The 72089-nt window shown below is 32.4% G+C and overlaps 4 protein-coding genes and 2 long non-coding RNA genes across 7 annotated transcripts in view; 3 read left to right on the top strand and 3 right to left on the bottom strand.

Annotated features, from left to right (window-relative positions):
- Positions 1-12192: 12192 nt before the first annotated feature.
- LOC126555564 (uncharacterized) lies at positions 12193-17375 on the bottom strand. 2 transcript variants are annotated; one of them, XR_007606868.1, is made up of 3 exons: positions 14935-17375; positions 14647-14868; positions 12193-12416 (listed from the first exon to the last, which is right to left on the bottom strand). It is a non-coding gene; the product is annotated as an uncharacterized LOC126555564 (long non-coding RNA). The 2 variants fall into 2 exon arrangements; XR_007606867.1 differs by having other exon boundaries at positions 14651-14868.
- Positions 17376-40484: 23109 nt separating this feature from the next.
- LOC126548912 (tigger transposable element-derived protein 6-like) lies at positions 40485-42420 on the bottom strand. Its single transcript, XM_050196978.1, has one exon. It carries the CDS (start codon positions 42157-42159, stop codon positions 40660-40662), a length of 1500 nt encoding a protein of 499 aa, XP_050052935.1. The 5' UTR covers positions 42160-42420; the 3' UTR covers positions 40485-40659.
- Positions 42421-43018: 598 nt separating this feature from the next.
- Positions 43019-48771, top strand: LOC126555913 (uncharacterized). The gene is made up of 3 exons (XR_007607008.1): positions 43019-43445; positions 43735-43794; positions 47153-48771. It is a non-coding gene; the product is annotated as an uncharacterized LOC126555913 (long non-coding RNA).
- Positions 48772-57058: 8287 nt separating this feature from the next.
- Positions 57059-58965, top strand: LOC114124736 (tigger transposable element-derived protein 6-like). Its single transcript, XM_027988087.2, has one exon. The coding sequence runs from the start codon at positions 57327-57329 to the stop codon at positions 58824-58826; it is 1500 nt and encodes a 499-aa protein (XP_027843888.2). The 5' UTR covers positions 57059-57326; the 3' UTR covers positions 58827-58965.
- A 5110-nt stretch (positions 58966-64075) lies between these two features.
- On the top strand, positions 64076-66219 carry LOC126552634 (tigger transposable element-derived protein 4-like). The gene is made up of 2 exons (XM_050207370.1): positions 64076-65799; positions 66198-66219. Exons 1-2 carry the CDS (start codon positions 64337-64339, stop codon positions 66217-66219), a joined length of 1485 nt encoding a protein of 494 aa, XP_050063327.1. The 5' UTR covers positions 64076-64336.
- A 2570-nt stretch (positions 66220-68789) lies between these two features.
- LOC114129830 (dynein axonemal intermediate chain 7 homolog) overlaps positions 68790-72089 on the bottom strand; it is a 6485-nt gene continuing 3185 nt past the window's right edge. The window contains exons 3-5 of the mRNA XM_027994675.2: positions 71504-72089; positions 70940-71287; positions 68790-69950 (exon numbers count right to left, since the gene is read on the bottom strand). The exon at positions 71504-72089 is cut by the window's right edge and continues 258 nt beyond it. Of these exons, the coding sequence (XP_027850476.2) occupies positions 69158-69950; positions 70940-71287; positions 71504-72089 (1727 nt within the window). The 3' untranslated portion in view covers positions 68790-69157. The remainder of the gene's footprint in view (positions 69951-70939; positions 71288-71503) is intronic.

The following is a 72089-nucleotide window of genomic DNA, read 5'->3' as shown; positions in this document are numbered from 1 at the left end:
TGTGTACACTTTTATTACATAGCCATCAATATAAGATCAAAATACGTGTATTGCAATTAGAATAATAATAATAATAATAAAAATAATAAAAGTACTAACTGTAATAAAATATTAAGAGTAATATAAAACGACTCCCACGAAAAATCTCCGTATATTTTCTAATACCAATGCTATAAAATAAAATAAGTATATTCAATCAAATTAAACTATAAAAACACAGAGTTAAATTACCTATAATATATAGGTTTTAAAAATTTCTGACAATCACCATTACGAAATCAATTTATTATTTTTAAGTGTCTGACTCATTTTCAATAACAAATAATATAATAAAGTCAATTTATTAACGAATCCACCCCCGTCCAAAATATCTATACTGCGCAAATGCAAATGCAATCGAATTTATTGATTCATAACACTGCATTATGGTGTATATTATTATATAGTTATGACTAATACAAATTATCGTAACCGTTCAAATGCAAAAGATGAATGGAATTTAATTATTGTTGTTATTGCAGTTATATTTTGTCATTTTTTTCTAATCGAAGTACCTATGCCTTATTTATATTTTTTTATGATCACAATATATCACGTACAAAAATATCTATAGTTTTGTAAAACCAATTATATCGATATAACGAGTTTAATTTTAAGAAAATATGTATTTAATATTCAATTACAATTTATTTTTATTTCTTCAACAATATATTTTTTCTACAACACTTAAATACTTCCGACTTACTTTCCATACGTATCAAAATAATAAATTATATTTAAGCAATGGTTTTTTGGTCCTTTTAAAACTAAGAATCGAATTAGTTTTTGAAATACCTAAGAGTAAGGATAAAATTAATGTCTAAAACGATATCCGTTCGCTTAATGAAATCAAGGTTTGGCAATGATCCTAATATCATGTCAAATGAGCTTAAGATATTGTGAAATAAGTACACAAAAAATAGTAATTTACTCTATAACGTCAATGATAAAATAAGTTCAAACGTACTTAGTACACAAATTTTTTCGACCTTCTTTTTTTTTTTTTTTTTTAATGAAATAATATAGAAATAAAAACTAATTTCTGTCGCCCGGCCGTGATGAAATAGTATTTCGACAGCACGATAATGTTTATGATATTAAAACGATTATTTTGTTTTCATGAATTTCCAAACAGTTTAAAATGATCATCTTTAATGACATAATCTTTTCAATTCACTCTTCATTTAATAGTTGTTAATACCAAGAAACGTAACATTAAATTTGTATTTTTGGTGAACGTACGATGAAATGTCAATGTCATTTATTGTATACTGTATAGACACAATTTGCATTATTTTATGTTGTGACTTTCAAAGACTTTGTGTAACAATCTACCGAGCTATTCATCAATTCACTCGCACGTTCTGTCTATAATATATTAGAGGTATATATAATATAAAAATAAACCTTCGGAAATCTCTCAATTTCATTACGAAAAACATGTATATGATATATATGCGACATATTATTATGTATGTATATAGTATGATATTAAATATAATATGTGATATTAGGATAGCGCTGTCGAATTTCTCGGATATTATATCTACCGAAATCCGGTTTAACGATCCACCTGGATAAGCTTACCCCTTAAACTCAGTTCAGTCATCTTTTAAAAAGGTCTAATATATTCTTATAATATATTATATGTATACGCATATATCTAAATCTCTAAAAATAATTTATTTATAATATGTCTTTTTATAAAGCACATCATGACTATCAATTTGTTTGAAACGCGTACTTATATACCTGCGACAGCTGTTGTCAGCCGTTTTATTATTATTTTTTTATAACGTACAATATTATTATGAAAAATATTAAAACATATAAAATCGCATAAAAGGTTCTCGTATAGTAGTATGTAGATTTTAGATAATTTAGATATAGTGTTATCATGAATACTTATAGTACGACAAAGATATTCGCTATGAAGCGATGCGAACGTCGATAAACGTCGATGAAAAAAATATGGTCTATCATATCCGCACGACGCACATAACGAGAGCACGTCATGAACAGTACCAAAAATGTTTGGTTGTCGATTTACAATAAAAAATTTGTACTTTAGTTGTCGCTCTAATCAATAAAGTATTGGGCGATAGGGGGGGGGGAATCAATATATTGTATACGCACATATAATATATTATACATACTCGTTTTATCTCTTGTCGTAAATAAATATCGTAAAAAACCCATATAAGATACTAAAGTATACTATCTTTCTTAGTTTAAATGGTACTCGCAGCAAAGTTCAACGATTTATTTCTCACGATGGGAAGCGCTCAAAACGAAATGCGTGTCACGCTACTTGTTTTGGGCACGGTGCGACTGCTGCAAATCGCCAGAGTGACAGATCGCTTTTGGCCAATGCCAAGTTTGCAGCTTTTGCCGATCCAAAGTTTATCTCGTGAATTAATGTATAAAAACAGACGAGATGCGAATGCAATAAGTGCGATAATGTGATTTGAGCGCGATCGCAGAACAAATTTACAAAGAACATTTTACAACTTAGATTTATCAAAAGTTCAAGAAAAACAGTTATTTTAAAATGCACCTTTAGGTTAGTTTTATTACCATAAATAGACATGCCGCGTTTCAAAAACAACATTAATCGCAACACTTCCCCCGGGCTCTAGTAGAACATGTAACGTTTCCGGTTGACCGTTCAAACAAAAAAAATTTAATTTGTTTCTACAAAATCAATTCAAAATAAACTTCCTTTGTATTTTAAATATAATTTAGCTTGTACAAAGAACATGATTTACACAACTAGAGCTTCAGGAGACTTGTAGTGATTCGAACAATTCTTACAAATATTTAACGAATACGCATAACTCGAAACCATTTTACAAGTGTGACTTATGGGAGTGACTGTTTTCAAATTGGCTTTTTTTCTTTGAAAAAAAAAGTCATTTCAACCAACACAAACACGACGGAACCCTATCGATTTACCATTTTTCTCCGCGCAACTCCCCTTTTCCGCATGAATGTCAGCTGCCGCGGATTTCCAGCCACGCAACAAACGCTCAATTCACACGGCTGGTTATAACTTATATATTTCAAGCTAGTGTGTGGAGGGGTGCACACTCACATATATATGTTTATATATACGCGTAGACGGGAGACAAATGTTTTTAATGAACGCTCTGGGTCGGCTTGGTATTTTGCCTTTTGTTTTGCAGTCGAACAGAGAGTGCAAGTATATGGAAAGAGAGAGAGAGAGAGAGGGGGGCAGATAGACATAGATAGAGTTGGAGGGTAGGGACGTAGTAGAAGGAGAAAGAGTGATAGAGACAGAATAATATTTTTCTGGGGTTCATATAACTATATAGGCGTTCGGAGGGTTGTGGAGGCCGAACGAGATGGGGAGGCGTTCATTAAAAAGTATTGGTATCCACCAGGGTGTGATTTCGAAGGACCACTTGTTTTGCCGGGTGGCTACTAGTTGCGTCCCGCGGTAAAAATTTCTTCCGAATTGCGGCCCGAGTTTTTTTGGGATGCATACGAATTGCGGCCCGAGTTTTTTTGGGATGCATACGAATTGCGGCCCGAGTTTTTTTGAGTTACATATGAATTGCGTCCCGGAATTTAAAATTAAATTAATTATATGTATGTAATTAAATTTTATTATGGTATAATATGCATGCATTTATGCATTGATTTTCATTCAAATAGGTATACAAAAATATGCAAACAAAAATGCATGTTAATTAAATTTATTTAGTTTAAAAATGACAAATATATATAATTCATTAAATGAGTAATATGGATAAAAAATTTATTAAATATCTATTTGAAATAATTGATGTATAATTACTTATTTAGCTATGTATTTTGTATAAAGTAGGATGTTGAATTTAGAATTAAAAACCCGGGCCGCAACTCGTCTGTACCCAAAATAAACTCGGCCGCATTCGGATTAGACCTTTTTTCGTAGATATTTTCGGGACGCAACTAGTATGCAGCCGTTTTGCCGCTATATCGTTTACACGGTCTCCCCGTGGTTTTGCATCGTTACCCGGTCTTCCGGATCAATATCACGCAAGCTTTTGCAGTACATATACCGACGACCATCAAAAGTCCTTTCCCGGCCTGTTGGCACAGATTCGCTTCAGCTATACAATAATAATAATAATATATATATATTATATACCTACGTAGGGTTATGAAATTCGCTTCAAACTGTAATTTTTTCTTCGATTTCGCGGTGTACAATATATGCCTATTCGCCGAGTATTAAATTGCGCGAGGGCGTGCGTGTATGAAATTCGATGACCTAACTCGAAACGAAAACATAAAATAATAAATATTGTATTAAGTATATGTGAATAAACGTACTACTCTGCACACATAATAATAATATCGTGGGGCACGTCGCACACGCGGTTGTCGTTGTTCGACGTGCGACACATACTCATTCCGGGGCGTTATTGAATCAGACGTGTTCCAGTGAACACTGAACAGAGACGACGAGGGAGACGTATATATAGTGACACTGGTACCGACGGGGGAGTATTGTTTTATCATATAAAATAACGAATACGGCGGCGAGGGTGTGAAAAGCTGCGTGCAGCGGTAAACTTTACGATAGACCCGCGTCGATAAGACCAGATGGCTTTCCGGCTGAAAGGTTTCGGGAACGTGCGGAAATCTATTCGTTGATATAACCCATTATAACTCGGCGACGATTGCCAGTAGGGGACGTTTCGTAGTCGCGTCGCAAACATTTTAGGCGATCGCGGAGCAATATCCTCGTACTCGAGTGACATTAATCCAAAGATGTACGTAATACAAACGCTGCCGAATCGACGCTAATTGGTCTAACGAGTCGGAAGAAATGCATACACAACGACATTATACAATATTGGGTGTGCATATGCGCATGACGATTTTTTTTAAACACTGTATTGTCCGACGGATTTTTCAGTCGATTGAATAATGGCGACCGTCGTCGTGTATTCGACTGCAACGGTACCTATTTATATTTTAAAGGGAATAACGAACTGAGATGCGTGAATGACTTGTCTCCGAGTCCACAGGGCATGACTGACAGTGAAGTAAAGAATACACTTGGAAGTTTTGACATTTCTAATTTTAACATTGTGCTTAGTATTTCTAACAGAACAGTCTTAAGTCGACCGAGTCAAAGAATGCCGCAGTCCTAAGATATTAATGAATTGCTCTGAAACCACTAGATATAGGTATAATTGTATATTTTTGGACTATCGCCCGAGAACCGTCTCGTTGTATCATACTCACCGATGATACTTTCAAAGGTATATTTACATACTTTTCTTGTCATGTTCGAACGATTTTAAACGCTTATTTTATTTTATTTTTTTTTTTGCTGCGACTGAGAAAATGCTCATGGCATATTTCATTATCAAATAAAGAAAAGGTATGTTTGATACTGCAGTAAGTCTTTGATGATCAATATGGGTCTTAGAATCATAGACCCTGCAGGATTAGAAACAAAGCAAATTATATTCTCATATTAAACAACATTGTTATGCTTAAAATCGTTTGAATTAATTTAAAAAGACAATATTACTTGGTCGTGGCTTAATAAATGTCCAAATAAATTAAATAGACTACAATACAACGTATTTTACGGTTTTATAGTTACGCTTGTACTATAGGAAACGGATGTATATCTATAAACATTTACCTATTTATTATTTCATCATTAGTACCTTATTATTTTATCGAATTATCCGTTACAGTTATTGTTGTAGATTCATACTGTCGTATTGCACCATACGTTTTTCGCATTATTAAATACTATGATATTAATCGTACAATGTTAGTTTCAAAGTGTAAAGCTTTAGAACCTTATCACGACTGCAAGCGGAACCGTAATATGCCTTAGCAAGGGATGCGATTCAAAATAACTGTTCTACAACCGATTGGTCAAGGTACAACTGTTATAATAAAATTAATACTGTTTCGTCGACGATCCGCGTATAATATGAGTACATTGCGGCGTGCGGCGAAAAGAGAGAACCGCTGCGCTAAACGCCGCCACGTCGCCGATAATTATTTAAATATTATAATTTCCGGTGCCGGACATAGGTATACATTAATATACATTATAGGTATTATTATAATATACACACGCCCATAACTATACAGCAGCATGTGCTGCACGCACTCTCTCGCCGCGAGTAGTCTCGCGCCCACGCAGACATAAGCTGTAACGATAATACACAACAGCGTGGTTGTCGGTATATATATATAATAATAACAACGTATCGGACGATGACACACTGACACGGCGGAACGAAGATTTACCGATCGGCTAAACGATTAACAGAGAAAAATAATAATAAAAAAAAAAAAAAACTAAATTATAAAAAAAGACAAAAAATGAAACGCATTACGCCAATGACCTCTTTCGACGCGTCGTCGCCGTACCCGTCCGAAGTAAAAAATAATATATATATATGTATGCCGTTGCGAGTGCACATAGTATAATAATATTATATACATATAGGACATGGGTACGTGTGCCTGCGTACGCCGAAAATCCGATCTCGCGAGCGCGTTCGTCTTTTCGCGCGTGAGTACATATAGCGGAATGTTTTTTTTCCCTATCTGCTCGCGAGTAATATAATTTATAACTTAAATGTATACTCATATATATATGTACAATAAGCGTATTTTCACCGCTCCTTCGCTGGTTCCGACTGGATACCGTAGCCGTGCCGGGTCTGTTTCGCCGCGTAATCGTATGGCCCGTTTAAAATTCGATTTATATTTCGTGGATTTTTTTTTTCATTCTATGGAACGGCGGAAGCGCGCGGGCCGGGTCTACTAAGTCTCGCATAGGTATTTCGCTCGACTTCCTACTCGTACACGTTATTATTATATCGTGTTATCCGACGTGATATTACGCGGCATGCACATTATAATATTGTTATAATATATACCGTCACAACGGTTATGTGTCTCTGCGCGGCGAGTAATATAGGTTCTAATATATCTTCATGCACGACCATTCGGTCGAATGCTGTGATGCAGTTATGCATAATATATACGGCAGTAGACAATAATATTATTATATTTTGTCATTTATCACGCCTCAGATATAGAGTATAATATGACACATTACTATATGTATAGATACACGATATTCATACGATCGTCCTAATAGATTTCTAGCACGTGCGATATTATAATATTACATTTTTTTTTTATTAGCTTTATTTTCTAAAAATTACAATACATATAATTTTAAAAATAAGTAATATTTATAACAACAGACATTAGATCGTGTAGTTTTGTACGTATTTTAGAGGTAGGTCGTCCTAGCACCAGTTACTCATTATTTCCACCTCTATAGGAGTTTATAACCTGCAATTTCGTGTTTTTACACTCGATTTGTATTCATTTGTTCCCCTTAAAATTAATGTGTAACCCTTTCGGTTTGACGTAAAATCAAATTTTAAATCCAAATAAACTGCAGTTGGACTATCGTCCTGGCACCCTTTTTTAAAATATATTATCATATATTTTAGGTATATTACAATCACACGCCTATCCGTTGATCATTTAATGTATAATCTACGATTCGATCGTGTCTGATAGTTATTAAAAAACTACGTACTAAAATAATTATAACTACCATCGTTATGTCTATATCCTAAATTATTAAAGCGCCTACCCATATGGAAAGACCGTCGAAAACTGTCCGAGATCGAAAACGATGATAAAATATTAAATCTAAACCAGTTTATCTCATTATAAGAATGGTAAAATCTTTCGTCGGATCAACTACCATACACAATTAGTATATTATAATGACAGCCAATTTTGATTAGTATCTCATTAGTTAAATACCTGTTTAATAATACTATACAGCGGTATTACAATACGCGCCGGGTACAGAGATTTATTCAGCGGTGTTCTAAACGACAGAAGGGTAAGCTGCTTCTGGAAATCAGTGTACAAATATTAGGTAATTTTTATTGTGTACTACACCTGTTCACAAAATGTTGGTCAAATCAAATACGTTCTTGCATTCGGTGCAAGAAATTTGAAAAAAAAATTACCATGAACAGACCCACGTGGTTTGGTTATCAATAAAATAAATGTTTTCAAGTTCAGGAAGATGTCTTAAACAGTTTGAAGTTTATTGTTTAATAACCTTAACTCCCTTAACATTTTTGTACAATTTTTTATCTGTTATATTTCTTGTTATATTATTCATCTCTATACTTGGTAAAATTATTTTTATACGAGTATTAAGTATAATAAGTATGTTATCCGTGCATTAATTACGTAATTCACCCATAGATATTATATTATAAAAATCTTATTGAACTTGATACACAGAAAAACATGCCTTTTTCACAACGAGAATTTCTATTAAAATTTAATTTTAATAAAATTTTATTTCCTATGTTGACACACACTCTCTCTATTTCTTTGATTTCACTTCAAGTAAAATTCTAAGTACGAGTATATGCAACTGTCGTCATAGTAAACATTTATAAATAGGTAATGTTATCGTTAAAATGAATGATAAATTATTTATGATTTATGATCGTAGTTTTATTTGGTTTGTTAAGTATTTTATACTATGCATTTATCATAATTGTCATAATAATTATACTTTTTCAAACAGTGATGGTTGTCAACAGTCGGAAAATATGTTTGTTGACAGTTGATACGTATTATTTTAATATAATATTGACATATTGTAATATTGACTATGGATTTTTAGTTGTATTATACTTATGTTTCGTATAATACATTTTAAAAATGAATGAAATGATATAAATAATTTATTATATTTATTTAACTGTTAATTATTATGAATTTTAATTGTAATTTTAATTATATTGAATTATAATTTATCACTAGGTACTTAATTATTTTTCGAAAACTGAAAATACAATTTTGTATTCCCAATTTACTCTGTAAAATCTTTTTCTGGTAGTAAAAATGGACAATGGTCAATTTAATATTAAAATTGTTAAAATACATTGATCAGAAATTATATCTAGATTGTAAATTTAAGTGCTATTGTAAAACTGTATATTATTTGTTTAATTAATTTTAATTAAGATGTAAACTCTGATATATAACCCTAATGAGAGATTAACTGAATGAAACTAAGATAATAAAAAAAATATATTACTAAGCAATTAGCTATACTTACCTAATAGTACAAGTTTCTGATAAACTAATAATTAAAAATATGTCGATATAAAATATAATTTTTATTTAATTCGTTTCGTAAAGATATCAATCATTAAAAAAAATACTAAAAATAATACATAATGCGTTCTATTAATATATTATATTATACACCATATTATAAATACATACTAACTAAAATGTAAATAATACTTTATAAAAAAAATAGACTGAACATTAATTGAGTAGGTGGAACTTATTATACAATATAATAGATTTACTATAGTTTACTTATTCTAAAAACAATAGTACCTAGTTACTACCCACCAATTATTTAACTATTAATTATCAATTGTTTTTATTCACTTTAATTTGTTTATTTTATATTAACAAATAAGCCTAAATGTGTATGGTTATTACTTATTACAGTGATAATCATTAAAAATATCTGGTAATCTTAGGAAATCGTTAGAAGTCTTAGAAAATTCCTGGTCACCTTTATAAATTTAACATCTGATATACAAATCATTTTGTAGTAGTTTACCCTTTAAAAACGAATATACAAAACGATCCGTCGTAAAAAAATAAATATCAATGCGCTTCGTAAACAATAAGTCAATTACTAAAACATTATTTGCTATTATGTGAAATGTCGTTTGTAGAAAACGGATAAAGCACGCGCCTCTCAATCATTCATAAATCATAATATACACGTATACACGAGTACCTATCTACCTATACAAACTGTGAGAAGTGCAAACGTAATATTTGACGTAGTTATGTTTGGAACGCCATCAGTTGACGCTATTATTCTCGAGATTTTTAAATTCGATGTCATCTGGTGAATCGTTATTGTATGAGCGTTGGTATTCCATCAACCGACTTATCACTTAGGTTAAAATCAAGTGTTTAGTTTGTGTAAATATTATTTTCGAGCGATTTGGACTTGTAAAATATGCAGTTTTATTCCTCGAGGATTTCAACCGACTCTTAACGTTGTACCTACACGTTTCGACCGTGTCTGGTGTGATACGGATGCCGACGAACGCGCGGATGTAACAAATTTAATACGTCATGCATAGTAAATATAATTGTTGTATTTTTTTTCCGCGAGGTGTTTGAACCGCAAACACCGAGCGATGAGTGACCGTTCATTAAGAACAACACGCTAATAACTCATCGCGGCGGCGTGTGATTACTGATTAGATAGTCATCATAACGAGAAAGAACGTTTAAAACGTTTCATTTACGGAACACACATTCAAAATATATAAGACGTTATTGAATCGTCTTCGATAGTGAGATAATATAAAAAAATAATCACACCGAAATTTCATATTATATTTTACTATCGTCGTCGCCACCAACACAATCTCATCACATTGTGACACAGCCGATTCTACGGAATATAATAACAATAATAATGGAAAAAAAAAACGCTTTGGACGCAAAAAGTTTTCGTTTCAAAATTGAATGGCTTATTGTTGTATATAGGATTTTTTTCGGCCCAAGTCATATTATTATTATTATTAGTATTACTGCTGTCGTAGACGCTCGCTATCCGGAGCAGATTCACGGAACGCGGCGGGGAAAGGCTGAGGAGAAGTATAGACTCGCGAGTCGTGAGAACCGGCGCCGGAGTTCCGATAAATCGTATGTATATTCAATAATATCGCGTGCTCTCGGATTACACGTCGGATAACAGCTGCAAAATCGCTGACCGATAACAGCATCGTATATATGCACACCACAGTCATGATATAATACGTAAGAATAAATCGCTAATATTGGCACGACGACGTGATCGCAGACTGCACACGACCCTCTGCCGTATATACCTTACAATAAAACGTATGATTATAATAATGCACGTCATATTATTATACTTGACGTACATCACGGTTGCGGTTTCGCCGGTCGCTCGGACATCCGAATATCATCGCCTTCGAAGACGCGTTGCCTCGAGTTCGCCGTTATCTACTATAATATAGTACTATTATATCTCACTAAATTGGGGGCCGTATTATAATAATATCGTACGCGAAATACCTGTAGCCTATAAACGCACACTGCGCAGTTGTATACAGACCGACCCGGAGAAGACAGTCCTTGACGGACTTACGATATTTTAATAATACAGTATACAAATACGAGTACAATAATAATATGTCATATCGCTGATCGCCGTCCTTCGATGAGCGCGGAGAGACGAGTGCGCGCATGCCTAATATATCTAGTATTCTAGTTGGAAGAAAATCGCATTAATGAACGATTTTCATTTTTCTGAATAATATTAAAATATATAAGTATTTGTTATAATATGTTACAGTGTCACACACACATTACTGATTGGCTTGGGTTGGGCGAGTTCAGTTTTAAAAATTTCTCAAAATGTAAATTATGATAGGTATATTACGTGATATAGTTAGAGCTCTAATACAACCATTTGTTAACTATGGTTTTCATTCTGGATAGGTATGATTATAATTCTTATTATATTATAAAATTAGAAACTAAAATTAATTATTTATTAAAATTGGATCTATTCTTCGTGCCAAAACTTTTCAACGTAAAATCTAAGCTTATGCCGAATGTTTTATAAATATGAATAGGTACCTATTATTGAAAATTTATTGCATAATTAATTTTAAGGCAAATGTTAATTTAGTTTTATTCAGGTCAAAAACTATATTTAGACAGCATGGACCATATACAATTATGTATTATTTAGGTTAGGTTAGGTTTGGTGCTGTAACCCAAAATAAATATTTAATTATTTTGATAATTATAAATAATTTAAAATTCTATTCCTTCAATTATTAACCTAGCACATAACTAATTTAATTTTTTTATTGATTTAATAAACTATACAGTAATAATATTAATCTCTATACCTTATCTTTAATAAGTTATTTAAGGTGATATAAATATTATTTTTTATCATTCATATGATTTAATTTTATATTAATATATGGAACTTTAATCTCTGACACAGCCGTAAGGATTTAATCATTTAGAGCTGATCCAAATATTTTTAATTGTGCTTTTATATTTCTCTTATAGTCTTATTAGTTATTGCTTATTGTTAGAATAATTAAAAATATTGGTATCATAAAAATAGGTACATTATTGTAAGTACATTATAATGTGTAGTTATCTATTGAACCTGTGACTTCTAATTGAGTCCATAGCTTGTAGTATTTACTATTAGTGTGCTTTTCCGCCAATTGCACCTGAAACAGTATAGGTATATTGGATTAAAAATTATGTGGAAAAAATACGCGAGTGCCTAAACGAGTGTACGTGTAAGTACTCGTATAACGCAGAGTTTTCCATCTGTATATACCGAGAAATCAATTGAGCGACTTCAGTGTATACTTTTTATGTGGGTACACACTTAACGGATGAACTTTAACCATTTCCGTACATATACGCCCGGGTATTGCAGCGGGAAAATGCCACCTAAATTATGGAGGCTGCAAAAATATAGGAAAATACTGTTGGATATAAAACCGTTTTGCGTCGTAAAATCGGGAATATATTTTAAAGCCGGTTCCAAGGAGGTCCTTAAAAGTTACGCCGATGTGTCTTTCTGCATGGTTTATATATACATAATGTATAATATATATACGATTCGGGGATTAAAGGCAGCCGAAAATTTGATGACTTTTCGCGTCTTCTGACGAAATTATCGTTTTTAATTTTGCGCTGAGGTATTTTAATCACGTTCCCCGTTACAATATATTCGTGTTATATTCAGACTCAGAAGTTTCGTTGCTAAGACTAAGATTTAAATAAATTTTAAAATAACGGCGTGCACTAAAATTCCACCGATCTAGTGAAAATTTAAAGCGACCCGGCTCGCTCGGAATCCGTCGCGTTATCGCGAGAATCGCACTAACACACATTTTCGCCGAGAGAAAGAGAAATACAGAGATTAGAGAGAGACACCGTAAAAGATAATTCTACGGACATCGTACGCACGAGGAGCAAACATATTATTATTATGGTATTATACATTACCCACCCGCACCGTTGTAGTTGCCTGTTTGTCAACGATATAAAAAAGAATAAGTCATTTGCCGCGGTCGTATTACCCGTACGCGCGTACAAGTAACGATAAATATTGCGCAGGACAATAATAATTATCGACTTGTAAGTGTGTATAACATATCATGCTATATTATAGTTTATATATTGTAGTTATAAAGGACACGCTCGGACCGTATGTCGTACTATGTCGGCTCAGACGTTATCCTCGTTTTGAATCTCTTCGCAGACGTTACAGTATTCTGGTACAACCAACAAACATAAACATGCCGATTATTTTATCGTATACAACACTTATTATTTTAAAATCTATTATGTTTTTACATAACTCCAGTCGAAATAAAATATTTTTTTTTTAATAGTGTTATTTATTTAAAAAACAACAAACATAGTATAAGATTGCACATTCTGAACCAAAATATTGTTCAAAGCATTGAAATAGGTACGTCATACAAAATATCTAAATTGGGACAAGTAGTTTATGAGTTATAAATATTAAAAATTTTGGCGAATGAAGCGGTGAGATACAGGGATAAAAGTATTAAACTTAAAAATTAGAACGATAAAAATATGATTTTTTTTTTTTTTTATGTTGTTTTATATTAACTTGAGAAATAAATTATTGAATATTAATATTTTTTTCAAAAGCATTAATAAATTTTTAAATAATGAGAGTTGTTTGTAAAAAAAAACAACAACAAAAATCGCTCAGTAGGTATATACGTATTATTAATACATAGTATACGTACTCGAACAGTCGTCTTGTTTCTCGGGACACGCGGTCGACTTAACGCGACGTGATCTGGACAGGGAGCGGCGTCATCGGCAGCGACATTAATCATATAATAATATTATTATACGCACTAATGAAAAAATAAACAGCAGGCATGTCAGCTTAAGTTTCATTTTCACCATATTATAATCGCTCAGGTTCCCCGTAGACACGGAAAAACGATATCCACGGGATAATGTAAATTATGATTACGGCGTTCAATATTTTAGCGTTTATTCCGAGTCCGCGTGGAACATATAATATTTTCGTGCACTGCGCTGCAACGTTAGCTGACACGATTTTACTCTCATGTGCTTTTCCAGTAGGATAAACGAGCTCGAGCTCACCGGCTCTTTCCAAATCGTATGTGTACGTACACTGCACGCTGTACATAATTATTATGATGATGATGATAATCATAATATTATTGAAAATAGGTGTAATTCGGTCGTAAAATAGTCACGTGTAGGCACGTATCAGTTATTATCGGACGGACACCCGTCCGGCTAGCATTCGAAGGTACTACCTATATACACCACCACGACTTACGGGCCTAACCGATCGATATGAGTGTAATACTCTTACACGGTATAACGTATGTGTATTATATATATATATAATATGACATGGACATTATCTACCTACTTGTGTTGCTGTGGTGCGTCCGTACCACACCACTTGTCATACAGTCGGGCGAGCAAACGTTATCCGCCGAGCTTATCGTGAGTGTTTCATATTTTTTTTTCTATGTCCGAATAAGAGCCGGGCACGAGATAAACCCTAGAGTATAACGACCTCGAGAAAATGCCGTTGTCTCGCCGCCGCCGGTCCGGACGTCGGTTTTAAAACCACCGACAATTGACCTAAAAACAAAAACAAAATACGAATAAAAACAGTGATCAACCGACTCAACCCTATTGGTCGTTTACCCTCTATCTCGGTCGCGGTATCTCGGTCCAATTATTATGCCGTTGTGCGCAATACTGCTCTGTTGGTCGTACGACCGCGTATATTATAGATGGACCCGGCGCGTTATCTCGTCGCGCCGGGTACACAATTTAATAACAATATCACTACGACGATTATTATTATATTTTACAGTCGCCGAGCTCGCTTTACTTTATTATTATTTCAATTGGAGATAATTTTTTTTTCGGTCGCGAGAACCAGTCCAACGCTGCTCTTATATTGTGCGTGCGTTGTACGACCGTAGTTGTACGTGTACTCGTATGTAGTGCATGGCGTATTTCGTTACGGCGACTTACAGTCGTCATCGTCGTCGTCGTCGTCGTCGACGGACACGATATCATGTTATTATTTATTGCTCGTCATATTTTCTACATGACTACGTGACGACGACGACGATATTCCCATGTATTTTGTGTTTCATTAAAACATTCTACACGAACTTTACACCGACGATCGTTTTTTTTTTTATTTTTATCTTAAGCCCAATTATTTAAAATGTACCTACGTATAATAGTCACCATTATCAGAAGAAAGTATAATAATTGTACCGTACGACATACTCCAAATGCTGGTCCCGTGTAGCCATATAGCCAGGTATAATTCGTATGACACATTTATAATTAAGTAAGAAATATTATCATCTCTTATATTTACATAGTTGTCATTATCATAATATTAATATATGCATTATTCTATTCACTTCATTAAAATATTTATAGATACCCACCATGGTACTATATAATTATTAACATTTACCTCTTTTATTATATATCTTGTGTTCGGATATTTATCATAACAATCACAATCGTATTAAATAATATTTCTTAATTGTTTCAAAACAATAAAATTGAAGACGGCTAGATACTCGGTTAAGAAGTCGGAGCACATATGCAGCGGCGCTATATAATACATGTTCGTTGATCTTATATTATTGAAAAAGTTTCTCGATACAATAAATAAAAATTCGGAGTTTTAAATGGATATCCAGAAGTATTTTATTGTTCCCTCCAAACAGTTTTAGTATAATATACTGATTACGGATGAGCATAAAAGATCGGCGCTTATTCGGGTTTCGCTGATCCCCGACAATGGGCCGTTATACGATAGAATTGACGCATATATATACTAATATAGTAGTATACAATACATATATCGAAACTCTACTTTTCGCCAAAAGTGTTTTATTTTTCGATCGATACGTTTTTCCAGCACGTTGCGCGGAAAACGTGTCGTCGCGTTGACGCAATTACATTGAAAACATGCGATGAAATATTAATGTAATATCAAATCAAATCGTGTGCTCTAAAAATTTGAATAATTTGTTAACCAGCTTTCAGTTAAAGTTGCGTGTTACATATAACGTCACAAGGACAAAATAATATATTTTATTGCATTATTTGAAATTAGAGTTTTAGGTTAATTTAAAACGAAATCGTTTTTACTAACGCTCACCCGCGTCTACGCTGTGCTGGGATATTAAATCTGACCAACAAAAATGACATAAAAATAAAATAGCAGCTCCAAATTAAAAGGTGCAATACAAAGTTAAATTATTAAGTTAAAAAAATATAAAAAGTTTCTAAAATTCGACCTCATACAGTATTATATTATTATAATACCATTTTTTTTCACGTTTGAATATTAATTAAACATAATTTTATAAAATTACAAATACCAGTATGTCCGCCGCGTCCCGATTGTGCTCATGGTAGGTATTAGATAAATTCATGACCAGATATTAGATATCAGTATACCTATAACGATTCCACACATTAATATTATAATATATACTACATAAAGGTATATATTATGTAAATAAGTCAAGCAGTAGAAACAACGTCAGCGGACGGTCAAAAGGGATTTCGTCAAAAAATTCGTCGTCGTCCATCAATCCCTCGGGCTGCAGAGTCGTCTGTCACACGTACGCACGTACGAACGACAACGACGTTGACAAATCTTGACATTTCGCGAATCAGATACGTGTACGACGCGTTGAGTAGTATTATATATACGACCGCCACCAAAAATGACATTTTCTTTTTACACGTTAAAATATTTAAAAAAAAACGAAATACCAAGAAATAACGTTCTTCAAGTCAAATCTGATTCGGTGACGTTTGACAAACGACGGTAACACAGTGTTCGATTTCTACAACTAACATAATGACTGCGATTTTCATTGTATATTATTTTTTCGTCACTATAGATTTGTACGTTTCGTATAAAGCAAACATAGTTTTAACTTGAAATTTCGAATTTCACTTTCGCTACTTATTAGTCAGTGCTAAGATACCAACTCAATATTGCTGATAAAAGTTATTAATTTTAAATTCACAACTACATAATATTATCTATATCAAAGATCTCAGAACCATAATATGGTATTAAAATACCATTTTTTTTTTTTAATAATTACTATATTTCCTTAGTGCACATTGAATTTAAAAGAAAATAGCAATACAATTTAAAAAGTAAATTATAGTTATTTTAAAAATCTTTATTATTTATTATAAATAAATAAACTAATATTTTCATATTGTTTCAGAAATTATTCAAATGTCCTTTATGGTAGTTACTAGTTACGTAAAACTATCAATGTGATAGTTAAACAAACATGTTTAAGATAGATTCGCAACAATTAGAAAACAATTGAGTTATTATTAAATGTAATAGTAATGCAGTTATTTTATTATGCGTTGATATTATTTTTTGTATTGGGTAATGAACTATGCAGGTAATTTTTATGACTAGAACAGAATATATTACCATTTATCATACTTTGGTGGTAAGCCGATGACAAAATGCTAACTAAATTGTCTAATTAATTACGGGAATTATTTTTTTTATTTTTTTTTTTTTTTTGTATCATAGTACAGTAATATTTCATTCGTAAATTTGTGGAGGCATATACGATTACGAAAAAAACTCGAAGTATACCTAACATTAGATGTATAATATATAGTTTGAACATTTTTTTTTTTTTTTATTCTTCTTTGATCTCATTGTAAGATTATTATTATTATTATTTTTTCCACCCAACACACATACATAATAATACGTAGGTATAGCGTATAAAACGTGTAGCATGAGGATGTGTGCTGAAGCATGTGTCATTACTCGGGCGGTCATTACGGGAATAATAATAATAAGAAAAAAAACAGTGCTAGCAATACGTATGCGTGAGAGCGAGAAAGACTGAGTGAGAGGGTAAAGCGAGTGAAGAGAAGAGAAGCCTTTCCTTGAGGAAATTATACGTTCGGCTGTCGTGGGTCCGATTTTTATCATTATATACCAATTGTACAGGTGGTGTTGAGTTTAAATGTTGACGAATAGTCCGTTATAATATTATTATTATTATATGACTACACATAAGCCGTGTCTCCGGACGCGTTACGACATTAGCTGGCTACTTATGCGTTTATCTCCGTGTGCCAAGTGTCATTAAAATACCTCGTAATATTGTATTTTCGGTTTGAGATACAAACACGCTTTTGTGTGGTTTCCGTGCGTTTATCCGGAAAACGGTCTCCGCAAGTCGTCGAGTGTTTGTGTAGGTGCGAACTATATATTGTCATCTTCGTATCCTGAATTAAATTCATATATTATTCCCTGAGATCATTACGTGGACGTGTATGTAGATTTTATCCTTCTTTTTACGATAGTTAATTAATTAAAATTGCAATTTCAATTTTATATATTGAGATACATTGCACGCGTAGGTTATATTATGTTATTAACAGAGTAGTGTCCAATATTGTTAGGCGCAGTATCGTTATAGGTATAGGTACACAAACATCTATATTCTATAATTAATGCATCAAATAAATTGTAAATATTATTTTACTGATATAAAAGTCTATTATTTTTTAGTCTGCAGAATGTTATTTTTTTATTATTACAAACATTGGTATGCTTTTCATGAAGTATTAATTCCATATCAAAAGAGCTATCTATTTATAAATCGAAATTTCCAAACCAAATTACTTTTATTTTTTTTATTTTAAATAAAATAACAAGAACTACCTACTCTTTCGTATATATATATTTCTGAAAATGTAAAATTTATATTTATATTACATATAATTCTTGTATAAAATGAAATGTGACTTTTAGAAATAAAAAGGAACCGTAATTAAATTTGTATATATTATTATTTCTAAACAAAAACAACCGACTACATAATTAATTTATGTAAAAAAGAGAAGAAATATAGTTACTATAATATGTTTTCAAAAAGTATAATATTATTCCATTTCGTCAAAAGATTGTCTGTGCTCTAGACTATATTTGAATAAAATTGAAGAATAATATATTAAATACATTTTCCGGTGAACAAATCAAGAAAATTGTTCTTATTGTATCAAAAATACTGAGAATATTTTAATCTTATATTCACTTAGAATATTGTTTCGATTTATTTTCATTTCATTAATTTTCTTAGATTAATAAGAAATAATAACGAAAATAAATTCGTTGCATAAAATATAATACTATTTAAAAGGGGATTTTTTTTATATATATATAAATTGTATAAATAATAATATGCTATAATATGTGTTAAAATATTTAAAATATTAGAATTAACTTAGTAATATGTATACATAATAAAATACTTTATTTGTTGTCTGTGTTAACGAAACATCCAGTTAAGGAGAATGACCCTATCTCTGCAAAGGAGTGTTCGTATTATAATATAAAGACTAGTCTTTTTATTACGATGTCGTGGATCAGATGAGTCTAAGAAAACAGTTTATTATTACTTTTTTATTTCTCATCTACCATGGTCGAATATGGGACCATTAGAAAACCGATTTCTTAATCTGTTTAAGCTTATTTTTATATTTATCTTGGTTATAAGTAAGTACATAATAAATTTTTTTTCTTATGGTTATTAACTAATAAATTGTATTGATACGTGAGAGATAGAATAAAACGCGATGTTAAACTAATAATGTGAACCCGTTAAAAACATTGTTATTTAATTAAAAAAAGAAAAAACTATACATCTAGTGTAAAAGTAGAACTCAACACTTCTCAATATACTATTGCGTTTAAAAAATACGGATATTATTTCAGAAAGTATTTTTTATACAATTATTTATATTATACATAACACGTATAAACATTTATTTTATTTTATTGTGTGCTTGTAAGTTTTATCCTAATGAGAAATAAAACAAACACAATTCAGAGCCTCTGCAGACAGTGATCATGAAAATTATTAAAGAATGGTGTAAATTTGATTTCTTAAGGTTTTGAATGAATTTCAATTTAAACGTATAAGTTTTCTACAGGTACGTATTTAACGTTTTTCTCCGAGAGAATGACAGTTTAAAATCGTTTCTGTGTTATAGACAACAGCATACACAAATACTTACACGGGTGTGGATAATATAATATAATACAATCGCAGTAATTGTCAACATCTGACCATAGATGGTACTCGAGAAGGAATTAAAAAAAAGTCAATATTTGTACGAGTGTCGCATATATAAGATACCGCTTTGACGCGTTAACACGAATGCGCACTTAAATACGATTAATCCGTGAAAGTTGACTCCTGGTTTTTAGATCACTTCGTCCCGACGATCGCACGCGATTAAAGTCCACACGATAAGATTTTGTTCTCAATTTTCAGGTCAGCGTATTTGTATAATATAAATTTCTCGGTAACCCTTCGAATTACCCGACCTAACCGAATAAGCCAATAATTTATTTATCTGTATTACCTAACACGTATGACCTGTATTATACTATGTACATAATATGATCTATAAAAATATTGATAGCTAATAATAAAAATTAATTGCATACTATCTGTACGTATAATAAATAACCTGAATACAAATTTTGTAATTGATTTACATAGATAATTCTTTCTAATTAACTTAAAAAAAAAAAAAAATATCTTTTTTAAAACGTCTCCCATCATTTATATAATATATTATATATATATAAATTTTTTCATATTAAAAACAAAACTCAAATCATTCACTGGAAATTATTCACAAGATATAATATAATGTAATTTTGCCACCAACAACACATTCTTTCTTCCAGCATCTCCTTTTTCGGTTTATTTTCTATTCGAATTATTCAACAGTCGCTAATAAATCTTTCTTAGAAAATATCCGATTGTGCTAAAAATAATGTAGGTAGTGAGTCGTAAAATAATCCAATTCTTCCGGGCATTTCGATATTTTCGGATCGTAAACAATAATTACCGACCAACAACAAAAGATTTTATTGGTAAACCGCATCATAAAATACAGTTGGCTTTTAGACACTGATTCGAAATCAGTAATCGTACGGTTTTTATATTTTTTAACGCCTCTACATAATAGGTTTAAATTTCCACCTTAATCATAAATATGTACGAATATCAACTAATTTTTGACTGTGTTAAATGAATTCCCGTGCACGATCACATTAATACAATAATGTATCATATGGCTAAAAATCGTTTAAAGAAAAACGTGTTGACCTAACTCACACACACAAATAATCATCTGTTTTAAACAGTATAACCACGAGCGGTATTATACAAACGAACGCATTTTTCGTTCAATATTCATTATAATATACCTACATTTTATAAAATCTATTATTTAAACGTAGGTGAGTATAATAATAAAGATAAGCATAAATTAAATCGAAACGGATACACGATAATATGATCATGTACCATATTATGTTGTGCATACATTATTTATATTATTATTATATTCTTTGAAATGCTATGCGCAGTTATATTGTTGTTACATCGTTGTCTCCTTGTTAATATTTAAAATCATGTATTGTTTTTTAAACATCAACTGACAATGCGCGTTTGACATAATAAGTTGGGTACATGTGTGTATATTATTATTACTATTATACATAATATTAAATTATTACACAGGCATGGTACACAGGCATTCAACAAATCTTAGATATACTAACGAATCACGTAAATTAATAGCAACGCATCATGTGAACACTATTATAATAAAATACACCATATATCACGTTTCTCGTGAACCGGATAGGATATAATATTATGTGATACAGACATCCCTCCTATAGTAGTGTATGTGACTTAAACTGTATACAATTGCTCAACAGCTAGGAATTTATATAATCGCAAACGGATATTTATTTTATGTGTGCATGTGCTTCAATATGTCCTAACTCATAGCAACAATAATAAGAAAAGAAAAATACATTTTTTATACTATAAAAACACACACACAAGCACAGATAAAGCCAATATTTAATTGTGCTTGAAAATTATTTTTAAATAAAAAAAAAAAACCAGTGACACGGAAAAGTAAGTTTATAGCAATAATATTTTAATTATTTCACCAACAATAGTATTCCGTTTTTAATAATGTCCAAGATTTTAAACGTACTACATTAAACGTTGTATAGGGTTCGTCGTATTGATTTGTAAAAATATATTAACTTATTTTTTGATGAATTTAAACTTTAATTATATTTTGTTCCGTTGTCGGAGTTAGGTCATGCGATACGCGGGCAAAATAAAAGCGTGACAAGTTGTGCAACGTCGCAGATGGTTACACTTCTTTAGCGCTCCGGAACGGAATAAAGTTTCGAATCGGTGAAGAAAGACTTTTAGATCGGTATACGACAGGCTACATCAGACATCCTACGCGAAATCCCGTTATAGTGAAAAAATCGCTCGAAAGTGTTGCTCTCGAGAAAAACAAAAACGCGCACATATTATTAATATATAATACTATATACAATTTACGTTTCATGGTTTACCTCGAGGAAGTCTGTTTACGGACATTGAAAACACATTCGTCTTTTGAACGGACTCGTCTCACCATTACACGTGATAAAATACGACCCGATGTGCTCCTGCCCGCGAGTCCGGCCGAAACGTGGGAAATCACGTGCGGTCGAAACGGGTAAAATCACGCGCTCGCCTAATCGATCATAAACGTCGTCCACCTCTGCAGCAGCTATTATGTACGCGCACACACACACAGGAGTATTGGTATATATATATCATTAAAATATTGTAACACGCGTACCTATACACATAATATGATATCGTATGGCGTAATGTTGATAGTAATTTATGCACCGACTTATGTAGTCTTAAGCGCGTCCGTCGCGTGTTGTTGTAAATAAAGACACCGATTATTGTGTATATAATAGCATACCCGTATATACATAAAATATAAATATATAATACTATTATAAGGCACGGTAGTCGATAATCGTTTCTTTTCGGAAAACGAATTCGATCCTATAGCCCGTGTATACCTATAATATTACAATGCAGCGACCCGACGTCGCTATACCTACTACTATTATTATTATTATTATGCCGTATTATGCATATTATAATAATGTATTACGGGTCGTCCGAGGCTCGATTATCTCGCCACTGCTGCTGCTGCTGCTGCTGCTGCAGCTCACGCGACGATCCATCGTTACGATTTCGTGATCCGTCTGTGTGGCTAAACGGTTCACTGGAATATACCGAAATCGTCGTAATAACGTCCGCCGGGAAGAAGAAAAATTGTTTATACATAATGTATAATATTATGAAAACTAAACGTCCCCCGGGTGGTCAGTTATACCCCATCATACCTATTACTATTACTCGACCACTCCTACGTTGAAATTTCAATTTTAAAATCATTCTATATTATAATAGTACAATATTTTTACCTATTAGTTATTAGTTAGTTGCATACTAATGTATTCTTCACTAGTTAAAGTATCTTTGTTGCTACCGTTGTTGTAAGATTTATTTTTTTCTGGTTTGACCATGTATTCATATTTCATAATCAAATTTATTTATATATATATACATTTTTGATGCGATACCTACTCTGAATATAACGTGATATTATAATTTTCGTTATTCTATTTCTAATTATATTTTAGTACACATATAACAAGCTAAACTGTTACCTTTAGAATTCTATTATGCGTTCATACTTTTTTGTTTAGTAATTTATTATAAATGAAAAATAATTATGTATGTGTTATAAGATATACTAAACATTCTAAATGAGTTATAATATTATTTTGTACACTATTCATTCACTTGGTATGCGTATTATTAATTTCTGTTTTCATCTAAAACTTTTTAATTTCAATTACATAGTTTAATGAGAGACGACAGAAGAAAAACGCACGTAAGTGTAGTTGAAGCGTTTTCTCTGTAGCCGAGGCTGTTCGATTATTAGAACATTAAAATGCTTCGCCTTCGAAGCTAGAACGAGTGGTTGAACAAACCATATACTGCACCTCAATATACGTTATAAAATCGTTATAAAATGTATATAATATGGTATGTATAGGTATACACATATACACAAACGAGTTGCGAAAATAATATTGATTTATTGTACTTGAACATTCTCATCGTCTAAAAACGGAGGGGGGCTCTAAATTGTAACAGTAAGTACTAAGTACCCAGTAACGCGCGTATTACGTATTCAATACACGCCGAAGTGGTGTAATGTAGATTTAACATAATATTTGATCAGAATTTACGTAAATTTTGTGACAACGCTGCTCGAATGAGCATATTGTTGTATATACTTATACGTCGAATGTTATAAACTAGCGTACTGTAGCTATTCATTATTATATAATTTATAAAGTTTAAAATAATAGGAACTTTAAAAATCGGCACAGATTTTTAAATTGAGTGTCTTTGAATGTTGGGTAATTTTTAATTTTTTAGGACTTTTGTGGCTATATTTTTACATAGTTTAGAGTGATTTAACAAGTATACCTTCTTCTATTTTTAATGCATTTATTGCATTTTTAAAGCTATGCGAGGATGTTCATGATAACCAATTTTAGTCGGAACGCAGTTTACGGCGTGGTGTGTTATTTCGCGGAACAAAGTATAATATTATATACAATTTACGTACCTTATATTTTGTATGTGCTTTAATAATTAAATTTTAAAATTCTGAAAATCAAAATTTAAATGAATACAGTATTAAACTGAAACTAGGTGATCATGATGAATCACTATGTATACATATAGTATGATCAAGACAACTCATAAAATAAATTTGCATTACAGATAATATCATCATGGTGAATGTGACTATGTGAGTATTTTACACCACGACTCTGAGTTCGAAATGTAACACTATATTATATTTTATTTTTAAAAACGTGTACATATGTGTTATTTATATTATATTTTATTTCTAAAAACGTGTGTATATGTGATATTTATATTATGTAGATTGCGAAAGACTTATAAAATGAACAATAATATGATACATATTATTATAAGAACGTGCAGAAAATAAATAATATAGTACCTAATTGAAAATTTGTGTCGCAGAAAATTTTAAATAATTTAACTACCATCAAAAAGAGAGCCCATACACGCAATATATACATTGCAAAATGGACGAATTATTTAATATTTTTAACTCATTAAAACCGTTTCTAATTATTACACACATAGTATGCAGCTAACTTGTATTTATTATTTATAGCAAATAGTAAATACAATATCAAATGTGAGTAATATTATAAACGTATTGTTTATGTAGATCCCTACAAATATTATGTAAGCCGAACACAAGTAACAATGAGTACCGCAATCGTGATATATTATAATTATAATATATAAAATGATCACCACAAACTTGTTCACCCTAATTATTCATTAAATTTATTAATGAATTTATTCAAATTATTATGATATTTATAAATATACTTAAATCATATTTTAAAATTCTTGAAATGCCTTTTTGATATTTTGAAGAAGTGTCCTGTAATGACAAAAAAATTATGTTTTTAAAATTAGACCATCTCCCCTTTTAACCATTAATAACACGGTGAATACATGAATATATTATTTTTATTTTTATTTTTTTTATTATTTTTTAAATGTTGATGTACTACCTAATTCAAAATTTTCACCAGTAATTTTCATTTATTAAAATATATTTATAAAAAAGATAATAATAGTCCTAAATTTTCTTTTTACAAAAATATACATTTGCAGAAGTAATATCGGATCAAGTATTTATTATTCTTGGACCATTTTTATAAATTATAAATATTGATAGGTTAATATAAGTTACTAAAATGTTAAAATAATTTCACGTCATAATAATATATCATAAGTATAGTTTATTCTATTTGAAATGAATTATATTATAATATTTTGCTTAGCAATTTCGTTAATAATATTACTACGCCAAGAATACAACACAAGACTTATACTTCGATTTAATACTCAACGATAATGAACAGTAAATAATTATAATAATGTATTTTAGTTATTTTATTTTGAACATAAGTTTTACCCAATAATGACTCGTACGTATAACTTTTGAGTTCTTCTAGCAAAAATAACTGCAAAAAGATTGCTCTCTTGGCATGTGGAAAAAAAACATTTTCTTATAAAATATCACGACACAATTTTATTTGAACATCACATTTAAATAATTAAAAATGTTTAATCTACTAAAGAGGATTTTGAAATAAAATGCAAATACATGGTTAATTTTAAAATGAAAAATTTACGACACCCACACGAAGGAAGAAAAAAAAATTGAATACAACTATAGAATGTTGAATGCAACATTATCTCGAATAAGAAATTTACATTTAAAACATCACATATTTATAAATATGAGTCGGTTGATTTAAACTACACGCTAAATACAGCTGAAACTGTAGTCTGAAATACTTCACTGAATACATTGAGTAATTATATTTGATTATTATAAGTCTATTATGTATCAATAAATCAAAATTATAACATATTATAAATTAAAGGCAGCTATTCAACTGATTCCCCACTATGTCTGATTCTAAATTAATAACTTATTATACATATTATGTTGTTATTGGTTGAAAATGAAATGCAACCAATTTATTATATTGTTAAATATTAACAATTATTGTACTAATTAAAAAACGACATTCTTTATATTATCTTTTTTTTTTTATAAAAAAAAAAAATCAAACATTTAAAAATTGTGTTTCTGCGTATAACTTGACAATTTATTCTTTGTATTATAAATCTAGAAGAAATTTAAAAAAATATGGCGTTTATGGTTGAAACCTAACCTTGGCCCAGGACAAGAGTTCAGCTGAACCCCACCTAAAATCGGCCCTGCATATTGTGATAATTTCTATTTTCTGTTTCACATTATAGAGTTTAAGACTAATGAGGCAATTCTGTAAGAGAAAAATAAAAACAACGTTCAATGATGAAAATTAAAATGGTTACGCTAACTCAATTGGATTGGAATTCGGTTTGCTTCGTTTAAGGCTGTGGTCGAGTAGGTATAAGATAAACCTGATAAATAGACAATAGTCGACGCACCTAAATAGATTTATTTTTTACGAAGGCTTATTTCACGAAGTGTGATATTGTTTTAATAAAAGTAAATCGTAAAAAGATAGTCTTCAAATTAATCAAATACAGTTTTAATTAAATTGTAATATTATAACTAAACTGTTGTAATCCGTTGGTGTATACCACGTATAATAATATATGCATACTTTTAAATCGTATTTTCAAACGAGTATAATAATTATTTATAGTCATCGTAATATTAAATGCATTACTTGAAATGATTTAAATTGGCTTTAACGGCGTTAAAAATAAAATAAAATTAGTTAACGCGTATACTATATAATATTATAATTTGATGCATTATTACCACGCTTTAATGTCACTCATCAACAATCTGTTAAAAAAACACATTTAAAACGACTTAATAATACGACTATGCAAATGAAGGAGTGCACGTTTCGTACTGTAACATTATTGTAGTACGGTCGTATATTATTATTATTATAAATTCATGTAATTAAACATCGTAAGTATACCCATTACCTATAATACTCGAATGTAGCAGCTATATACGGCGAACAAACAAAATATTAGTCGTTAAATCGTTATCAACTAAAAAACGCCTATTCGATCTCCCAAAAACAACAAACTTACGACGTCTCTTGTAACTCGTGCAGTTGTGCGTAGCAACTACGGCTAGTGGCATCAGCAGCAGCAGCAGTTAACGGATATTGAACAATAATAAAATTACTAATAATTATTATCAGAGAGAAAAAAAAAACTATTATAAATTTATTAGTGTATATTATGAAAAAAACCAACGCGTTATAGTTATTACGATAGGTACTATACTTATATAATATGTGCGTATATACACACCGTATAATGGTAATAATAATAATAATACGCATTACTTTCATGACGTATAAGTACGGTAAACATATATCGTATACGTTATGATACACATACAAAGATAGGAGAGTATTACAGGACGCATATATTATATTATGTATTACGCGTACGTCGAGCTGTACAGCAGGAGACGTCGGCCGGACAACAATAATAACGATTTGCCCTTTCACTCGCGGACGTCGTTTAAAACGTTATACGATATCTGCTGCACGTCGTATAGGTACATATTATAATACAGGCTATAGGTACATAATACGAATGCGGCACAAAAATAATAATCATAATTTATATGCCTCCGTGGTGCGGCTCTCGGAAATCGGAAAAATCGCCACGAAGGCCGTCCGGGTCCGAAACCAACGACGCGTCATTATTAATCATCAGAGCGATAATATATATTACACGATGATGCTCTCCGTATTATAGGTATGTATACCATTCGATTAAATCCGATACGCGTATTTTAATATTAGGGACACGCGCGCACTTGCACCTAAATAACAATATTATTATTTCGTCCTGAGTCCTCTCTCCGTGGTGCCTCGTAATTTCTTGTTGCGTATAATAGGTATTGAGCGCAGCGCTATTTAACTGAGCAAATATGGACATTTTTGGACTGGGCCCTCGTTGAAACATGCTTAAAAAAATTAACTGTATACAAATTTAAAATAATAATATTCGATCTAATAATTCCAAATATTACGTGTATAATGTAATTATATACGTATAATATTATAGTAATAATTAATAACTACATCTCAAACGCGTATTCTCATAATGACAATCTATATACATGTATTTATTATTTATTATGTACCAATAGATTGTTAAAATGTATTATACATATTACAAATGACAGATAATTTACAACATTTACAGAAAACGAGGAGATGCTTTTAACCAAATAATATTTTTATACATCTCTTCGTGATATTGTTTTGTAGTAATTCTATTTCAATATAAATGCATGGAAAAATTTAATTATAATTTTGATGTTACATTTTATAGTGACTATAATTATTTTGTAGTTAAATAATTAAATTATAATTATTAAGGTATAACTCAACTCAAAACATTTATTAAAACACTAAAATGTTATTGCTCTACCTCTGAATAATTATTTTACTGAACTTTTGTAATGTTAGTAAATAGATCCTTTTTTTCTTAGATCCATTATTTGCTATCCGTGTTTTTCATGCTTGTGTAGTGTTTGAACAGTCGCGCGCTCTGTGTGTACGCCAAGGTAATAATACATTTTACGAGTATTGGTATAATACTACATATCGTATGGTTAAGTTATCAATTCATCATTATGAATACTTCTTCTAATCTAAAACAATGCAAGTTTGACAGTGACGTAAGACGTCGATATTTTATTTAAAAAATAAAAAACGACGATATATGGCTGATAACACGTTCATCGGAGGTCGTGGCGTCGTTGTGTCGAGGCGAGGCGGGTACAGCGAGTGGTTAAAAAATGCGACGAAATTAATTAGAAAAATACCGGTACGCATGCAGACAGAAGAAAACAATATTTTAATATTGTTATTATAATATTACGTTTAATATTATCATGTATATGGGTACGACGAGTGTAAATAGATATTTTCGACGAGAACGCGAAACTAATATAATATTATTATTATACACACGACCGCCGCCGTGGCCTCGGGCGGACGTTAAAAAAATAAAATAAAAAAAGGAGAAGAAGAAAAAAAGCGGCTCTGTGTGTGCTGCAAGAGGAGACGGCCAGCAGTGTGTGGGACGCATGTGCCATTAACATACAAATTACATTCTTCAGAGAGTCGGTTAGGAACTCGGCCGACAGACAGGGTCATCGCTGCGCGCACACGCACCATTACGCGCCGACCGGTATAGTTTCCCTGGTCGGCACACGCTCGATGATAGTACATTTAAATATTATTATCTTCGTTTCCGTCGTCATGGCTATAATATCATCGCCGTGCGAAATAAATCCCGTTACGCCCGTCGATCGTATCGCCGCCGATCGGTTCGCAGGACCGGGACGTCCTCGTGTCGTATCATACTAGGCCGGTGTTAAGTTCCACCGCAGATTTGGGGTGTTGATCGTTCCGAAAGAATGAAAAAAAAAAATGTTTACGAAAAACCCATTTCGTAGGCGCATTCGCGTATAATAGTGTGAAAGGTACGCGATTTCGGCAACTTGGTGGCGGTCCTTTATAACGACTCTATATATATATACATAATATGTATGATATGTACATATACATAAATGTAAAAATTGGTGTGCGTATGCGAAAATAACAATATACACAGGTATATAATGGGTACACGGTGCTATGCGTATATCGGTCGGTAAAACCATAAATTATTGCGGGGACGCGAGCCGGGTTTATGGCCGAGGGTAATTTGTCGGCGCCGGGGCTTTTCGAATTTCGCGGAAGGGGATACTTATCCTGGCGGCTGCCCGGACCGCTTCGATTCTTGGGTAAATTGCTTCCGGGAAATGCATTATATAACCACAGGTAACGGAAACTATCTTAATTAGATCGATCCGGAAGCGGATTCGGCGTTCGGAGAGCCTGAAATAATAATGCACCGATATAATATTATTATGATCCGAGAGTCGACACGCCTCGGTCGGTGTATACGTGCAAAGCGACGATTAAAAGTTCAAAACGCGATTGACAAATCTAGTATTGCGAAAGTCAATTCTTTTTGCGGGACATCTGCACTGTTTAGCACATATACTATGACAGCGGTAACTACCGTTTACACCCGTCGATATAGTCGATCGACGAGATTAAGCGGACAGAAATAATAATGACGTTAATTTGTTAAATGACTTTAAAACACGAGCGGACGATTGCGTTTCTTTTCCACGAATGGATTTCGATTTTTTGCCGACTTACGGGTGCAGGTGAACTGCGAGACTATATTATTTACAACACGTTTTAAAAATGTAAATAAATGACCGTGTTAATGGCGCCCGTGTGATAGACCACACCCGACCGACGAAAATTACGTTTAAAAATCTCGGCGAGCCGTTAAAGGTTAGCGCGTACAATAATTATTACGATGACGATGATGATGAGATACGAGTAATAATAGTAGTAATAGTATTCAGATCGTCGATGGCCTCCTAAAAACGCCTCGCTTGTACCTGCAGTACCTACCTATGTGTGTAATCGGTTTCGAGACGATGATCCATTCATCATAATACTTTTATAGTGTTGTATATACGAGTGGCTTGTAATATAATAATGTAAAGTGTGCAAGGGATACAGTCGTGAAAAATGTTTTATGTTAACTGTATTTATAGTACCCTACCGATTGCTAATGCGTTTAAGTGTTACGGCAGAATGGATGTACTCGGAAATTGTGATGGACGACTGTAAAACACTATAAACATTAAATCACTTTTTATACTGCCGATAAAAATGACCATAATATAACATAATAGCCGGGTACCTAATTGCTTTATTTTTCTTCTTTTCGTTTTTTTATGCTACATAGAAATCAAATTCAATCACAATTACTATATTAATGCGCGGTAGGCGTCGGAAACTCTGAACACACGCGATCTTCGTAATACTATTGCGTGGCGTGTAGCGTACCTATATAGTTATTGAAAAGAAAATATTTGAAATTCTGAAATAGATACTAATATTCGACATTATGTCAATTAATAAATAATATATTATTATTATGTTTTCAGTTAAAGGAATTAAATTTTAGACGTCCATGTTTTATAATATATTTTATATTATTCCATATTAAATAATATAACGAGAGAATTAAATCTGACGTTTTTAAATTATATGAGTATGAATTATATAAAATATAGTATAATTTAAAGAAAAAAAAGATAATAATTTATTTAAGAAAGTGTTGCTATCTCAAGAAAACTCTAAGTATAGGTACTTCTTATATACCTACTTTAACAATTTATAAATTTATAAAAATAGATCCTATGCAAAAACGCCCGTCATTATAAAACCATCAGTTTTGACTAATGTTATTTAGAATTTTTTTTTACTGTTGTTTTTTGCAATACGTTAATAGTTTCTCGAGGTGTAATCATATTAAGAGTATGAATAATTTTTATTTTATTTGGCAACTACTTTAAATGATTAACGAGATGCTTTTCGTTTTTTAACAACATTCTTGAAAAAAAAAATAGGTTAAGTACACAATTTCAGTAGAAATTTACAATCTTCTCTAGTTATAATAAATTATATTAATTATTATAATTATTATAAATCTATAACAATAATATAAGAAGTTGAGACAACAAATAGTGTACACATATCATTTTAATAATACGTATCAAAGTGCAATAATAATATTTAAAATTATTGTCTATAATTGATATCGATATGATATTTGTATTAATGTTAGTATATACCAACCTTAACTGCGAAACAAAAAATAAATAAATAAATAAAGCAAACTATTTAAATAAAACGTTAATATTAAGAGCTTATTTGCATTTAAGTTTATGTACTAATAATATATGAATGGTAACGATAACAGAAATATAAAACTAAATTACATGCAAATAAAAACGGTAGGTACCTAGTTATAAAACCCTTCTTTAGCTAATAAATTTAAAGATGTTTTATTTATAGAACATACTAATATATTATACATAAACATAATATGTAAATGCACGAACTAAATTCAATCATCTTTACTCCAATGATTCCATTCTAAAAATACTCAAAAATATCTTAAGTATTTTTATTGCCTTGGTTCAACCTGGGAGAGTCCCGTTCTCAGCACTCCCCCCCCCCTAAAAAAAATGACACAATATATTAATGCATATTTTATATTTTCTAGGTATACTTTTAATTATTAAACAACACCAATTTGTTTTTAGAAACTTTACAGATTATTAAAAAATTTCATCAGTTATATGAGTTCATATTAAGAAGTTCGGTACCTCAAAAACCAAGTATACTTAATGAAATATATTATTATTATTAAATGGACGCTGAAATTGATTTGGTCTTCATAATCTATAATATAGGTAAGTACAAGATATTATAATAATGGAGATAATATGATGAATAGAAGACCTACGACCGGTATCGTCCAAGCAAGGGCAATGGTTCTTTAATATTAATATTGAAGTTCGAAAATTACGAAAACTAATATTTAATCGATATAAACTATGTTATAACAAGGCTGATAGACGAAAACCCATGTTTGTCGCAGCTACCTATAATGCACTGCGCTATACCTGTATAATATATAATACGACAGAAATGGCCTTTTCGTAACGTATCGTAATAATGTTATTAATTTATATTAGCCAGTAAATAATAATTGTAGTACTTAGTTATGTTATACATACAGACTGGCTGTAGCAGCAGTGCTGCCGACTGGATATACATATCTATCACCTATACCTGTATAATAATAATGTATTTTAAGTACGCGAGTCGTCGTCTCAAAGAAATCGATTATGTGGTTGTGTGTATAGGATTATACGTGTACTGTGCTGACTGCTCTGTGAATGTGTGTTATGGCTGCTGTGAAGAAAAACAATTTGCAATATACTCGCCGGCCTTTCTTGACCCTCTACCCCGGTCAGTGCGCAGTTTTATGAGAGTACGGTCGTCGTCGTCGGGTAATAAAAACGGTCGACTCTTAGGCTGCCGGAGAAGCTTCTCCCCACACTCTCGTTGCCCCCTTCGCTTCAACGAAACCAAACTTCTCCCACCCATCCCGGAGATACGATATTATTGGACTCGGTACGTAGAGACAACTGCGGGGAAATCGACCTCCGATCTCCCACTGTAGCAGCACCTCGTCCCGGCTACTACTCGTCCGCTACCCCTTCGGTGACTGGCAGTTAAACGCATAGGTTAGATATATATTATAATATATATATACATCTATGTGGTGACCGCCGCCGGACAATAATCCCACTTGACGTTTATTGTTTCCGAGGAGGAAATCCAATTTGAGTTTTTTTGCATTTTTTTTTTTTTACCTCTACGAAACGACGTTTTTATTACGATCGACCGAGTGCGCGCGTACCGGCTGCAGCACGATAGATCCTGTGGTACGTATAACGAGCTCACGCATTTATCGTCGTATGGGGTGGTGTAGTTTGGCGTCGTTCCCTCGACGATTAATTACGCGCGTAGTTCGCAGTAAATTATTGTAAAAAAAAAAAAAATAAAATGTCTAAAAACACCAGATCTCCTATCCCTAGTATATGTAGGTATGTCGAGTGTATTTTATGTTTTTTTTTTTTTTTTGCTACAAAATTACGATCGGCCAGTTAATTTGTTTTTGGTTAATTAGAGGGAGGACTGTATTGTTTCGAATTCCTCGATACGCGGTTGTAGCCGGTGCGTATATCGTCCCGGACTAATTGAAACGATCAGCGGCGGTTGTATTTTTCATGTATATTACTATGGTATAATGATATAATATCATACTTATACATAAAAAGTTACGAGAGAGAGAGAGAGAGATTACTCCCTTTACTCGTAAAATATAACAATATGATATAATACTATACGGTAATAACGATGTATACGAGACGACGACGACGATGACGATAATAATAATAATCGTACATAACGACCGTGTGACGCAAGTATACAACGCAGTGATATATTATGTACCACGTGGTCAGTAGTTTTGGCCCTCGAGATCCGCCACCGCCGACCATTGTTTACACGGAATAAACGACTTCTGCGCTGTACACCGACTGTTGCAGAGGTCTGTTGCAGTTGCATGTATAATCCAGTGTACACTGCAGGCGTTGCAGACGTATATAATAATATATTATATAATATTATTAAAACGTCTCGTTCGCTATCGGAAAAAAAATGAGATCGTCGCCGATCACAGCTATACCTAGCAATCTTTACTATGTTTATATTAACGTGAAATGTGAAAACAACATAATATATTACGAAATTCGCGTTATTATCGGTACGTTTGAAAACTTTCAATTTGAGCTGGAAATTACCGAGATTTTTTTCTTGAATTTTGAGTTTAATTAGACGTACTTATAACGTTAGTGCGTAGTAATTTCGCCAAAAGTTTGTGTCGTTCGTTCGTGTTCTGCAACAGCTGACGTTTTTTTCACATTTCCGTACTTCTCTCTCTCTCTCTCTTTCTGTAACGAATTTCCGGTTTGTCTGTTCCGAATCAGAACTATATGCTTATAAGTTTCGTTTTTATATTTTTCATTTAAGAGAGCTAAGATGTTTATGGCCCCGAAACATTAAGTTCAGTGAACTTTTGAAAATCAAGTGAATCGCAATTACAATCATAATAACGACTTTAATAATAAAATACGTCATATACCCTGCAATTATCAATAATTTATTATGATAAGCAAAATAAGATTTAAACTAATTTTAAATTCATATTAGTTGTGTATGTAATAGTCCAAACGAATAAACAATCAATATTAAAACAGAACAATCAATTAGCTATTAATCTAAAAAATAAATTTAAAATTATGCCTACTATTCTTACTATTATTACTTGTATTTTAGAATTTTCAAACATTCACACACTTTTCAGTTTTATAATAGATTGAATTTTTAATATTTAATAGGTATTTTTTGGGTTATCGTTTTGAATGATTATGGTTCATATTTTATTTGCATAACCTAATAAAAGTCGGTAAAATAAAATTAACGTTTCAAACAAATTATCAAAAGAGAAATACAATATTAATAATTAATATATTATAGATATTGAAGGAATAAATTCAATTCAATTGCTTTTTGATTGAGTAGCTAACAGAATGTTAGAGTTTATATTCAGTTTACAAATTGCCTTAGGTTATTTAATCAGTAAAATAGGGAAGGTTGTTATTAATAAAATATTGCCATTATTCGTGCGGATATTTCGTTGTAGTGAAATGTTATCAGTATGTGCAGATCCTCTATGTGAGTACAAAACCGCCCTGTGAATTTGTCGGATGACTAATTATTCGTTTAAACGAATAAACGCGGGAAGGCATATTTTAATATTTTATATAAATATATGTAGTGGCAAAATGTATACAACTGGAATAAATTATACCAAAAATGGAATATTGCTGGTGAGAAAGCGTGGCATAATAAAACGTGAGTGGGTTCTTATTATCACCGAGTGGTTGTGTCACCATTGCCGTATCTGGGCTATATCATACACCGACGATGTTCACAGAAATAATATATCGTATTAAAAGTAACGTATCAGATGTGTGATGGAAGTGCGACCGACGTTGTCGACGTGGCTAGTGCGTGCTCATTATACACTGCATAATAATAGTGTATTATAACTATGCTATATTATACAGCAGGTTAGAGGTGGTTGAGCTGAAAACGGCTATACGAACGTACGACAATCACGTCACGGATATAAAGAAATATTTTGAATTTTTCCATACTGTATTCAAATTTAAAATCGGATGTGTCTAAAATGTAGACTACTTATATCATGGTTATATACCGACCACATAGGGGTAAACAATATAAGAAATCTGTGTACAAATTCTTGGAAATCGTAGGAAATCGTTAGAAATCATCGGAAATCAGTGAAAAAATGTTTAAATATAATATGTCTAAAGTATGCTTTATCTTTTTTTTTTTTTGTATAAATTAGTTAAAGACTCAATTGATTAATTTCAAAAAAGTCTTTTCAAGTAAACTTCATGAAGAATTCATATATATGTTTTTAGAATTTTTTTCCGATAACTAGGAGAGTCAGTACAGTAAAGTTGACAAAATATTGGTTTACTTTGGTAGAAAATACAGCCGGGTCGAATATTAACAACTGAAGGAAAAGTTTGGTTCATGACAACTATTCTAAGCACATTAACATAAAATGTTCATTAGGTATGTTTAATATTTCTTATTAATAATACTTATACCATTCTGTGAATTACAAATTAATTTCAGTTTAGTGAATCAAAAATTGGAGAATAACTATGTTTTATCATTTTAACAGTCGCAATATAGTGTATCCATTATACATCTATAATAATTATACTACCTATGTCCTATATATATTATTTTAAATTTACTTAAACTTAGATCATATGACCATCCTACCGTTTTTGTGTGTAGATACCTTCTAAAACTCGCGTGCCGTAACTATAAGTAAAATGTTATCAGATTCGGTTTTACGGTTTTAACGGTTTGATTACCGCAAAACAAATGACATATTTTTGTTAATCCTTCCCAGTAATTATGTAAAACGACGTAGTATAATGGTTTTTAGGGAACATAAAAAACTGCAATCGAGTAAGACTGACGACCTTCGTGTGACGGATGTGTGTGAACGAATTTAGAACAGAATACGCGTCTGTCATCGAAACAAAATATATAGATACATCTCGTACAAGGCACAAAACCACAGTACGATAAGTCGCATCGCCAGTCTGTAGCTGCAGGTAGGTAGATAGGTACAGGTGCATTGTTTATCATTAATATCATTATTGCGTGGCTGTAAACTGTAAAGTACGTCATATTAAATTTAATATAATATAGACTTTTGTCTTTTAAACTATAGTCCATATACAAATTGTGGTTTATATAAGATAATTTATAGTATAATAGGTACGACTGTGTGTGTCTTACGAGATATATGTACCATATTATATACATGCTCGCAGCTGCTACCGTTTCGGACAGTTCCCACGATGTAACTCCACCGCCGCGTTAGCACTCCGTACATTACAATAATATTATATTATAATATACTCTGTTCAGTCAGTCTTTACAACGTTACACGACGATATTATTATGGTAAATACGCTGCGCACGCGGATCTCCGAATAATAATAATAATTATGGTATTTTATTCGTCGTTCGTTGTCGTAGTCCTTTGAGACGGTCTTCGCGTGGCGCCACGTACATAATACACAGAGGACCACGATGCGGCGCACACCAACCTGCGACCTGCACTATGATCTACTACAATAATAATAATAATAATAATATGGGTATTGTACGTTAAAGTGACGCCGTGACGCGGTCGTCTTCGGTGTCGGATATTTCGGTCGTCAGTCGCGTAGGAACGCACGAGAGAATAATAATACATTATACGGTCGTCCATTCATCTCGAGGCGATGGCGTGGGTAAACACTCGACGACGATGAGTGAATACGCGGTTCCCTAGTCGAAGGGGGTGACGATGAGGCGGAGGCGAAAACGAACACGTCGCGGACTTAAATGCGCGCGACACACCGTCAGAATTATTTTTATCATAATATTGTATCCATCGTGTACGCATTGTGTTATACCACTTGTTACCATGATAATATACTTCTATAATTCAATACGCGGAGTGCGACATATATAGTATATTAAATTATAATATTAAATGCATTTTAAACGGCGCGCGGTCCTGGTTTTCCGGACTTGGAGTGGACGCGTTATTGTTTTCAACATTGTTTTTTTTTCTTCAGCACTCGGTTTGTGATGTGTTTGTTTATGAAAATATCGTAACAATAAATAACTGTCGTTTACGCGGGTACGGTTTTCGGCGATCAAAACGCCCACGGACAACGAAAACCCCGGAGAACTCGACGACTACAATAATTATTGCATTATTATCCGCGTGTGTTTGTTAAATACCGTACAGTACCTCCTCCGTGTGACACGCGTGACTGTTGCAAGACGAAAACGCCGAAGTGTATTCGAGTACATTCTGCAGTCGTTTAATTATTATCGTCGTTTAGAACAACACGGTAGGCGTCTGTCTATTGTCTGCAGCGTGCAAGGTTTGTTTGATTTTCGAGAAGTCTTTTTTTTTCCTCTGACTCCGATCGGGTTTGAAACGCAACGCGCGAGCATTGTTCTTGAATATTTTTTTACGATAGCAGCGCATACGTATTAATATTATATTATTGTGTTGTAATAATAATAATAATAATAATATATAGTTGAGCGTTCCGACCGGTCGATTGTGATTTCACATACCACGCGGACGTATTCGGTCTGTGGCTCGTCGAGTGGCCACGCATCATCATTCAGGGTACAGTCACGAACTCGAGAGGATTTCGGTCGTCAAAACAATGGAGGCTTGTCCGTGGCTGCAGTTTCAGAGCAATCGAAATACTGTATACACATTATTATCATTATTATTATTACTCAACTACTATCATACATATTATATTGTATTGCCTACTTGTATCCGATGTGAAATTTTCAGCTAAACTATATACTTGCGAACGTACACGCATATAAAATGGGTACGTACCGCTGAAGCCATTGACGATATTAATGAAACATACAAACTCGACCCGTTGTTTAGTTGTATAACACTCGAGTGAGATCCGCGTAGAATTATTATTCATTCGTTTTGCGTTTCACAGTTCACCAAAACAATCATATACAGTATAATACTACATAACATATTATAATATAATATGTCGCATAAACACGTATTAGTGGTCATTTGACATTTGGAACAATAATGATTACTCGACTTCCTCGAGGACGTGTACGTGTTGTGATAAATATGTATCACGGTTATACATACTGTAATGAATAATAGCAATATTGAATTGGAAAATAATATGATTTGCAGGACATCGACATTTGACGGTAAAGTATTGAACATTACGTTATCAATCTAAACATAAATATAAATATAACATAAATGGATAAATATAAGTATTTTTTGTATTTACCTGGTACATCAGACATTAGATTATCGTAAGTATAACCCCAGGAATACAAAATATTCGTTACCACTCCAAATAATATTATATAAGTACTACCTATGTATAACATCAACCATAAGTCTTATATAGCTATGGTTACGTTGGGTCTTGGGACTCGGATGCATGAATCGACATATATAACTCTGCCTTGTTATAGTAAACACTGTGCGATGTGTTGAATAAAATCACGAAATATCGTAATATTATACAAACCAAAACCAACCTCGGTCTGAATGTGTAATTTAACATCCCTAATTCTTGTATAGACATTATAAAATAATCTACGTCGGTCGATTGACGTGCGTTGTAATAAAAAAATAGACATGCTCATGCAATATCATAACAACTATACTGATTACAGATCTGTTCGTCCGACAAGATCGATTCGGCGGAGTTCCTAATACAACGATAATATCCATACATATATAATGACGAAGAGTTCTTGCAGTCTAACCTATAACCGTCGTAGCTGCAGCTGCAACAGGGCACGTAATCGTTTCAAAACCGGACGTTTTGGTATATAATACGAAATAAAAACAATAATAATATGATAAGTCAACACACGCGCATACGCACGTCATATAATATTTATATCCATCGTATATTCGTATTACAGTAGATTCTCGTTATGTCGAATCTCAAGGGGAACAGAAAAAAGTTCGAGATATCGAAAACTTCGAGATATCGAGTTTTATTAAAAAATAAAAAATAATAGAAATGTATGTTGTATAATGTATATGAATAATAAATAATACGAATGCCTAAAATAAATAAAAATGACTGAATAAATTATTTTTTTTTAAAAAAATCTGTCATTAAAGTTTGCTTAATATTACTTTTTTCTGCCACGACGTCTTCCAAATTATTTAATGCAGAAAAAGCTGTATCATCCATACCTGTAGTAGTCTCAACAAAATGTCTTAGTGTTTTTAAAGCATCTTTAGCTTGTTGAATTGTTACTTGGGTAAAAATGACTTCCTCCTCCTTTTGTGGTTCGTCTTCACTCTCGCTGGTATTTTCGATGGTTTCTGATAAAATTTCGTTATCTGTCCATGTTCCACATACGTGAATATTATTGTCTATTTCCACATAATGTGAAAAATTTTTGTCTTCTAAATTAAGATGATCAGCAACAAAATTCCATTTATCATCAGAAATAGTAGTTGAGTTATCTAATGCAATTATATCACCGTCTTTAAAACCGGCTTTTATGAAGCAATTCAATATAGTCTGTGGTGTTACACTTCTCCAAGCCTTATCAGACATTCTTATAGCTTCAAGTATATTTATAGAAAATGATTCGTTGTTATCGATATTATCGACTAACCGTCTGATTATTTCTTTTCTATAAAACATTTTGAAATTCTGTATAACGCCTTGGTCCATAGGCTGAAGTATAGATGTTGTATTAGGTGGTAAAAAATGTACTTTAATGGAACTTAATTCAACATCGTGATTATGAGCTGTACAATTATCTATGAATAGTAGAACTTTTCGATTTTCTATTTTCATTTTTTTATCAAAATTTAAAAGCCATTCACTAAATAATGACGAAGTCATCCAAGCCTTTTTATTTGACCTATAGTCAACTGGTAAAGATTTAATTCCTTTAAAACACCTAGGCTTCTTTGCTTTACCAATGACAAATAATTTTAGTTTTTCAGTTCCAGACATATTTGATCCTATCATAATTGTAATGCGCTCTTTACCGTATTTTCCACCCGAACATTCTTTACCTTTTAACATTAATGTTTTATCTGGTAAGCATTTGAAAAATAAGCCCGTTTCATCGACATTAAAAATATCATTAGAAGAATAACCTGCTAAGACATCAGGAAGATTTTTAATCCAATTTGAACAACAATGTGTGTCTACTGAAGCTTTTTCTCCACAAACAGTTCGAAAAACTACATCGTGTCTTTTTTTCCAATTTGTAAGCCATCCACTACTAGCTTTAAAATTAGTGTGTCCTAGTTGTTGTGCATATTCGTTTGCTTTTTCAAGTAAAATTGTTCCACTTAATGGTATGTTTTTATCTCGACACTGAGTAAACCATTTTAGCAAACATTTATCAATGTCCAAATAAGGGGTCATCCTCATTTTTTTCATATTTCCACAATTGAACTTCATTATTTTCTCTTTCTGTTTAATAATTGACGACAATGTATTTGGTGGAATATTGAATTCATTGGCGATTTCACATTTTTTACGGTCACCCTTTTCAACTAACTGTATTAAACGAACTTTATCCGAAATTGAAAGAACATTTAATTTACGCTTCTTTTCCATTTCACTACAAACGAATAAACGAACTACGAAAGACTACAAACGTAACTACCAACACGCTAAATCACAATCGCTATACTGCACAATTCCTGTTTTAACCGTAATAAAAGTATTATTTGTGAACTCGAGATATCGAAAAACGATTAATTTTATATCGAGTTATCGAGAGCAAAACATTATTAAGTGTAATAGTAGTTTCAAGGGGAATTCAAAGTAGTTCGAGATAACGAAAAATTCGAGATAGCGACGTTCGACATATTAAGAATCTACTGTATAAATATTACCTATATAGTGCGTATATATGCACGGTTAATCGATTCAGTGGCTATTCCGCCGCAACTGGTTTACAGTAGAAAATTATTCCCAAATTCGATGCGTCCACAACACGCGGTCGGTCGTGTGTATTTTACTCCACGATTTATACATGCGTATAATACGCCCGACTGCAGCCGCACGATGACAGAACTCTGCTGCAGTTGACACATTATTATTATTATTATTAGTAGTAGTAGTTGTAGTTGTAGTAATAGACAATATGTATTATATTATTAGTTATTAAAAGTCCAGCCGACCGACTGGGTTTTGAAACCCAACCGAACTCTTCGCATAAGTCCAATAAAAAAAAAAAAATAGAGAAAAAAACACGACAATAATACAATAATTGTTTGGTCTAGTCGACGATTGTGTGTATGCATGTATGTGTGTGTGTGTGCACATCGGTTTTTATATTAATGCCAATTACGGTTCGTTTATTTTACGACCGCCGAGACGGTATAATATAATATTATTTATGTATATACATGTACAGAATATGATTCATGTATAGGAGCTCCCGCGCGGTCGCTATATAAATCGGCTTTATTTTCCGCCCGACATCGGATCCTCCGGGAACCCCACCGAGCGGGCGATTCTTATACACGTTATACATACGCCGCGGTCTATTATCTTACCGTTAGCCGGAAGAAACCAATTATATTATTGCCGGAGAAAAATATTCTCTTTGGCGTTTCCGAGCCGTTTCCGCCGCTGTTTTACGTAGCATTCGACGGTTCTGCGCGTGTCGTGCGCAATCCGTAGTACTTATAGGTCGCAGTGATCAATTATTATTAGGTATAATGTTATATAATATTTCCTTTGTAGCAGTAACACATAAGCTTATGTCGTGTATTTTACTTTTTAGTTTATAATATAGTCAAGACGACTTTGTTTAACGAGTTCGTTGCGCGAGTTTTAATCGTATGGATTAAAATAATTAAATTATTTAAATTGTTCATACAATAAGCCAACTGGTATGTGTATTATTATTATTAAATTTAATTTTAAATTTTAGTTTTTTAGCTAGGTCGGTGAATAACGCTTACCAAGAATAATTGATTTTAGATTTCTATCTACAAATTATACGCAATTGTGAATATACTTATGCGGAAAATTACAATAATTAAATTATTATTAAATAGGTACGATGTATATAATTTTTGTTGGAGTATAATTTTTTTAAATAAATATTATCATCTCGTCGATCTCAGCTAAAAAAAGTTTAGTAACCCCATGTCTTAACAATTTTAATTCTGGTTACAGTGAGAGTCGCAAAAGGATTTATTTTCGGTCCACTACCTGAAGCAATATGGCACTTCATCGGTAACTTTTTTTTCGTAAAGTTAAACTTTGTTTCGTAAAAATTGACTAGTTAACATTTTTAACCCTGCGATAATAATTGGAGCATAAGAACTTTAATGATATTAAAAAACAAAAAACCTTAAGTAATCACATTTTATTTTCAATTACTTAATCAATTTCAGTTTTATTTCTCAGATTATAAAAGCATTTATTAACAGAATAATGAATATATTTTGTTTGTACTAAAAAAAAAAAAACGATAAATAAGCAAATTTCACATTTTAATCATCTAAAACTAGTTAAAATTACACACAAAGAAATGACGATTGTTTGTGTTATTGTATACCACTAAATCTATTTAATTTAATGCATTTTCGTGAAATAGTTATTCTGATACAAATTATATTACATTGTTACAGTACTAATTTAAGATAAAATTAATTAAACTAATTCATTTGTGTATACAAGTATTGTTCTATGTTTTGAGCTTATTATTGATGACATTATGAAATGCAAATAAATCGTACTAGACTAATACAAACACACATTATAAGATTATAGGCATGCAATATTATAAAATATATAATTCCAATTCATAAATATTATTATTAACTACTAATATATAGAAATATAACATGAAATCGATTTACCAAAGTTGAAAGTACCATAAACAGGTAACCAAATTCGATTTGTGCAGTTAAAGTACAATTCCTAATCCGATATTTTGTCAACTTTAAGTATCTTTTATTTTTTGTCTGACTATTATAATATATTATTATTGAAATAAATTAAGTTGTGAAAATAATATGATATGCCATGATTATAATTAAAAAATGTATGTTTTTAAATCAGATTTTTAGTATAATAATAATTTCTTCGTAATTCGATGAAAATTATCTTATATTTCCCGTTACGGCAGTTGCAGTCAAATTAAGTTAAATTACAGTAGTCGTAAGTGTATCGTTATTATTCTGAGCCAATAGCGCTTCCACTTATGTAACAATACGAAACGCTATGGTGGTAATAATTATACTACAATTTCAATGATCTCGTTTTTAAGTATTAAACACATTTTGTTTTTTAAAACAAATTGTTTTCATTTTCAGTATGTTTTCTGTGAACAAAATATACATCATTTGAGATTGGGACAATATCTAAAGTTATTTTTATTAAGAATGACAATCGTGATGTACCTTTCTGTATATGGCATGTTATGTGTTATCGAGAATCAAACTTCCATACGCATTTCCGACCAAGTAAAATTTTACATGCATGAAGTTTTTACATTTATATTCGAATATTTGATACTCCGATGTAAGTCGACCGTATAGGATTTAATGCGCTGCTATTGACGGTGACAGAAGACATTTTCAATTTTGTTTATTATATTATATTTCATATAAATTCAGCTGTCGGCGTTCAACTTACAACAGTCAATATAGTATAACATAAGACGATTCCGTCTGCTGACTTTCAGTTAAAGTCGGTACAAATCGAAATTATATATACAATATACGTACATAGTATTTGTATCATATATTGAACATGTTTTTCTGATTCAAAAACCAAAGACGTTTTGTTGATAACAAACGTCGGTAGACCTCTTAAACGGCAGAAAAGTTTGTATTGAAATTTTAAACGTAATATGAGTAATGTCATAGTTTCGACACACAACTGTTCTTGCAGCTTTTGATTTTCATTCAGTTTGTTTTATGATAGCGATATTTTTTATATATGTATGCAGTATGTGTGCGTGTATTCGTGTTTGAGTAGAGCGTGTTCAATCGATTTCTGTAAAGATTAAAAAGCGATTCTTTTACGTTAAAACTTATTTGTCGATAAACGCAATACTACGTGTCCCGAATTAATTCAAGACTCGGAACGTCATTTCGATCACAGTTTTATGCTACAGGTGTATCTATACAGGACGTATTAAAAATGTATATTGACAGTAGGCTTGCACGTTTAGGTACGGATGTGTTCAAAGGAGAAAAAAAATATAATAATCCATTATTATTCGTCAAAACACCGGTTATAAATTGTTTGATGATAATAATAATAATATATGATCGTCATCAAAATCAGCTTAATACGTTTATTCCTTTAGTCAAATTTCTTTATCGGATTATTACTGTAAAATATATGAATTTGATTTTTTTATGACGATTATAAAAGGAGAGACCGAAACCTCCGATCGATTTTATCATTCATTAATATAATATACATATTATTATTTGGGAAGTACCTACTACACGTCGTTTTAATGATAAGGGTTTACCTGTGGCCGGTTTTTGCGGAATATTTTATTTCACATAATTCGTACAGAAATCGTCAGAAAGAGCCGAAAATAAAAGAGTAACGCTTAGGGTCACATAAACCCAAATGGTTTCTATTGTCTATGGTAGCGATGGATGAAACACAAAAACATCCCCACCGACCAATAACCATAAATATATGCTCCTTCGTGAACGTCGCAGTAAATAATTATTATGCTAACGATTTTTCCCGTAAAATATAAAGTAAACACGCGCATGTGTGTGTGTGTGTGTGTGTGTGTGTGTGTGTGTGTGTGTGTGTGTGTGTGTGTGGATATACGTTTTTCAAATGCAAACGCTCAATTATATTGTCAACTTTTCTGTTAAATTATACAGTAATTTTCTAGTATACGATTTAGTAGGTAACTAAATTTTGTTTATTATAATTATGTAAGTATATGTATATTAATAATGTATAACGTACCTTATATGCAATAATTCTATTTAGAAAAAATAATATATACATAAACTCAATATATATTTTATTATTTACAAGTTATGTTTTAATAATTTAAATGAATTCTGGTAAATATTTAAACACATTCATTAAATAAACACTAATATTGAAAAGGTATGGCACAGTTATCCGTTTGAAGCTTGCTTTCAAAATGAGACCGAAATCATCTGCAAAGAACTCCGTTTGTATATTTCTGATTTTTAAAGTAGGTACGTGACCGAAATATTAAATTTATTAATTTTAATATTTTTTTTTGACTTAAAAATATGCGTTAAATGATATTAATTTAATAATAATTTTAAATAACATAAATAAATATATTATGAAGCGTTAAGTTCATAATATATGAATGATAAAATAAAACACATGACATATTATACTACATGGTCAAACATATTTTAATGGAAACGGACTTACAATACTTTTAAAAGTATAAGTTAGGTTATACTTATTCTTGCGAAACTAAACGATTTTTTGAATGCTGAGCTCAAACCGAGATGATAAAAATCGTTTTGGAATACCTTGTATATTATTGTAACCTATGTACCATTATAAGCTATATATCTGTATATTACGTAGAGTGTTATAAACATTTTATTTTTTGTAGGTATGCGTACACTCAAAATGCTGTAATAGAAAGAATGTTGGTCCTACCAAAATCGATTAGACGGTCTCTCTCAATCCACTGTTGAATTTATTATCGAAGAAGACTTACCGCCATATATATAAAATATAATCGTTGCAGCAACTACCTGCCAGGCTAAAATCATCCACCGGCAGCAAGAAGTTTTAAGTCGCATTAAAACACTAATGGGTTAATCAAAGGGACAGCAGATGCTCGACGGTAGTTTTTTTCATCTTCGGAGCCAGAACCCCACGTGCTGTCTGGCCAAACGCACTGTGTCTAATCGCAAATGCAGGGTTGAACACAAAAAAAAAATGTTAGTAATAAACCGCCATAACAACTCGCTTCCTTCGTTAAAACGGTCCTAAACCGAAATTAAGTGCTCTAAAAACCATTTATTAGCAAAATGTGTTTCCCGTTACCAATCACGTTTTGTCGAGAATTCACCATTACCTATATTTTTCTATAGAGCACTCAAAACATTTGAATTCTAATAAAATTTCTATTACTATAAAATCTATTTTTGTACTCATGTGAGTGCAATTTTAGTTTGTTTTTATTTAAAATTTTACAATAAATTACATATAATGAAGTTTTTTAACAGACTTATCACTAATACTAAATACACATAATATAGCTTTAAATTCACAAATAACCAACTATGCGCTAAAACAAAAAAAATTTTTATATTATTATTAGCCTTTCTCTTTATATTAAATATATATTATATATTATATAATATATATGTGTATATGTGTGTTATTAAGTGCATAGGGTTTGATTTTTTTGACATTGTCAAAATAAGAGTACTGATGAAGTGATGAGTTCAACCAATATTATTATTAGTTTTAATTTTTATCAATCGACATAATATAGTTAACTACAAATCTAATTAATTATACATTAAATAATTATTTTATAAAAACAGTTATTTCGAATGTGTACATTTTTTTTTCATTTTTTTTTTAACCCTTAACAATTTTGAAAAACACTTAAAATTATGCATTCTTTTAGGTCTTTGACTGTGATTACTGCATGTGCACCGAGTATTAATTCAAGGAACGTACACCATTATTGTCCCATACTACATCCGGTAATAATAAACAAAAATACTATACCTACTTGATTAAAATAAAAGAAGTTTTATACAAATCATGATCTCACAATTAACGTCAGACTTAAATCATATAAGTGGATTTATCGTTTAGAATTTGGGAACGTAGTGTATGATAATATGTATACAAGTATCGTTAAAAATTAAAATAGAACAGTTGTTTATCTGCGTATATACCAGTAACAAAAAGGAAATGACGGTATGAGGGGTGAATTGAAATTGAAACGTTTTCCATAAATTACAAACAATAAAAACAGCTAATAAGTTATTTGAAACGACAGATCTATGGGTGATGTAGTGTTGGGGAAAAGTGGTTGTATCCTTCCTCCTCAAACTACAAAACATTATTGGTCCTTTTGTCTTAAGTAATTAATATTATTTTTTTATTTTATAGAATATGAGATACAAATGTTAAGTAGTATATGAGTTTAATTATAATCAATGATGTCACTGCAGTTATACACTTATACTTGAATTATAATTGTGATACCCTATTTTGTGCTTATAATAAAAATCTGTAAAACCCTTTAAAATGTATATTTAAGACCTCTTGTTATATCTCACAACTTAAAATATTTTAAATCGTAAAAAAATAATAATAGATATGCAATAATAATAATTGTAGGCTTTGCATCCTATCCCTATCACAGTTTGAATCTGTCATAGCGATCATCAAGGTCTTCGATGACACTCGATATTTCTGTAGGCCCTAGTTTCATCACAACTCACTCTTCTACGATGATGATCGTAAAAATAACAAAAAAAAAAGAAATAATAATACTTTTTAGTTATTACTTATAAGTAAAAACAACCGTTAATTTTTTATATTTTGTACTTTTATTATAAAGTTTTCCTCCTATTTTCTCATATTTGAAAGTTATTTTATAGCTTACAACTGCATAATAGTTTAGGTACATTTTTCAATATATACAACATAGTGGTGTGTACGTGTAAATATCAGACCAGACTGTATACAGTATACTATATCCCGTGGCCTTTAATGGACACAAGTAATGCTACTATATATATGGAAGTTAACGCGTAGGTCGAACGGAAAATGACAAAAACGTTGTCGTCGGATTAAATAAAACAAATGTGTATAATGTATTATATATATATATTTATATTTTATACTATACATGTTTATTATATGTATATATAATATATTCTCGCGGACTGTTGTTTCTATTTACCGCTTCTGCAGATATCGGACCCCCGTAATCATCCTATACAAACACAATCGGGGAGTTTGTTTTTAAATTACTCCTTGAAAACAATAAACGAAAAAAAAGGATTTACTAAACACGAACTCCAATCCAGATTAAATTTGCATAAGCGCAGCTGTAAACCGAAAAAAAATCGGAAAAAACATTGGCACCAACGGAAAACGCCTATCTTCACTTCACCTCCTCTCTCACCCGCTCGCCCACCCAACCGCCCCGATCTTCCGGTCGATCGAAACGCGAAATACTTCAGTACTTCATGTGTACGCGCGTATATTATAATATACATCGCGATACGAACAGGTACCTATATACATATATAGATGCGGACACGCGGCCGGCGCAGTAATATATTATTCGCGACAATTAATCTTATCGGACTCTTTTGCATAAAACAACGAATCGACGAACGGGGAGAAAAAAATAAATACCTAACTAGCATCCGTTTGGAAATTATATTATACCAACGTATGTATACGCGCGGGCCGCGAGCGCGAGGTGAATCGCTGTATATTTGCGGAGGATTAAAAACGGCAGGACGCGGAGCCGGAACGCGATATTATACTAATAGCGGCCGAGCCAATGATTTATCGTCACCAATCGTTCTCCGGACGAACAAAACGTTTACCCGACGTATACATTTATACATACATATACATACCTAACCCATATATTAAAACGTCATGTGTATACGCCTCCTACTTTATATTTTAAAAGCACGCACGCGTCCGCTTTTTACACGAATTAATCTAATTGACTTTTCGTCGACCGCCGCCGCGGCGATTCGCGATCGTATCGTCGGCGCGTCCGAGACGAGTAAAAGTCCGTATAAGAACGATTCGTGTATACTATGTATATATGTATACTCTCGCGACGGAATCATAGGACTGACCATAAGATGACGTTTTTGTCAGTGCAGAGCGTCGCTTATGACAAAAACCTGGTCTTTAATAATTTTGATATTATTAATTAAAAGCGTTCAATTTCATTCTATTAGAGTGATTACAATTTCTATCGGTCAATTTTTGGTTTTTAATTAAATTACAAAATTCAAAACACTTGTGTCGGACTATGGTTCCAAAATTTAGTGCAAAAAATCGAATTCTTATAGTACAGGCATAAGATATACCTAACCTAAGTGTACGCGGATCGCTACACGTAATTTCGAAATATTCCAAATCGCAAATGGACTGCTCGCACGCCGTAGATAGTACCTGCACAATACGCGTATTATGCGGTAGGTATATTATGTACGACGTGTGTTCGTTAATTAATATCTCGTCGAGAAAGTCCTCTCTCGGCGACAAACGTTTGCGATTCTCTGTGTTCAACCGACTATATGCGATCACCGCCGTACAACCTAACCTATCGTCCGCAGGTCGTCGGAACGATGTCACCTGCAGCGGCGGCGGCAGTAGTGTTGGCTAAACGATTTTTCTCCCTCAGGATGACGAAGCGCGAGCAATTCGTATTTTATTTAACGGCGGACCGGGGTAAAAGAGAGGGTTTTAATAATTCAAAAAACGGTCGCTCGAGCGATACGTAATACACAATAGGGCTCCGCCACGTGTGTGCGGCACATTTATACCTATATTCGCGTGTACATGCGGAAGGTGCGCACAGTACCTACCTATATACGCGACAATGCTAATATATAATATGCAAATGTGCAGGACGAAACCGAAATACGCTTTTACACGGAACACTACTATACGAGTGTTACGACGTGTACACGGGTAGCTATATAGATACGATACTATCCACGGCTGTCCGTGTATACAATAAACGTTACGGGTATAATATGTGCATATAAATGTGTATATACGCGCGTCTATTAAATATGTATACCGTAAGAAGCGCTCGCTGCACACACATCGAATCGGCCTATACGACATCATGATAATATAATAATATTATGTTTTCAGGTCATCTGCTCTCTCATCCGGCAATCGTCTCTATAATACGCGTTATATCTTAACCCGCGCAATATCATAACCGTTGGACCGGGGCTATTCGTACATACTCATTTTATATATGTACACATTTATATGATATTATGTATATACGACCGCGCTCGTACGTCGTGTCCGGTCCACACACGCGCCGCCCTTGTATATAATAATATGAAGAGATGAAAATCTCTGCTCTCGCGCGAACTAGACGACGTCCTCTCTGCGAGTAGACCGCGGGAAAAATACAATTTTACTCTACGCACACTCGGGCACGAGATCTGAGTTTCGATAGGATCAATATAATGTGTATATATATATAATATTATGCGATGTAATATTATATACATGGAATCATTGAATCTAGGTAGGTAGGTACATACTTACGCGGGGCATGCGTGCACAGACACGAACTTTGTCTCTTTATTTTTTATATTTTTTTTTAATTTTATAAGTGCGCGCGCCAAACGACGACGACGACGACTTATTGTTGCGTGCAAATGGCGAATCGATTAGAATCACATATTGAACGAACTTATAAGCGGAATGAGAACGACGCGCGGTATATAATATTTATATATATATATAAGTACAACGACACAGGTATCTCTACCTTAACCTCTTTTATATTAGCATTAAATGGCATATTATTATACGTCGAAACGCCGAAGCGATTTCGTGTTCGCTTCTCTCGTATTATCCCTGTCACCCCTCCCCCTCACAACCCGGTAGTGACATTTTTGCCTATCGTGTACTATCTTCATATTGATAATATAACGTTATATTAAAAACACTCGTCGGCGATCTGAGTTCGGAATGCGCGTTATCGTTACACTGTGTTTGACGCTCTTTCCTCTCGTTTTTTTTTTTAGCCGTCACATCTAACTATTGGATCTCCGATACAACCTCTTGCCACCTCAACTGCTCGTGTTTTAAATACAATATTATTAAACTAGCGCACGTGTGCAGTTAGGTTTCCGATTTTAAACACTTGGCGGACGTTACTGTAGTTTCCGAGATGTGTACAGTCATACGCGACCACACAGTGCGTGGTACATAGCAATAGGATTTATCAAAAATATTACGAATAAAATATATAGGAACATATTTCTGAGAAACCCGACCGATAATAATTTACCAACGAGCGGAGATACTTATAATATTCTCCATGACACGCATATCTCTCCATCACGTCATTCAAAAAAAAAAAAAAAATTAAATAAATAAAGGGACTAGTGTGTCTAAGTGTTTGAACAAACCCTCCGCAGAAATAAATAAATTCGATTTTCGTTGATACACATTTCGTAAAAAATAATATGTGTCTCTTACAATATATACTTATGGTCTATGGATGTATAGGTATTGGAGGGTACACGGCTACAACATCATTTGTTACTCGTCTGTGCGTTGTTTATTTAGGTTTTTGGTTTTTGGTTTGTTGTTATTATTATTATTATTGTTATTATTACAGTAGCTGCGTACACCAAAACGATTGTAATTTCCACGAAAACCCATCCAAGGAGCTCAAGACCTACAGCCGACTGTGACCCGGGCAGGTGTGAAAATACGTGAGCGAAAAGAGTAACCGGATTTTTTTTAATACTTTATGCACACTATATCGCGCACGTTAAGGATTTCGGTGTTAATAATACTCCGTTTTAAACGATATCGCAGCCTCTCTGCGTGTTTGTACAGCGGCGTATATACTAATACGACATGCCTATAGTCTATTTGTTTACTATTTCACTCGCCCCATAGATCTTTATGTTTCGCTTGTTTTATGGCGTCCGCGTGTGTATGTTTTTTATTTTATTTTTACTGCATCGCGTCCTTTACATCAAGCCGCGCATTATTTTTTTTGGGATAAAAACGTTTTTGTGATGTGCATTATTGTTATTCGCCGAAAGCTATTGAATAGATCACGTATCACGAGTACCTATAGCGTATATAAAATGCATTCAATACGTTTATACACGAGCGACACTTTATGTATAATAATGTGGTAGATATTATATTTGCACGATACGTACCTTAAGAATTTCAAATACGAGTATAATAAACGCTTTTGTATAAATCTATCAAACGCACGATTACACTGAACAGCGAGTACTATCGACGCAATGTTTCAGTTTGTTCCGGAAGTCGAACGAGCTTATATTTTTAACACCGAAAAACTTTCTTCCTACAACATTGATGTGAATCGCATTTAAAAATAAATCCACTATACATATACCTACATTATCAGTTTTAGACTTCATCATTTGTGTACTTGCTAAAATACAGTCAGCACTCAATTTTTAATTGGATTAGAAATATTAATATTAAATTAAAAAAAGTGGGCAAGTGAGTACCGCTATGCTGTACATTAAGTGCCGTATGGATCATTATTATATATTATAGGAGTGTTAAATTTGAATCCAATGATAGTTATCATTGTATACGAAAAACGATTCTGAACGAAGATGATTTGTCAGCCTAGGATATAATTTCTAGTGGTTGGTAAAAAAGGTGGTTTAAAAAAACCAGCTTATATTAAAAAATATTTTGAAAATTAAATCACGTAAAGAAAACGCGAATCTTAATAACTGGTAAAATTTTCAAGTATCTACGACTTATACTTTTTGAATAATAACAAATATTTAAAATCGTTTGAGGATAAATCGTTATCGTTACGCTATTTCGTAAAAATTTAAAATTCAAACGCACTTAAAATTTTTCCTATAATGATGCTTCGAGTTTTCTCTATAGATACTTGAAGGTAAACTTATGGAAAACTTAGTGTTGTATTTTTAATCCTTAGTTATAAACACAAAAAATTTTATGATTTTTCAACTTCAAATATTTCGCAAATATTCATAATTTTGACGAATTTTCGTCAAAATTTGAACTTCAAATGCTAATAAAAAAAAATTGTGCCTATGTATTCTTATAATTTTTTAATCACTATAAGAATAACATATGAGGAACTTTGTATTAAATTTTCAAGTATTTTGATAGGGCCAAAAAAATTTTATCGACACTTCAAAAATATTTTTTCAGAAAAATTGAAAATTTCAGTTGTCTATAAATAGCTCAAAAAAAGTCAAAATATTTTGAAATTTAAATCACGTAAAGAAAACCTGAATCTTAATAACTGGTAAAATTTTCAAGTATCTACGACTTATACTTTTTGAATAATAACAAATATCAAAAATCGTTTGAGGCTAAACTGTTATTTAACGCGGTATTTGTAAAAATTTAAATTTCAAACACTCATAAAAATTTTTTGTCTGAATCCGGTAGAGTTTTTTTTACAGATATTTGAAGAAAAATGTATGGAGAACCTTGTACCAAATTTTCAAAACTTAGTTATAAAAGAAAAAAATTTTATGATTTTTCAACTTCAAAATTACTTGCAAATTTTCGCGTTTTCGACAGATTTTGTAAAAATTTGAACTAAAAACGCTTATAAAAAAAAATTGTGACTAACGATTTTTAATTTTTTTTAGCTACATTAAAAACAACTCATAAGGAACCTTGTATTAAATTTTCAAAACTTTTTGGTCATCCAAAAATTTTTTATCGACACTTTAAAAAAAATTTCTCAAAGAAATCGAAAATTTCAGTGGTCTATAAATAACTCAAAAAAAGTCAAAATTTTTTGAAAATTTAACTATATACGGATACCACTGACATTAACATTTGGTGAAAATTTCAAGTATTTTCAGTGATTAGTTTTTGAATTACAACCATAAAAAAAATCGATTTGGTCGAAAACTGGTTTTGCGTAAAAATTGCCGTTTTTCCGTCATTTTTTTTTTGTTTTTCTCGATTTTTTTGAAAACTGTTGGAAAATGTTAACTTTTTACCTCTATAATGCACCAAGGATATTCACTTTTACATCGGAAACCACCCCCATTGTTTGAAATTGGAGCATTATTTCGACTAGTTATGCTGTACACAGACACAAAAACAAAAAAAAAAAAAAAAAAAAAAAAAAAAAAACACACACCATTGTAAAATCAATACATTCATCACTTCGTTCAGAATCTAAAATTAACGATAAACGAAATATGTACTTTACATTGAAATACATATTCGCTACCTAGTTGATTATAGTTTATCGAATTAGTTTTTTCACATCATTTATATGTTCTGATAAAAAACAAAACTTCATACCCAATACTTTCAGATTTTTACACAGTTATTCATACATCCGATGCCCATCGATCATGATAGTTGTATATGAACATTATGAACTCGTCTATGTATTTTTACAGAAACCATCATTTTACCGGAAAATGACATTGAGGGGATAACAAAAAACTAATTAATGAAACGTAAAAACATCGCATTCATTAACCCTCAAATAAAAAAAAAAAAAATGTTTTAAAAAAGACATTTTTTACTTCGTAAATTTGTTCCTTAAAACTCTTTGATTATTGTCATCTACGTGGTGGTATAGATTTATCGTAATTTTCACAAGCCCGATATTAATTTATATTTCTAGAAACAAGAAACATTTTATAATAGTGACTTTTATTGTAAATAAAAACAAATTAGGAAGGAAAGAAAGAAAACATGAACATAAATTGCTCGAACTAAAGTTAAGGTAAAAATCCTTGTGATTCTACTGCCAGTAGTACAACAGTAGTAGGTATGTTTATATGATACTTGATTGTGCTGATAATTACATATAAAATTATTGAAAATAAAATTATTTGATGACTACGATTCAAAATCTATCAACTAATTTAAGTTAACAAAACGTTTATAGATCGTAATGGAGATTTTTGAGTTGTACGTTGATAATAAATAAAAAATGACATTTTGGACGTACGCTAAATATATATACGTATAATATATGTTTATATAGACTTTAAGCAAACACTTTGGTTTTTAAATCCTACTTACTTACTTAAATTTCAGTATTTTATTTTAAACTTCTATTAACACGCATTCCATTTAACTTTATTCGTTACGGCCATTTAAAAACGATGGTTTTAAGAACACCGACCATCGAGTACAATCATAAAAGTCATACTAATAATAATAACAAAAACAATTACGTTGAGTTATTATACTCGAAAGCGCGAATCGTTGACGTTTATAAAGGAAATGCCGAAAAGTACCTACCGTGGCGGCGGCATGCAAATTTTTACTGGTTGCCATGAGGTTAGTCAGTTAAGCGCGGTTGACGAAAATCGGTTATTTTTGTGCGCTTTCCGACGGCCGTCGTAAGTATTTTACGGCCAGGTACTCCGATCTGATAACATCACGACAGTAATGACAATAGACACGCAGCATTATGCTATACGATTTATTGTCTCGGAACGGCTTCAGGGTCATAATATTATTATATTATGTATACGGTCGCTCACTATTACTGCCGACGACGGAGTCGAACAATAATATCGATACGATCCCAATAATAATAATAATTTTTCACATTTATAATAATAACATTATGAACCAAAGATTTCACGGCGTGGCAACGATAACGAAATCGGACATTGTTTCTGTTCACCGGTTGACTGTCACGGTGTTTTGGATTTCATCGAACATAACGTCCGTTTGATATCTATATTTTTCTATGTCCCGCAACCCACGCATTTACATATACAGTAGATTCTTAATATGTCGAACGTCGCTATCTCGAATTTTTCGTTATCTCGAACTACTTTGAATTCCCCTTGAAACTACTATTACACTTAATAATGTTTTGCTCTCGATAACTCGATATAAAATTAATCGTTTTTCGATATCTCGAGTTCACAAATAATACTTTTATTACGGTTAAAACAGGAATTGTGCAGTATAGCGATTGTGATTTAGCGTGTTGGTAGTTACGTTTGTAGTCTTTCGTAGTTCGTTTATTCGTTTGTAGTGAAATGGAAAAGAAGCGTAAATTAAATGTTCTTTCAATTTCGGATAAAGTTCGTTTAATACAGTTAGTTGAAAAGGGTGACCGTAAAAAATGTGAAATCGCCAATGAATTCAATATTCCACCAAATACATTGTCGTCAATTATTAAACAGAAAGAGAAAATAATGAAGTTCAATTGTGGAAATATGAAAAAAATGAGGATGACCCCTTATTTGGACATTGATAAATGTTTGCTAAAATGGTTTACTCAGTGTCGAGATAAAAACATACCATTAAGTGGAACAATTTTACTTGAAAAAGCAAACGAATATGCACAACAACTAGGACACACTAATTTTAAAGCTAGTAGTGGATGGCTTACAAATTGGAAAAAAAGACACGATGTAGTTTTTCGAACTGTTTGTGGAGAAAAAGCTTCAGTAGACACACATTGTTGTTCAAATTGGATTAAAAATCTTCCTGATGTCTTAGCAGGTTATTCTTCTAATGATATTTTTAATGTCGATGAAACGGGCTTATTTTTCAAATGCTTACCAGATAAAACATTAATGTTAAAAGGTAAAGAATGTTCGGGTGGAAAATACGGTAAAGAGCGCATTACAATTATGATAGGATCAAATATGTCTGGAACTGAAAAACTAAAATTATTTGTCATTGGTAAAGCAAAGAAGCCTAGGTGTTTTAAAGGAATTAAATCTTTACCAGTTGACTATAGGTCAAATAAAAAGGCTTGGATGACTTCGTCATTATTTAGTGAATGGCTTTTAAATTTTGATAAAAAAATGAAAATAGAAAATCGAAAAGTTCTACTATTCATAGATAATTGTACAGCTCATAATCACGATGTTGAATTAAGTTCCATTAAAGTACATTTTTTACCACCTAATACAACATCTATACTTCAGCCTATGGACCAAGGCGTTATACAGAATTTCAAAATGTTTTATAGAAAAGAAATAATCAGACGGTTAGTCGATAATATCGATAACAACGAATCATTTTCTATAAATATACTTGAAGCTATAAGAATGTCTGATAAGGCTTGGAGAAGTGTAACACCACAGACTATATTGAATTGCTTCATAAAAGCCGGTTTTAAAGACGGTGATATAATTGCATTAGATAACTCAACTACTATTTCTGATGATAAATGGAATTTTGTTGCTGATCATCTTAATTTAGAAGACAAAAATTTTTCACATTATGTGGAAATAGACAATAATATTCACGTATGTGGAACATGGACAGATAACGAAATTTTATCAGAAACCATCGAAAATACCAGCGAGAGTGAAGACGAACCACAAAAGGAGGAGGAAGTCATTTTTACCCAAGTAACAATTCAACAAGCTAAAGATGCTTTAAAAACACTAAGACATTTTGTTGAGACTACTACAGGTATGGATGATACAGCTTTTTCTGCATTAAATAATTTGGAAGACGTCGTGGCAGAAAAAAGTAATATTAAGCAAACTTTAATGACAGATTTTTTTAAAAAAAAATAATTTATTCAGTCATTTTTATTTATTTTAGGCATTCGTATTATTTATTATTCATATACATTATACAACATACATTTCTATTATTTTTTATTTTTTAATAAAACTCGATATCTCGAAGTTTTCGATATCTCGAACTTTTTTCTGTTCCCCTTGAGATTCGACATAACGAGAATCTACTGTATTCGTATTTTAGAACGATTTTCCGTACAGTGGCCGACGGGCGTCGTCTGTCTATACGATGTATGATGTGAACTAAAGACACTATATATCATTAATTTTGCCAAAAAACTGACGTTTTTAAAAACGTATCTTTTACATCATGTTAAATTATTACGAAACATGATTTTTTGAAACAATATTATATTTTAACAATTTTTACCATTTTTGTGTTCTCGATTCTTAGTATTTTGAATGACAACATTCATTTTAAATCGACGATTCGGAGTACTTAAATAATATTTAACATCAAATTTGAGGGAAATAGTATCTATAGATATTACTGATATTACTGGTTGTAAATATTTAAAATGTAGACCATTAGAGTAGTCTATACAACTCTTATTCATCTTAACTTTAAATAATTATAACTCATAAACTACAAGTTTAAGTTTCAATTTGTATTCGTTTAATTACTCCTAAGAAAATGTTGTTTTTTAACGAATTATAGTTTTGCAAATTAAATATCTTTATCTACGTTCTATTTTTTTTTAAACAACTATAATATGTGTTAATTAAGATATTAAGTAAAATTGATCACCCAGTACTGTTCCTTATTAAATCGATTGTGCGTTGATTTCATGCCAATAAACAAATATAATATAAATAATTATATAAAGCTTTATGCGTATTAAAGCTACCGAAACGAATTAAAGTACCGCAATAATAATATTTACCCCCCCCCCCCCCGACTTGGAGAATCGAACGACGTACTACTAAACGTGTAGGTATCGATACTAGACGAAATATTATTCTTTTTTGTAAAATACATTTCACGTTTTTGTTGTGAAAAAACTAGACGATCCGACTTAAAATGTACAAGCTTATATGCCAAAAATGTAGTCATTTTTTTGAAGACAATATAGATCTTTTAATAATAACCTAACCTAACCTGTATTATAATTTATAAGTGTAACAAATAATTATATATTAATATGACTACTACATCTCGAGTGCAAGAAGTTGCAAGTCCTGTACAGTCGCGGTGAAGGATTCGGTCGGTTTTTCGACAGACGTACAAATCAACAATAATAATAACGCTGTAATGCAATGCTCTATTTTGTAGATTTTAAACTATACGGTTCCGCTATTGTTTGTTATTAAATGTTTAATTTTAATGGACTATCATCGATCTGAATCAGATTCGTTTGATTTTCGTAGAAGTTTATGTCGAGCAACGAAAAATACCAGGAAATCAAACAGTTGGCACAATCACGGAGACAGTTTTCGACATAGTACGAAGTCAAATAGTCGCTTGATCTATGTATAATATAATAATTCTAGGAATATTAAACGGACGACAGACACAATTAGCACAGACGTAAGTAATTTGAAAGCATTCAGCATTGTTAAACAGTTGCGTAATTTGTAAGGTGGGGGGAAGGGGAGGTAAAGTGATCATTTGCCCCCGTCTGGTTTTAAAAGTAGTCCGATGAGCCGGTGCCGGGTTTTCGCTGTTTAACCATTATCATATTTTATCAGCTCAAAAAACGTGTCTAATTTTAGAATATTTTCCCAGAAATCGTTATACCGTGTACTACGAAATTATTGCCAAAATGATAAATTTTTAATTAATAATTTATAGTTGGAATATACTTATATTTAGATACACGCGAGGACGTGCATGTATCTATGTGTGTGTGTGTGTGTGTGTGTATTTTGTGAAGGTCAAGGAATGTAATATTGTTTTATGCGCGACGATAATAATATTAATATCATAATCCCATACAGTTTTATTTCTAAAATCTAAAATTAATACAAATTCTAAGAAAAACAACCGATTTTCACTCGATCGATTAATTTCAGTCCTCCCTCCTCAGTTAACTTGCGACAGTCGTGTGTGGTGTATCGCGAATTCGTAAACTTTTCTGCATTTTGTTAATTCAGCCGTGTTTCTATATTAAAATTTATTTTTTTCATGGCATGTGCCTACATTAATATTTTAATATGGAATGTGTCTTAAATAAAAAAAAAGTGTAGTGCACTAAAAACCAACGTACTAAATAAAATAAAATTACTGCAAATCGCTCATGAATCGAAAACAATTTCTAATATGTTCAGTAAACAGACAAAACTTTAACCTGCAGTAAGTACCTAAGCAATAAAAAATTATTATAACTTAAAATAATACTGATTTGTAAATCAATCGTATACCTATATTTTAGACTAATATACATTTAATATAACAACCATTATTTAAAAATATTTTAATTATAAAATTAGTGAGGTGGAAATTGTACTTTGATAAAATGTAAGAAGATATGAATTATTAAATTTGCTCGCGAGCGAAGAGATCGATTTTTTTTTTTTTTTTACTCATATGCGACAGTCAAAACTTCTGTTCCCCTCTATTGAATACTGAAATAACGTCTCTGTTGTTTAAATGTGTTAGTTATTTTTGTAAATAACTTTTTGTTTATTTTTATTATTTATTTTATCACATCGTTTTTTTATTTAAAATATTATCAGTATTAAGAGTTTTTTTAAATTTATTACTGAAATTAAAAATCAAGTAAAAATAAAAAAGTATCGAAGAAAAAAACCGTCTTCGACCAAGCACCACTAGGTACAGTAGGTACACATATTATCGTATCACGTTTTCAAAACGTTTCGCGTTACAGTTATTATTATTGACAATATATCTCTATCGTCGTTCTACACACGCGCCTATATTATGTATTATTGCGGGCCGGTCGAATATTATTCACTCGGCGCACGTCTTCACTCGTCATATACCTACATTATACGCGCAATAATGTGATATAATAATATATCCGTCTCGAACGTCGGGATTTATACGATGCGCGTATAATAATAAAATAACACGCTTCACGAGCGCGTGTAAAATAATTTTTACACCGCATTTTGACTACACGTCCGTACGCGGGTAAGACATGACGTCGAGCGCCGCGTGGCTCTCTCGGCGTCGGAAACGCGACAGGGTACGACGTGCCGTGGCGCGTCCGCGCGGAGGGTAGAAGGTGCTTACGACAATACTTACAACCCCCCCGCCGGTGCGCGAAGGCGCTCGTGACGATATAAAATTATACGCATAATATTATTAGGACCGCGTGCTATTGAAAACGTGCGTGTCACTACGTTGTACGCCTGCAAATAATATCCGAACAGTAGTTTAAGAGTATACGTATATATCATCGGAAATCGGACGTGTCGCGCGTCAAACACTAGGATATGGGTTTAGTAAGCGAAACCCTAGTCGGTTTTCGAAACGTTTTGTGCGCGGGATATATGGGAATAATCCGCGAGCATCTCGTGAATTAGATTAATTGTTCGCCGCAGATAATAATATTATGACGACAACGAAATACGTATCCGACGTACCTTAACGTCGACGACTTCTCGCGGCGGTAAATAAAATCACTAATCTGTACAACAATACGCGTTCTCTAAACCGAGTCCGGCAGATTAGCGTTTATTTTTTATAATAACGATAATAATATTATGGCCATGTAAAATCTAGTAAAGTCAAACACATGTACCTGCTACGCATTCCTCTACGTTTCGACCGGTGTTTAGCCAGTTCAACAACATAACTCGTGTATATATTGTGATACTGCAGCGGTGTTGTTGTTGTATATACACTGTACACTTGTATGCGTGCGTGCAACATGTCTTTATAAAATATTATGCTTAGCCACGGCACAATGCGCAGTAAACCCGTTGTCATTTTTCCACCGAGGTCAGTTGCATTTTCTCGGCTCATAACTCAGCAGATTACCTCCACTCGCCGGATGCGCGCGTTTTAAAAGTTATACATCGATGATGACGGTATAGATATTATAATACCCGACAGACCCGAGGGAAAATAATAATAATAATAATAAAAAAAAAAAATGTATAAAAATTAAATTGCAGCGATAGAGAGGAGAAATAAGATATAGAAAAGCACACACGCATATATACATTCGTACAACCAGTTGCTAATTTTACAACCACAACGGTTATATATTATGTAGGTATGTATGTATATACTGTAAGTTCACGAATGTAAATATAGCACACGCATACTATTTTCGAATGAATCGTAAGTACACGTGTGTGGTGTGTGTGTATATATAAGTTTATCAAACGGGAAAAAAGCGTTACATGGGTATAACACAGTGAATAATAATTGTGAGAAAGTAAACGCGTATGCGATTCTCACCGTACAGTTGCGACCTCAATCGAGAATAAAATCTGTGACGTTAATTTTTATTTTTTTTTTTTAAATCTTAACTCATAAAAGATGTGTATGACACACAGTTACTGTATAAGGTCTAGAATAACTCATGGTTGTCCAAAAAACAAACACAATTATAGGCATATTATAAAATCACTAATAGCTGTCTGGTCGATGTTCATGATTGTTTAATATTATTATACAGAAGAGCTTTTCTGCAAGTTCCCGTAGCTCGAACGAATTGAATGAATATCGTTTCTCCGCCGTAATTATTTTCTTTGTTGATATACTTGATATTAAGTTTGCTCTTATTGTCACGCACACACACACACACCAATAAGCCTTAACGAAAACGCCATAATTGCTTGTATAGCGCATAAAAGTACCTATCTATATAATACATTGCTCGTTCCGTAAACATATTTTAAACGCACAACCAATATAAGGACAATTTTGTTTATTGAGTTTAACAAAAATCGATCATAAAAATTAAAATTATATACCATATTATAATATTATAAAGTATACCTGATGTCACCGTTCTATATACCTATGTATACTTTAAACTTAAGTGCGCTGTCGAATAACACATGCGCAATTTTCATCTCGATAATCACTCGATCTGTAACGTGTGATGTTCATATAGATAAAGGTAGAATGTTACAATAAAAAATTGTACGATAGTGGGCGTGCTCGAGTGAAAAAAATTGACAGCTCACGGGAGACACATAAATTATATTCGTTTAAAGTGAATATATATATATATATATATATACGTATATGAATAAGCGTCTTCGAGGGTATATACAGAAGTATAAAATAATATTTATTCTATTATTATATATATACAGTAGATTCTTAATATGTCGAACGTCGCTATCTCGAATTTTTCGTTATCTCGAACTACTTTGAATTCCCCTTGAAACTACTATTACACTTAATAATGTTTTGCTCTCGATAACTCGATATAAAATTAATCGTTTTTCGATATCTCGAGTTCACAAATAATACTTTTATTACGGTTAAAACAGGAATTGTGCAGTATAGCGATTGTGATTTAGCGTGTTGGTAGTTACGTTTGTAGTCTTTCGTAGTTCGTTTATTCGTTTGTAGTGAAATGGAAAAGAAGCGTAAATTAAATGTTCTTTCAATTTCGGATAAAGTTCGTTTAATACAGTTAGTTGAAAAGGGTGACCGTAAAAAATGTGAAATCGCCAATGAATTCAATATTCCACCAAATACATTGTCGTCAATTATTAAACAGAAAGAGAAAATAATGAAGTTCAATTGTGGAAATATGAAAAAAATGAGGATGACCCCTTATTTGGACATTGATAAATGTTTGCTAAAATGGTTTACTCAGTGTCGAGATAAAAACATACCATTAAGTGGAACAATTTTACTTGAAAAAGCAAACGAATATGCACAACAACTAGGACACACTAATTTTAAAGCTAGTAGTGGATGGCTTACAAATTGGAAAAAAAGACACGATGTAGTTTTTCGAACTGTTTGTGGAGAAAAAGCTTCAGTAGACACACATTGTTGTTCAAATTGGATTAAAAATCTTCCTGATGTCTTAGCAGGTTATTCTTCTAATGATATTTTTAATGTCGATGAAACGGGCTTATTTTTCAAATGCTTACCAGATAAAACATTAATGTTAAAAGGTAAAGAATGTTCGGGTGGAAAATACGGTAAAGAGCGCATTACAATTATGATAGGATCAAATATGTCTGGAACTGAAAAACTAAAATTATTTGTCATTGGTAAAGCAAAGAAGCCTAGGTGTTTTAAAGGAATTAAATCTTTACCAGTTGACTATAGGTCAAATAAAAAGGCTTGGATGACTTCGTCATTATTTAGTGAATGGCTTTTAAATTTTGATAAAAAAATGAAAATAGAAAATCGAAAAGTTCTACTATTCATAGATAATTGTACAGCTCATAATCACGATGTTGAATTAAGTTCCATTAAAGTACATTTTTTACCACCTAATACAACATCTATACTTCAGCCTATGGACCAAGGCGTTATACAGAATTTCAAAATGTTTTATAGAAAAGAAATAATCAGACGGTTAGTCGATAATATCGATAACAACGAATCATTTTCTATAAATATACTTGAAGCTATAAGAATGTCTGATAAGGCTTGGAGAAGTGTAACACCACAGACTATATTGAATTGCTTCATAAAAGCCGGTTTTAAAGACGGTGATATAATTGCATTAGATAACTCAACTACTATTTCTGATGATAAATGGAATTTTGTTGCTGATCATCTTAATTTAGAAGACAAAAATTTTTCACATTATGTGGAAATAGACAATAATATTCACGTATGTGGAACATGGACAGATAACGAAATTTTATCAGAAACCATCGAAAATACCAGCGAGAGTGAAGACGAACCACAAAAGGAGGAGGAAGTCATTTTTACCCAAGTAACAATTCAACAAGCTAAAGATGCTTTAAAAACACTAAGACATTTTGTTGAGACTACTACAGGTATGGATGATACAGCTTTTTCTGCATTAAATAATTTGGAAGACGTCGTGGCAGAAAAAAGTAATATTAAGCAAACTTTAATGACAGATTTTTTTAAAAAAAAATATTTATTCAGTCATTTTTATTTATTTTAGGCATTCGTATTATTTATTATTCATATACATTATACAACATACATTTCTATTATTTTTTATTTTTTAATAAAACTCGATATCTCGAAGTTTTCGATATCTCGAACTTTTTTCTGTTCCCCTTGAGATTCGACATAACGAGAATCTACTGTATATCTATACGGTATATGTGTAATAAATTGTATATAATTGCCTGTACATTACTATCGTACCTTTATACGTATAGATATGCACACTGCCGTAAGACGCATAATTAATTCGATCGCGGCTAATATTGTATGATATAGATAAAACACAGATACTGGATTTTGTGATTGAATTAACATATAAATTATAGTAATAATCCGTATGCAGCGTAGTATAGGTCACGACGATACGGCGAAGCGTGTTTGCGGCGCGCACACAATACATAATAATAATAATAATACTATAATGTATTAACGTTTAAAAAATTTCGTCGCTATCTCTGCTGGCCAATGGTTTGCCCAGAGCTCCGGCAGCAGGATAAAGCGACAGATACTAATTTACTTAGCTTTAAACGCACGAACCTATATAATAATATTATTATACACAAATAACCGATACGGTCAGTGTCGGACTCCGATCCGAATTCGATTTCAATAAAGAATACCACCTACCACTATGATATAATGTTATATAATACACTGTACTATGTCTGTATAACAATAATATTATGCGTTTATATGGCTGTGGGAGGTATAGTGTGTGGTAGTATATGTTATAATACGTTATCTATCATTATTATATTTCTCCTATATGAAAATAATGCGCATCATCTGGTGAGGTCTGAAGAAAAAATTCTGTTGGGATTATAGTACGATTTACAGTTGAGTCCATGTTTATAGAAACTTATGTGGGATTTTCTGTTTCGATTTCAATTAATTTATACGTTAACTGGCCTAACGACGTGAATTGATGCGTCCTTTTGTAGTTTCGGAAACGAGAGTAATAGAATTTGAGAGCGGAAATTGGGAAATAATCCATGTGGTATACTGGTATATCGAAGAAAAAATCGCGTACACTGTGTATATATGAGACTATATTATAGTCTCTAAGGTGGATTGGTAGTACTCAAGATCTTAAAAAATGACAGATCACAGTGTAGAGTACAATCTTGAATGATGAATAAACCGCGAAGTCGACAATAGTTATTCTATAGTGAACACTTTATAAGTGAATCACTGAAGCCGGTTAGGTTTTTATCAGACTAGTTTCCGATCACCCCAGCACACAGCACACGATTTTGGCTTTTGTGTCAGAGGGTTCGATTTTCGAGCTTGGCGAAATGAAGCCCCGCCATAAATCATCGGGCAAACCACTAGACGATTACCGGACCGAATTTTCGACATCAATAATATTATTTATATTTTATTTTCATATCGTATAGTAACTCATCGGTCTCTTTCTCTCTCTTTATCTCGTTATTAAAATCGTCACGCGTCCTATTATCGTTACGGGCTTAATATAATAATACGTAATATAATACACAAGTATTATACATAAGGCACAGGGGCCACGATAATATTTCACCGTCTATCGGTAAACAACCACCACGAACGCGTGCGGGCTTGATGGTTTCTCCGGTTTAATTAACCCTTTTATATAAATTTTTTGTCGGAAAAGGGAGCGCACGTCCGTGATTAATAGCGTCGTACCGGGACGGCGACCGCGGGCCGCCTTATCTCCGAACCACCGCCGCCGAGATTAAGTCGTCCGACTCGCACCAGCCGTTCATCATCGTGTGCATACGTTACCACAATGATTCGGCACCACCAGTGTTCGGCACATTTCCGGTCGTTTACCGAGTCGTTTGCGATTTTCCTTGTATTATAGTATTATGTTGTCGTACTACATAATATACGGAGTGGCCCACCCTGAAAAGTTACTACATCGTTGATTTTTGTTTGAAATTATTTCCAAGGGTATAATAATATAATATATTATTCGGATATCCTGCAGAGTTTCCATATATGCATCAAATATATTATATTTTATTTTTCAACCTCCAAATTATTTCGATTAAAATATTATTTGTCTTTGTATTTTAACCAACCAACAGTGATTTGCGCGAAGTAACATCATCATCACTAATATAATATAACACTGGATAATATGGTCTACGGTTTGTTTGTGTTAAACCAATGACCGGAACTTTTCGATAAGGAATAATAATATACACAACACCATTATTGTATCATGTCTAGCACGTTCGCGGATACAAAATGTGACCGAATCATGACTATTAAATATTAATATAATCTTTGTATAATATATTATATATATATATATATATATTATATAAATATTAATAATATATTAATATATAAATAATATTATACAGAGAAGTAAATCACTAGTCAATTTTTTGTACTCTATAGACTTCCAGCCATGTGTACTTCCATATATTTCCGTATACTTCCAAGTACCTCCATGTATTTCCAAGTACTTCCGCATGCTTCCACGGAACTTTGTATATTTCCACGTACTTCCGTGTATATACTTTCAAAGTATTTTCTAATATGTGTACACCCACTTCAACTAGTGGCTTACCCCTTATTATACCTATAATGCAGCTATTGCATTATTTGCATTGGTATTAATAAACTTTTTTTATAATCACACTGGTCATTATTGATTGAGATCAGTAACTTTTTTTTCAGCAAGTGGTTGTGTTTGAAAATATTTCAAATATTTGAATGAACTTTAATTCTTCTAAATAATTAAAATATTCACGGAAACTATATATTTACGAATACAATACTTTATAAATGATAATATTTGAATTATATGCTATCATATGACGTAATAAGTAGTCAAATTTAATTTATTTTATTAATTTATTTAATTTAAATACCTATAATGAATCATAGTCAAAAAACTAAATATTAATATGTATATTACAGTTTTGTTATGCGTATGGAGTATATTAATTTGCAGTGAGAATATATTACATTTTATTACTTCAAATTTTTTTTTAAAAACAAACCGTGAAGTAGAAGGTATAATAGTTGTATGTCCTATTTTATTAGAAATCGTTGTTTTACATTTTTGTTACTTCAAAAACGTTCCAATAATTCAAATTATCTATACAATCTATAAAAAAAAAACCCATAGGACGTGAGTTATGCGTATGTGTTTTTTAGACTTGATATCTGACATACGCTATATAGTGTTAAAAAGACGCTTAAAGCTTGCAAACGGATAAAATTGCGACGTTAGTAAAATGCGCTCACAAATCGTCGTTACTCGTCGACTGCGGGCAACCCCGCGAGTTGTTCAAGAATAGCTCAAAAATTTGATCTTGTCCATGAGGTAGAAGAGTGTTTCGGACGCCTTGAAGTCCACGTCGGAGGTATCGTGTCCGGCCAGCGTCAACAAGTCGGGCGCGTACCGCCGACCGGCCTCGGCGTTGTTGGGCGGCTTCTGCAGCGGTTCCTCGGAGAACACCTGACTGACTTCGGTGCACTTGAGCAGCACGGCCCGTTCGGGAGTGACCATGACCATCTTGTACGGGACCTGTCCGCCGGCCGACGACGACGACGTCTCGGCCGCGGTCGCGCCTTCCGATTCGGCGGCCGGCTGCGTCTCCTTCATCTGCATCACCATCCGGTCGAACGGCGCGTGCACGTTCCACCGGGACGCGGCGAACTGGTGAGTGGCGCTGAGCACGGCCATGCAACGGTACGCGTGCCGCTCGGCCACCGCGTGCTTGGGAGGTCGGCAGCCGTCCACGTAGTGCCGGGCGTCCGGTTCCGGGAACAGGTTGACGCCGCCGCGGCGCAGCAACCGGATCAGCTTGTCCGGCCGGTGGTACACGCCGATCATCTCCTGAAGGGCCACCGTGGTGGCGTTCTGCAGCTGCACCATGGCCGCTTGGTCGCCGCGCACCGCGAACTCCACCAGCACGGTGGCAGCGGTCACCGACAGCACGACTCCGGCGCTGTCGTCGCCGCCTTCGGGCCGTATCTCCCACGACTGAAACGGGAAGTTGGTGTACCGGTTGACGGCCAGCCCGAACGAGCCCATCCGACCGGCCCGGAACGATACCGTCTGCTTCTCCTCGTTGAACCTGCGGACAGAAGTCGTGACGTCACGCGAGTAGCTTTGAGAGGCAGCGCGACACTGGTGGTTCAATGGGGGGGGGGGGGGCAATCGATTTTTGTCAGTGAGTATTTCGTAAGCAGGGATGAAATATAGATTAGACGCCCGTCTACTGCGGTCGAGTTCGAGACTTGAGAGATTCGATAGACATCGGGATTTAACGTTTACGTGGAACAAGTGTCCAACATAATACAACTTCGATATATATAATGTACTTATAATGTCCTATATATCCATGATCGATTTGAGAAATGTGATGTCACTTGAGTTTGGAGTGTGATAGTATTACGGTAAAGCCATCTCAGCTAGGTCGGAGATATGGTTCTCTGCGAGTTTAATGTGAATTTTATTTATTTAGTAGAAATAATTTATTGATAAGTGATTGCAAGGAAATGTGGTCGATATAGACCGTCGTAGAAAGTCTCTACCAAAGAGGTTAGATTAATATTCTATGAAAGTTGTATTGGAAAATATGAAGATTAGAATTACGGCTTTATTTTTTGTATTTAGAATCTCATATCAACTATAATAATTTAGTACTAAATGAATTGATGTAAAATTGTATAATATATATATCTATTTTAATTTTTAAATAATGTGTATCTTTTTTGTATGTAATAGAAATTTTATTTTATTCTATATTTTGTACTTATTTCATAGTCTTAATACTCGAGATTTCCACAAACGTTTACCCTAAATATTAGGTTCAGTATTTTTTTAATAAGAAGTTAAATAAATCGATATTAAGATTTTTAATATTATGTTCTATTTTTACATAATGATTTATTGAATAAATTATATTGGTATTGAAATTCTAAAAATATAAATAGTGATCAAAATTAATAAAAAATAAATTAAGATAGTCTAGACTTGAGACATCTAACTCTAATAATAATATTATTAACACTATTAATACGACATCGATTATATTAGAAAAGTATTATCCTACATTATTACCTGATATCGTATATATATTCAGTTGTCCAATTCTTTTTTTCTTCGTTCCACATTGCTGGTTTAGGATTTTCAAACCAAAGCACATTTTCCGGCAACTTGATATTTATCATGGCAAGTTTCTTAAGTGCTTCTTGGTTTTGTTTTTTTACGTCAGTTTCTTCGTCTTCAGACGATGTAGACGAGAATCCCATGGACAATTGTATCGGTTCGTATTTTTCATGATAATCGATGGGTTGCAGTGCAGTGGGTCCGACGATTAACACGCCCACTGACCCGTCTTCAAATTCAACGGGCTGCATAGGAAGTTTCCACATTTCCACGTTAAATGCTCCGCCAATAATCCAGTATCTAAAATATATTTATTTAAAGTTATTTTGTATGTAGTTTTTTTGTACAATACTATTTTGTGAATTGAACCATTGAATTTTAAATAAACAACAATTTAAAGTTATTAGAACAAAAAATATTTTTGTTAATAAAAAAATTAAATTACAAATCAGTAATCACGTCTTATTGCCTTAATTATTTAGTTTCAATTTATAATAGGTAATAATACATTTTTACCTTCTAGGATTAAGCTCATTTGGTTTTTCCGAATATTTCAATGAATTAGAAAAATCTTCTATCTGTTCTAGACGCCTTTTTTCCATTTCCTGGCTTAGAGTTTTTCCGATATCAACTTTATTATGAATTGACTTCGAAATTTCAGGTTCTACTAGTTTGGAGGATTCGTCATTTACTTCGGTTTCATCTCGATGATCTTCTGGTTCTTTTTCTTCTTTATCTTTCTTTATTTCATTGATTTTTGAACGAACACGAGTAGGAGGGTCATTTTTTTCAAGTTCGTCCAAGTATGTTATAAGATCTTCTGGATAACTGTTTCGGTCTACCTCTGCAAACGCTTTAAGTTTTTCTTCCATTTTTTCCATCCACAATCGTTTATTCGATCGTTCCTTCTCTTCATTTATCAGCTGCATTATCTCGTTCTGTTCTTTCCACACATCCTCCGAGTACTGCCACAAATCTCGAGGATCCATTTCAAATGATTTTGAGACGTCAAATTCATCCATCCTGTCCGTAAAAGGGTCCCAGCGTAGCCATAAAGCCATTACTGCCATGTACTGTTGTGATAATTGTGGTGGAACATCGA

The sequence above is a fragment of the Aphis gossypii genome, chromosome 1 (assembly GCF_020184175.1).
Source record: "Aphis gossypii isolate Hap1 chromosome 1, ASM2018417v2, whole genome shotgun sequence".
NCBI classification, from domain to species: Eukaryota; Metazoa; Arthropoda; class Insecta; order Hemiptera; family Aphididae; genus Aphis; species Aphis gossypii.
This window is presented reverse-complemented; position numbering and strand designations above follow the sequence as displayed.

Coding starts and splice junctions, on each gene's coding strand:
- LOC114124736 (XM_027988087.2), top strand. CDS start 57,327: ATGGAAAAGAAGCGTAAATTAAATGTTCTTTCAATTTCGGATAAAGTT.
- LOC126552634 (XM_050207370.1), top strand. CDS start 64,337: ATGGAAAAGAAGCGTAAATTAAATGTTCTTTCAATTTCGGATAAAGTT. Junction 65,800..66,197: donor GCAGAAAAAAGTAATATTAA/GCAAACTTTAAT, acceptor TATAAATTATAG/TAATAATCCGTATGCAGCGT.
- LOC126548912 (XM_050196978.1), bottom strand. CDS start 42,159: ATGGAAAAGAAGCGTAAATTAAATGTTCTTTCAATTTCGGATAAAGTT.